The 58,079-nt window shown below is 46.0% G+C and overlaps 1 protein-coding gene across 1 annotated transcript; it reads right to left on the reverse strand.

Moving 5' to 3' along the window:
- Positions 1-13,418: 13,418 nt before the first annotated feature.
- Positions 13,419-24,074, reverse strand: LYZL4 (lysozyme like 4). The gene is made up of 5 exons (XM_040994298.1): positions 23,867-24,074; positions 21,646-21,877; positions 21,374-21,523; positions 19,153-19,231; positions 13,419-14,089 (listed from the first exon to the last, which is right to left on the reverse strand). The coding sequence occupies exons 2-5, from the start codon at positions 21,782-21,784 to the stop codon at positions 14,020-14,022; spliced, it is 438 nt and encodes a 145-aa protein (XP_040850232.1). The 5' UTR covers positions 21,785-21,877; positions 23,867-24,074; the 3' UTR covers positions 13,419-14,019.
- Between the last annotated feature and the right edge of the window lie 34,005 nt (positions 24,075-58,079).

Genomic DNA, 58,079 nt, shown 5'->3' on the forward strand with positions numbered 1-58,079 from the left:
AGGGTGCTCAGATGTGTGGGCTACCTCTGAGAGTGGTTGGGATTCACTCCCACTGGGCACCTCTGGGAGACAGGGTACAGCCAATCAGAGTTATCCCCAAGTGAAAGGCGAGGAAGTTGGGTTATTTGCTCATGTCCAACTCAGATTCATGATCCAGGAAGGACACTGCATGAGGATTGGCCTCCCCAGAATGGTTTTTTCCTTGCACCAGCATGCTGGGTGGCAGCAGCCCAGAGAAAGCCTTCTTAGGGTGGCATAACTCCTCGAAGCTGGGTGTCATAGGGTTCTCATGCCTGGTAATGGTTAGGGTGGACCATCCACAGCATCTGGCACGAGGGTCCCCCAGCTCATCAGTGGAAATCATATTTGTCTTTCTAGGTCTGAAGGAGTGCTAGAATTTGGTCATAAAACAACCCTCAAAATCACGAGGCAACCCTGTGGGGGGACTGAGGGGGTGGGGAGTGGATCTGGAATGAGGTGTGGGTTCTAAACACTAACCAGCAGTCACCCTGTGTTTCTGGGTGCTGGCAAGTTAGCTTCCTATTGTTGAGATACCTTGGGACAACTGACAAGCTGTTCTCACTCTTTTGAAAACACAGAGGTACCCGTAGCACACAGAAAGCTTTATCTAGCATTTGGAAGAAGCTCTTCAGCTTTACTTGGCATGGGTGTTGGGCAGGGTGTGCCTGTCTGTATGCAGGTCTTGGGACAAGAGTCAGGACAAAGGTTTTTCTTGATATCCATGCTAACACAGTAAAATATGGGCAACCTGCAGGGGATGAAGGATAGAAATGAAGGGGCCCTGTGTGTGAGAAAGGAGCTGAATTCCCCAAGGAATTCAGAGACACAGCCCCCTGCAAGGGTCAGAGCATATAAACACTAGCGACGACTTCAGCTGCATAAATCCAGTGCTAGAAATCCCCTCAGGTTTGGATGTGAGTGGTTTACTTGAGTTCTCTGTGTTGTCAATTGAACAACCAAAGTGGGAAGAAAAAAGAAGAAAAGAGAAAAGCTAGGCTTTCTGATTTCCAAAACGTGGGTCTAATAAAATTGAGGAAGTTACACCAAAGTGTTTCAACATCCTCTGGAGGGGGAAAAAAGTCACCCAAGAAAAGAACTTTTAGAAGCTGTGCTCCCATTAGTGCCTTCCTGGAATTTATAAATGTGTGAACTGATAATAATCATTATCGTTATGATTTAATGAACATTCTCATTATCGCCCTTTTAGAGAGCATCAGTTCTTGAGAGCTTCCCATCTGCTGGAGAGCTTGCATTTTTAAACCATATTGCATTGAAACTAGTCAAAAATTCGCACGTGAGAAGCTCTTTGCTTCGCTCAGGGTTACACAGCAGACAAGTTGTAAAGGTTGGACATGGCCCCACATTGCTCACCTTTCAAAGGCTGCTCTTTAGGCAACCCAGGTGCCAGGTGATATATTTGGAAATGATCTCCTTTTCCTGTTAAAATGGCTCTTGCAGGCATTGAGGCTATTTCTTCTACCTTTTCATCTGCTTTTTCACTGTCAACAGAGTCCCTAACCCTCAACTCCATGCCAACCATGAACAGCAAAAGTATAGATCAGATTCAGGATACAATTAATTTGAAGTTACGCTTACAGTTTGGGAGGTCAGATATCAGCATCAGGGTTACCAGCTGTTTTTCAAAAACTGCAGGATGAGCGTCACTGGTAACACCTCCCCTTTGTGTTCACTACAGTCCCCACCTGTTCCTATTGTGCCCCTGGAGGGACAGGAGTCACACAGCAACACCTGGCACTGTGTGTTTTCTTAGAGTAAATTGTACTTTGCTAATTCCTTTACTCTGGTTATCTCCTTTCCTTCTTGCCCTATGTAACTATTTGGGATTTAGGTGCTTGGGAATACATTCCTCCTCCTTCCCTAATCCCCTCACCTCAATATCCACCCTCTATGGATGAAGACTGTGCTCCTAGGAATTCTGCCTGAGAAATACCAGGAGCCCTTTGGAGTTCCAGCTTGTCCTCTTGGCTGTGCTCACCTCCTGTGGGATGGCACAAAGACACCAGCAAGACTTCAGACAGAAATTTCCAACCACTGGGCAGTGGACACTTGTTATGGAGACCTTGGTTTTCCCAGCCTCAGCTTTCCCATCTGCAAAATGAGCCCAGGTCACTTGACCAAACAGCTAATCTGCCCCCAACCTGGAGAGCCAATCTTCAAGTGAACGATTGACCAAATTATCTGATTCTCTGAAGTGTTGTGCTTTGGTTGGCTAGCTTTCATGCTGCTTCCCTAGGTATAGGGATGTTTCAGCCTGTATCTGCCCTTGATTCCTGCTGGAAAACTGGGAGGGGGTGAAGCTGAAAGGAGAGACAAGACAGGGAAGTCATAGAAGACTACACAGAGAGGTAGGCAGGGAGCAGGGCAGGGCATAGGAACAACACATTCATGAGAGTACATTCTTTAATAAGAAGATTCTTATGCACATGTTATCCTCATGAGCACAAGAACATGGGTTAAGAATGTGCTCACAGAATCTTCCTTATTAAAAAAAAAAAAAAATATGTCTAATGGAAAGGCAGAGAGAACAATCTTCCATCTGGAGCCAGCAGCTTTTTCTGGGTCTCCCATGCGGGTGCAGTGGCCCAAGGCTTTGGGTCATCCTCTGCTGTTTTCCCAGGCCACAGGCAGGAAGCAGCTGGGATATGAACCAGTGTCCACATAAGATCCTGGCATTTGTAAGGTGAGGATTTAGCTATTGAGCCATTACGCCGGGCCCAAATACCTCCTTATTAAAGAATACATTTACTTCCTTCTGTCTGTCTTCCTCCTCATCATCTCCAGAGAGATGAAACATCAGCAAATGGAATCAAGGACCTTGAATATTGTTTTTTTTAAATGCCCTTACAAAGACCAAATGAAAAGTGATCAACTAAAAACAAAATAGGAAGTTGCATTTGCTGCCTGGCCAACTGAGAAACATACCAGGATTTCCTCATGCGACGTCGGGGAAGATACAAAGAGCTAATGACTTTGAGATGTATTGTAGCATGGCTCTCCGTAACTCAGTGATGATGATGGTATTCATGAAAACGGCTCCCATCCTGTTTGTCACCTGATTCTTCCATCTGCGTCACCTGACACGTCTCCCTCCTCCCTCCACTCCTCAGAATCAGGATTCTATCCACACAAAGTGACTCAAAGAGGCCCCCCAAGAATTTGTGACAAGGAAGGAAAGAGGGAAGAGTGCCCTGACAGGCAGGCCATCAGAGGCAGCTCAGCTTCACAGTGGTGCTGGTATCCCAGCACTAACCCTGGGTCTGCTGCAGAAGCAATGCCCATGCAGGTGGAATGATCTGTGCAAGTGGGCCAACCAGGGAAGCCTGAAGATGCAGAGGCAAGGGCTGTACATGGCTGAAGCCAGCCCAGCTGCACTCCACCCCAGGGGAATCCGGGAGCCAGCAACACAGCATCAGGCAGCAAGAACCCTGCCTGCCTGGTTCGCCTCCACCGAGCCGCCGTGGGATGCCAAGCTGCAGAGCAGTGTCACCTCCAGGGAGCCAGTGTGCTCATCTGGCTGAGGCAAAGCTCCAGCCTGCTTGAAATTACAAACATTTCTTTTTGGCTTGTTTTCAGATCTTTTGCTGGTTGTTTCTTCAAGTACCCCATGGCTTTGGGGACTTGAGAGACAGAATTTTTCTATCTTAAGTGGCTAAGGGGCAGAGCCTGGCATTCTCTGTACAACACTACCTGGATGCCACTTTGGCCAAGAGCTCTTGCCACATGCAGTCTCAATTGCCCCAACAAGATGCCAGGGCTGAGGCAGAAAGTAGATGCAAAACAGAATCCAGTTTGAAGTCCCTTATGAGACACCACTTATTTTGTTCTTAATCAGGACTTATGGCCTGAAGTGCCACTGTTGGAAGGGCAGCTGGAAACGTCCCTTCTTGTATGAATCTTAAAATCTAATTGAGGAAAATCCAGTTGCCTAGACAATGGCATATTAAATTGCTCAGAGCATCAGTGAGGACTCATAAAAAAATGATCCCCAATATCTAGGACTACAGAGTCAAATAAATCTTTCAGAATTTCAGCCGTGCTAACGCACCCCCAAACTGCATCAGTCATGGAAATGAGATGGACAGAGGGCTGCAGCAAGACGACGTTCCAAAGTACTCAGGACCCCTGCAATGATAAGTGTGTCTCCTGAATGCATGGAAGGAAGTTGGGAGCCTTCGGAGGACACGTGTCCTATCCAGGCCTTACTAACTTCGGCTACTCACCCACATGAACCCTCACTGTTTGCCCATGGGCTTGATCATTTGCTAGATTTCTAAAAATCTCTGTTCTCCTGGATTTATTGAGGTGGTTCATTCTACCAGGCTGAAGCCAAAGATGACATCTATTAGGTGCATACTGTTGCATCCCACAGAGTGAAACCTAAAACTGGAGACAAACACAGAAACTGATGGCAGGGTTGTAAACGGAGCAGCAGGATTGTTGGCTGCCTTTGTGGTGTGCTGGCAAGACTGTGACCCAGCTCCCAAAGACCACATCTCTGGGTTCAAGAACAGAGAATGTGCTGAGCATGGCCAACATGGGCTTCTCCTTCAGGTCTCTCAAGGATGGGGGAATATGTGGTGTAGACAAAACTCAACCTGGTTCATCCACAGCAAATTTATGAGCTGTTTGCAGAGGCACAGGACTTAGGAGCCAGCAGTCATTCTGATAGTGTTATGGGAATGTGGGCAGCTAAAGGGGTTCCTTGCTGACCCATAAGACAGCATGGGTCAACAACGAACAGCTCCAGCAGAACTGCTGTTAGACAACTCCTGGCCTAGCTGTACCAAGGCACAGGACCGGAGCTGGCATCATCAGCCCAAATTACTGTGGTCCTTGATTGACAGCTCCAGGCAATTTGCATTTTGACAGCCTCAACAGACCAGTGATGAGAAAGTTGTAGTCAGCCCATATGACAGCCCAGCCCTGAGGCATGATCGGTGCTCCATTCAGGCTCCCCCTACTTCCTGTGCACAGCCAGGCCTCCTTTTCTGTGCACCATGCAGAGTCACACCCAATATACCAACAAGCCCTATCCTTTTCTGAGTAGCAAAAACCAGAAGTTTCACAGTGATTTAAACTTTCAATCAGTTCTAGCTGGAATTATCCAACATGGCTACAGATGGGCAGATGGGCCCTCCTAAATGTTTGTACAGTCCTGGATGAAACTAACGGCTCCTCTTTTCGGCCTGTCTCAGTGCTAGCCATTGTAGCCATCTGTGGAGTGAACCAGTACATAGGAGATAATTTCCTGTCTCTCCTTCCCTCCCTCCTTCTGGCCCTAAATCTTGAAAAAAAAAAAAAATCTACAGAGGTAAATATGCCTTTGTCCAAAGAAGCCATCACAGGGACTCTTATTTACATTCATTCTTTGAAACACTCTGCAGGAGAAACCTCCTAAAGAGACGTGGTCTCTGACTTTGATTAGAATCCAAGTGGGTTCCACTTCGCTTATCTTTGTTCCAACTACCCACGGCTCAAAACCACAGTGCTCCGTGACTGACAAGGAACATCCTTGGGGGGTCACAGTGATTTCCTACAAGCACTTCAAACTTTTAAAGCATCAACTGTGGCAAAGCACAACAGGCCAATTTGTGAAGGAGAGTAAGAAAAGAGATGTAACCTCAGAGGACACATGTGGAGTCTCCATTGCGTGCCGGGGACTCTGCTCCACGTCACGTGCAGGAAGTTTTTCCCTCAGAGAAGTCACTGTGCAGAGCATGTCTCTGTGGATCAGGCTGTGCTGTGTCCCCATGGGCTGATCCACTTCCCTCTTCCTCTGCTCAACAATGTTTTAGCAAGGGGTTTCTTAATCACAGAATATACTAAATTAGCCCACAACCAGACAGTCCAAAAACCACGGGGGTGGGAGGTGTAGGTGTATCCTTGCTAGACAGTCATCATTCCAGTGAAGACAGTATCTTGGAAAGGCTGTCATTTGCCAGGCTCTCACTCTCTCTGTGATTATATCTCATACTGATATTTAACCATCAAGAAAAATTAGTATTCCTGTTGAGATCCTCTAGCTAACATTTGACCGTTTAGTGTGTACTACACATTGGGTGCATCTCATTTAACTCTTACATAATTCCAACCATTCTATTCATTTCCCAGTATCCTTATTACTCATCTGTCCAGTTTTTGTAGCTACAAAAAAAAATCAGCTTTCCATGGTTTCCCACCACCAGCAGTTGTCAGGCAAGTGGGAGGGAGGACCCAGGAACAGGGGCCATGATGCCTTCCACACTGTTCCAGGAAAGCTGCGTTGTGCTCAGAGACGACCAGCCTAAGGACAGCTGCAAACAGCCCACTGGAGTGGGTTCTGAGTATACAACGTATGAAGACATAGGTTGCTGGAGTTCCTTCTCCTCCTTTTCTACAGAGCAGAATCCTCCTACTACTGCTGTAAAAGCCCTTGCCAACTGCTTCTTAGCAAAGCAGTTTCCCCAGGGACGTAGCCCTCAGCCTCGGTCACATGTCACAGGCAAATAAAGCAATTCTTGCTTGAAGCCAATTATTTGGTTTCACCCCAAGTGAACAAACCCCTATTCACCAAGAGTGGAGCGCACGCCTCAAATGAGAACCTCGATGCTCTGAAGCTTTGGGTTCCTCTTCTAAACCACTTTTCTCAATTGACTCTATTTTAGCTGGAAGGAGTTTTTGAAAATCCATAAGCTGACTCAGATGATCCCCCCAGAAAGCTGACTCTTTGGCCACCAGTAGGTCAAGTACAGCCTGAATTAACCCTTGGAGCCCACACAGGCTCAGGAGCAACTGTCTGAGCATGTGGGTAAGCACCAGTTCCTCCCTCAGCCCATGTAGCCAGGCACCTGTCTCTTACTGTTCTTCCAGAAAACTGTCAAAGTATTTGTTGAATATGTCAGTGGCAGGGGTCTCTGAAGTGGGGATGTGTAGCATAGCTTAGGACAAAGGTTTAAACAAAAACTATAAATTTTAAAGCCAAGTGGGCCAGGCCCACTCCTCAACTACTTTGCCAAGCTGGCACTAAGAATGGGGCTGCCAGCTGTACAGACTCCAGGCAGGAGGCTGCAGAAGACTTTCCTAGCAGACATGACCAGCTTTAGAGAACACACCTAATGACACCAGTGTTGCCCACAAGGAAACTGAGCAGATGGCCTTGCAGTCAACCCACCATCTCCAAGAACAATCCACTAGTGGCCTTGGAGCTTGCTAGCAGCTTCTTAGAAATTCACTCTTATATACAAACCAACAAGCAGGGATCAACAGACACCTGGGAAAAGACCATAAATAAAAGAAATAACTTGAAAGAAACAAACTTGAAAAGGACTCTGCTTCGGGAAGAAACAGCAAAAAAAAAAACCCTACATCAAAACAAGTACCAAGTGCTGGGACACAAAGGAAAGAAACATTCTGAGAACAAAGCCCTCAGGAGATTTTAAAACACACACAAAAAAAACTAGAAGTGTGTGTGTGGGGGGAGGGAATCTATGAAAGGTTTGAAAGAAATGGAGGAAATGCTCCAGGAAGTAGAGGAAAACCTAGGAGATAGAATATGGAAACTATTGAATAAATCAGTGCCAAACAGAAGATGCACAGCACCCAAGAAATCAGGAATGCCAGAAAGAAACAATAGAGAAATCAGAACTAAAGAAGTGATCTACAAAATAATCTAAGACAATTCACCAGAACAGAACTAAACAGTTTTTCAGGCTGAAAAAAAAATCTCATTATATCAGAGGAAATAGACCCCATATTAAAGCCAGAAAGAAAATACTTCTCATACAAAGAACCAGAATCAGGATAGCTTCAGACTCATCAAAAACAATACAATCAGTGTTCTAAAAGAAAACTATATTTTTATCTAGAAATTCACATTCTGAGTATCAATCGAGTGCAGGATAAAGACATCTGAAACATGAAAATTCTCAAGAAGTTTGAGAACAGTCTTATGTAAGAAAGCTTGTGGAAAATCTGCTCTAATCATACAAGGAACTAAAGGATGAGGTAGGTGTCAGTTGTGTTAACCCAGGAAGGAGGCAAAGTGATGGTGGTAAAGGAAGAGTCCAGAATGACAGGTGGTGTATGCAAATAGTGAAGTCATCTGTAAGGACGGAAACGGTCAACAGGGCACCAGGAAGGAGCTTTTCCCCTCAAGATGGACTGAAAGAAAACTGAATGAATGAGGCCATCTTGACGCGAGACCTGGACAACTGGAAGGAAGTCTAGGGTTGAATGAGTAATGAACGTGTAGGAAACTAGTCAAGCAAACAAGCAAAACCAGACCATGATTCATGAAGAGACAAACCCATTGTTGAGGAAAGCAACAGATTAATCCTCTGTGGTGTAGCTGCATAGAACATCCTTACAGGGTCCGGCGTTGTGGCACACAGGGTTAACCCATCAGCTGTGACACTCACATTCCATACAAGATAACAGTTCAAATTCCAGCTGTTCCAGCTCTCGGCTAATATACCAGGGAAAGCAGTGGAAGATGGCCCATGTTCCTGGGTCTCTGCCACCCGTGTACAAGAGCTGGATGTAGCCCCAACAGCTTCTTGCTGTTGGCTTCACCTGGTCTGGCCTGACCCCAACTATTGTAGCTATCTGTGGAGTAACTAATGGATGATAGATCTTTCTCTCTCTCCTTCTCTCTCTTTCTCTTGCTCTGCTTCTGTTTCTCTCTGTGTCACTCTGAATTCCAAATAAATAAATCTTTAAAAATGAAACCATCTTCATGGCCAAACACTGACAGAACTCAACTTACAACTGGATCATATTTAAGGATGGGGTACACCTGTGTGAAGTGGCAAAGGGCAAAAGACAATTAAGTCTCCATCTTCCTGCTGTAAGACAACCCCCAATTGCACACAAATCTAGATGAATCAGAGCATATTCTTCAGAGAATTGGAAATAAATGCCAAAAGCATCACCTTTTGGAAGAACTGAACATGTGTCTTTCTGGGAGTGAGGTGAGAGAGGGGAAGTTGGTGATCTTCATAGCAAAACCTATTTTTGCTCTTGATGGTATGGACTTACATAACTTAATGGAAAATTAATAATTCAAATAAATAATTAGATTGCTTTAACTTTAGTGTTTTTCACTATACTCAGAACTTAACAAATCAAATGAAGTCAGGCCTCCCTTAGAGTTTGCAGAGTCTTTTCTGTGTCTTTGTAAGTAAACAAATCCCTTACTAACTAAGGGAGTGTTACTGTGGGTTGAGGGCTGGGTACCCATACCAAAGGGAGTCCAGAAGCCTAAACATCACCAGTGAGACTGGTGGGAAAGACTGAGGCAGCAGAAGGATGATTACTGGTGTACATCAAAAAAAAAAAAAAAAAAAAGTGCAGGCCTAGACCTCACAGCCAGGGTTCCTGCTGCAGACTGCAGCTTCCCCATGCCCAGTTCTGGAAGTTGCCAGCAGTTATCTGCAAGTTCCAGGCATCCCAGACGCAGAAGCAACCTCCTGGCTCCTTGCACCACAGCTCTCATGATAGACCCTAGAAAGGACCAACTTTTGATCCTTGAGCTCTTTCACCCATTTTTTTCTAGCACTAAATTCCATGGGACTTCTAGAAAGATCTAGGATCATAGCATGGGGCCCCAGAGACCTGCTGGAAAGTATTCACTAAAAAAACAGTGAGTCAGTGAGTTGCTTTTGTAGCAGGATGAATCATCCCCTGCATACTCTTTAGAGAGGAAAGCAAAGAGAGCTCCCATTCTCTAGTTCACTCCCATATTGGCAGGCATCTTGATTGCTAGATGAATACCTGTCTCTGTCGACTTCTTCTGTACAGTTAGGAAAGATCGCTCAGTTTCCCAGCCTTTACACTGGGTACCATAACAATGACAGTGACAATGACCCACTGTCCAGCAGCTATTGCCTAACACTTTTTCAGCGCAACATCTTAATAAAAAAAAAAAATCTGCATCCCATATTAGAGTGCCAGCTCAAGTAACAACTGCTCCACTCTTGGGGGTCTCTCTAGTGGGGATTGGGACTCGAGGTGTGATGTCCGCATTGAGAACTTTGGGATACGGGGGATGCAAAGATGAGATGAACCAATGCACATTCTATTGAATTTTTCTGGGGGATTTATGCCAGGTTTTTTTGCAAAGGAAGCAGGCTGGTAAAAGTTACAAGTTAACAATAGCACACAAACTGCTTCTACAAGGGATTAGGGGAACAATCACCAGCCTCTGAGCTGCTGGATAAGTAAACATGGGTTACAGGAATAAACACCAGTAAACAAACAGATCTAACTAAAAAAGGAATCTAACAGAATTTTGTATGTACTCATATGTTCAAGCCATTAAAGGAAGGGGGAGATGGTGAAGATGCCTCACACCTCTCCAGCTATCAAGGCTTATCTGCAATCCCAGCAGGAAGTCTGCTTAGAGTCCTCAGGCATCGTGATCTGATTTTTGGTGGGCTGTCCTTCAACACTCCACTTCTAATCCAGCTTCCTGCTAAAAGTCCCTGAGAAGGCCATGGAGGATGGGCCAAGCACTTAGGCCCCTGAAACCCATGTGGGAGATGCAAGTCAACTTCCAGTTTCCTGCTTCAGCCTGGACCATCCCCAGCTGCTGCAGCCATTTCAGGAGTGAGACAGCAGACAGAGGATCCCTCTTTCTGTTTCTCTGCCTGTTCCTTTCTCTCTTTCAGCCACTCTTCCTGTAAAGTGAGTAAACACATTTTTATTTTTAAAATAAGCCATAGACTCCATTGTACAGCTGATGGAAGGGACAGAAAAGTTACTACCAATGTCTTATCAAACACTACACTATACTATAAAGGAATCTTGAAAAATCAGTGGAAAAGACACAGTATGCTTTAATTTCACTTTCCAGGAGTTTGCTGATGTGCCCCTGTATAATTATAATTCTTACCTAATTGTAACATTTTGTAAGGTTATATATCACTTATAAATATCTACTTATAATATTTATAAAACTGAATTAATAGGGTAACTGCTGTTCATAGAAGTAATAACAGGATTTGTTGTTATCGAGATTTCCTAATCTAGCTTTGATCATTATATAAATCAGGCGGATGGGTACAACTGACTCAATTCGCTAATCCTTCCCCTTCAAGCACCAGGATCATATATGGGCATCAGTTCTTGTCCCAGATGCTCCACTTCCCTTTCAGCTCCCTGCCTGTGACCTGGGAAAGCAGAAGATGGCCCAAGCCCTTTGGACTCTGTATCTGCATGGAAGACCCAAAAAAAGCTCCTGATCCTGGCTTCAGATTGGCTCAGCTTTGGCCATTGCAGCCAGTTGGAGAGTGAAGCAGAGGATGGAAATTGTTTCTCTCTGTATCTCCTTCTCTCTGTAAAATCTTCCTTTCCAATAAAAATAAATAAATCTTAAAAAAAAAAAAAAAAAAGGCCCAGAGGGAGTGTCCATTGGGTCTGAGGGCATCAAGCCAAGAGCTGATCCTGGGAAGCCCTACAGAGGCCATTCCAATCAATACCCTAACATCTGCTTTGTCCTCCAGCCTCCCGCCCATGTTGACATAAATGGCCATTAGAGGACGATGAGCCACAGGAGAAGTAATGGGCTGGAAGGAGGCAGCAGCCCACTGGGCTGGGCGCTTGAACAGATAGTGTTTTAATCAATTACAGGTTGTCACTATAATGTCTGGGTTAAGGGTGGGTAGAGGTCACACACATTATCACCCTTGGGTCCACCCTAGGAAACAGATGGAGGGGACCCCTGCTCAATCAAGAAGGAGCTCTCAAAATCTCTGATGCTTCTCATGGATCCCGATAGCAAATGCCACTGACAGCAGCAATTTTATTGTATGATTCACGCCACATGGTTGGGAAAGAGCGAAAGGTCCTTGTCTCCAAGAGAGAGGGAGAGAAAGCGATACAAAACCATTTGCTCAAGCTCATCCATCGCTCCTGATCTTGTAGTGTTGCCCGAGAAATTCTGACTTCTTACTTCCTCTTTCTATACAAGGCCAGGCGTCCGACCAAGAGCAGGGCTGACTTGTTTTAAGTCTGCTTGCCTTTAAGGTGACCACAGTTCACCTGCAGATTTTTTCTCTGGATGAGTAAGTGTAACAACAAAAGGTTATAGACATTATAGCCTGTCTGACTAAGGGGATACCGGGCAACTGGTAAAAATGGAATTCCTATAAATCTGCAAATGTTGGACTACCAAACTGTATATTTAACAGTACTTGGTGTTTGTAAGGAAAGGGAAATGTGTGTGTGCCTTTCCCCCTGCCCCCCACATACACACACGCTAATGGAGTAGGGGTTACACACAGAAAGTTTACTACTTATCTCAAAGCCAAAGTTTCTTCAGCTGCCTAATAAGGATAAAGATGTCTCTTCCCAGTGGAGAGATGATGGAAAATTTTAATTCTCTCTTTATGATTATCTATTAATTTTCTTCATTAAAAATACACTATGAATTTTTAAAATGTAAAAATGAAAGGGAGCAAAAAAAGACACTATAGCTCACTTTGGAATGGTTTACAAAGTGAAAAAATACACACAGTCTAACTGTTAAGAGGAGAGTTGAATAAAATATTACGACCCACACAGCACAGTATTAACCAGCACCATAATTTCATTTCAGGTATGTGTAACACCATGATGAGGCTCTCTGGATGTCACTTCAGGTCTTTGCTTCCTGTACAAGGGCTGACAGCTTAAGGAGACACATTTTCCAAACCCCATCATGACCTGGGTCTCACAGGTGGCCTGGCTTCAGACAGACTTCTCAGAGGCTGCTATGAGCTCTCAGGTATGTCCAAGAAGCTCATCTGACATCTGCCATTCCATTCTGAGCAAGAAAACTAAAAGCCATTGAGCTAAAATAAATTTGTTTTGGCTTGAAAAATATATATATTCACACACATGGACATATATCATATGCAAATCATATACATATATATGATGAAAGATTATTTAACCATAATAAAGAACAAAATTTTGAAATTTTCAATAAAACTAGACATTATTATGCTAAATGAAATAAAGCAGACCCAGAAAAACAAATATTCATGTTTCCCCTTACATATGGAAGTACAAACATATGTATATGTGTGTATATATATATATATGCGGTATAAAAAATCATATAGATGTCAAACAATTCTTACATATAGTTAAAATCGTAACTGAATTTTACAATACATGTGACAGTATATTTTTCTTCCCTCACTACATGATTGTCATGTACCACACATTTTGTGATATTAATAACCCTTAATTCAAGAAAACCCAGTATATATGTCTGTATTCAATATGCACATATGAAGTGAAGATGGAAATGTTGAAAACTATCAAATTTTAAAATTCAAAAAGCTTTAACATTTTTCACTATGAAGAGTATAAGGGATCTTCAAAGCAGGCATAGAAAATTCGTGCTATGAAACAATAACGTATGGATTTCAATGCTTTTTAGTGACATGAACTTCTCTTGTAATTCCATTTTCCATGGACATTTGAAGTACCCTCCTGTGTGTTACTTTAATCTTTAGAAACTTAACTTTTGGTAAAAAGATCAAGAGTAACTTGGAGCATGCAAAGAGGTTCCGAAGTCTCCTCACTTCCACCTGAGCTTCCCAGCCCGGGCACACCTGAGCCCAGGAGGACCTGTGGGTGCTGGGATCTCCTCCTCCTCCTATCTTTTATTCCTCTCCCTTACTTAATATTCACAGACACATCTCTTTTTCCAGATCATCTCCTTCCTTCAAATCCTCCATTGGAGATTAAGCCATAATAAAGCCAGATAATGGTAAGTATTCGTGGTCATAATGACACTCATAACAATGACACAGGTGGGGACCTTTGGCCCAGGTTGCATAACAACTTGGTTTATTCTGCATCCTGTATCCCTGGATGAAACAAACTTTGGTCTTTCCCCATCTGGAGTTGTCAGGAGGTAAGATCATCAACGGGAACTGGTGAGGCAGCAAACGGAACAGCATCTCCATGCCCAGGAAGCTACTGGTGAGCGTTGTGGGACCACTGGGGCTACATCTTGCAACCGTCCAGCCAGCGTCCCAGAGTGTCAGAGAGCTGGCAGTTCCGGGACCAATTAGGCCTGCCGGGAGGAAGGCCGAGGAGAGAGGATGGATGAGAGGGGACTGCTGGAAGTCAGAGCCCAGGGACTCCCATACTCAAAGCTCTTGCACACTTTGGTGCAACTGTCTCCGCTACACCCTCTGCTTTGTGCCCACATTACCCCTTGCCTCACCCATTACCGTGCCCTGCTCAGAGGATCATGGATCATGAACATCTCCCTCAACCCGGAAAGGCCATACCATTAGTTCTTGTGAAAGTGGGTGAGGGGTTCCTAGAAGTTCTGTGACTTTGTCCAGAACTGCATGGAGAGCCCTTGGTGAGCTCTCAACCTGAAATCAGAGCCCTGGGTCTGGGCCCTTTCACCTTTGCATCGTCTGTGACACTCCTTGCCTCCCCAAATTCCTGGAGACCCCCCTGAACACCCACAGAGGTCTAGGGTAGACTAAGCTTCTCTAAATTTTCCTCCTGGTGCCCTTAGAAGTGACAACACAGTCCCTGGGACCTGTGTGGGAACCCGCTCCCCCTGCCCTTCTGGACCCATCTGCAGTCCGGGGGTCCAGGGGTCAGGAGCCCAGCTGCAGGCCATTGGAAATCTTGCTAAACTGGTTTCATCCATCAGCTGAGCAGGCCTCGCTGGGTCTCCCACAAAGAGAACCCCAAAGCAATAGAAGGGGTTGTTTCCATGCAGCCCACACAGAAAGCCCAAAGCCCTCTGTAGCCCTTGGACAAACCTGGCAGAAAGGTTCCTAGGTGCAGAAAGGTTCCTGGGTGCAGGTAGGGTCTTGACTTACTCCCCTTCTGTCTGTCCCAGGCCTACAGAGCCCCTGGTCTGAGCATGGATATGACAGGACTGCCTATTTGCTGAATAAAAGGTCATTTCTCAGACTCTGAGAACCTGAGCAATGAAGAGAGCCTTGACCAGCCCATCCCAGCACCACTTCATGGAGTGGTGTCCAATGGAGATGATTCTGGCTCATTAGCATTTATCTTGGAGGGTCAGCCAAACTTTCAAATTAATTGGAAAGCTGAAGCCATGTGTGAAAGGTATTTCGAGCACTCAGAAGACAGTTCACCTTATTAGAGGGGCTTGTACTCTCGCATGCAGTCTATTAGATCAGAAAATGGATCATGAAGAACAGGTCAGTGAAGTGGCACTTGAGACCCACAACTGGTCATCTGGGAAATCTAAAACTCGGTTTCCTACCCTTACTTTTTATATTAGAACAAATCGCAAGAAAAAAAAAATCAATCTTAAGCATGAAAACATGATTTCACAAATACCCAGTTTTAAATGTATTTAACAGAGATGAAGTGCAAGGTTTATTTTTGTGCCAGCACTGTTTTAATACAGAGGAAAACATGGCCCAATTATTTATAATCTTGGAGTATGGAAAAATGTTCTACAAAGAATATTCCATATAAAAAACCAGAAGCCACAGAACAAAAGATTGAGAGGATCGGATTTTGTGAAACTGAACAACTTTTGTAGGATAGAGACACTCAGGCAAAGTCAAAATATCAATAGCACAGACAGGATGGACAAAGGCCTGATAAACCAAGAACACAGAAAATCAATGAGAACAAAGCATTATCATCCCAAGAAAAAAATGAGCTAAGGATCTTTCTCTGAGTGGTAACTCAGCAGTGACTCCAACTCTAAAATGTGACAAACAGAAAGATACACTTGAAAGAATGCAAATGCTCCAAAGGAAAGATGCTTAGGGTACAATTTTCTGAAACAGAGCAGCAAAGGCGAAATTAATGGGAATAGCCCAAATGCTTGTCAGCAGGTCACCTACATCCAGCAGGCACTGAGGAGCTGTCCAGACATCCCAGCATGGCAGGGACCCTCAGGTGGTGCCAAGCCAAGACCCTCCCATTCTGTTAGCACACACGAAAAAGCAAGGGGCATATAAGGGTTCTTTAAGATATTTATGAAGACATGCAGAAGAAGGATTAGGGTTAGGGTTAGAGAACAAATGTGTAAGACATTCAAAATTTAATTTTCATTTTTAATAACAACAATCAATACTTTTACAAATGAAATGTGGTAAGCAGCATCTGAGCAGTGGCTCCCCCCACAATAGAAGTCTATGGCTTTCAATACTTAGCAGGTGCCCAGCCAGAGCTATAAAAGCAAGGAAAATAAACCAAATCTTCTGACTGAATTTACTTCCAAAATACCTTGACGATACAGGGGGATGAAACACCTTTCAAAAGCAGCAATGATGAGGCCTGTCTTCTGAGACAAACACCCTCCACGGCCAAGCTCTGGCAAAAGTTGCCCCACCTACAGCACCCAGGCCTCAGGCTGAGGGGGCAGCGTGGCAGCTTCCCCTAGGGAAATGAGTTCATGTGCATGTCTGACCCTTCTTAGAGACACTAAGTCTAGACCCGAGGGTGTCTGAGCTGCCGTCCTCTAGCTGTCCTCTACCTGACCACAGGACTGGCCTCCAGTACCCACGGACATCAATCTCCTTGAGGACCCCAAGGAAAGCTGAGGCTTAGAAAAGTATAGATCAGGGAGTGAGCCTACCACTGTGTCCACAGTTTGGTCAATCTTTCTGCTTCAGCTTCCTTGTTTTATAAGGACATTTCGTAAAGGACTACAGAGGGATTTCTGAGGATTAAACACTGGGGATGGAAACATACAAATACTACATACTAAGACAGCCAAGGCACTGTAGCTACTATCAGAAGATTCCCTCTATTGTAAGATGATGTTTTGTGTTGTTAGATGCATCCATGATGTAATAACTTCGGGATGATGATACATGAATTGCAAGATAAACTCTGTTTTTAGGGATATGAAAACATGAGAAAGGAAGGAAATACAGTGTTTTTAAATGCAACTGGAGGTGACAATATCCAGAAGCTACCAGGCTGGTGACGATGAGATATGGAACAGGAAGAAAAAGTCAGGAAAAGGTGGCAGTTGGTGGTGGAACAGTGCCCACTGCATATCATAGACTGCCATAATAGACGTGTACAAGGGGGTGGCAACCGCACAAGCCAAGAAAGGTTTCCACGTGTTCTGTTGACTCAGAAAGAACCAGATGCTGGGATCAGCACAATCTCTAGATTGGAAATCAAGACAAGAGATGTTCACACCAATCTATCTCCGGATAAATATTTGAAGAAAAGAAGTCATTAAAAAAAAAATCTATTTGGAAATTACAGAACCTGGGGAAGGGAGGGAAAAGAGGATGACACTAATACAATAGCCAGGAAGAAACCTTCCAAGGAGAAGGCACGGAGTCTTCTGAAAGTAGCATATTGCAGAGTCAGAAATGATGTCACAAAACTGACACCCTCGGCTACCACCAAAATGGCTGGAAACAGATGATCCAAGTTTTTTATTTTTAAATGAAGGTGGATATGCTAACAAATTGCAAAGAAACTAAAAACGCAACAACCCAAATTCAATTTACACTTATGACTGAAAAATAAAAAACTTTGACTCAACTGGAAATGGAAAGGAGTAACCAATCTGATTATCTCAGAAAATATCCTACGTCATGATAAAGAATTCAACTTCTCACACATTAGTGTGGGACTGAGACAAGGATGCCACTATCATCACTTGTCTTCAAAATTTACTGGCAATTTCCAACAAAGCAAGAAAGCAAGAAAAGCAAAAAAAAAAAAAAAAAACCAGATATGACAGAGCAAAGGTGAAAGGTAAGACAGGATAGCCTTTAGAAAACAAGGAGAATATGATTAGCAACTATGAATAGGCAAATATTTGTTTTTGAAAAACTATATTGGGAAAGTAACAATAAACTCGACTGCATTTGGATTAAGGACTTCCATTATCAAGGCACCCTGAAAAAGACAAAAAAAAAAAACCCATATCGAAAGGAGCTATTTATGCTGGCACACAGACCCAACAAAAACTGTTATCCTGACTATCTAAATAGCTCCTTTAAATTTATATGAAAAACACAAGAGGAAGATCTCCAAAATTTCTCATCGCTTCATGGGAAAAGCCATCCAAATGGCCTACGAGTATTTGAAAAAGTATTCAATCTCATTATTTATCAGAAAAGTGCCAAGTAAAACCATAATACCACTACACAGCCATAAACTAGAACCCAGAATGCACTGGTGAGAATAGGGAATTAGCTGAGACCCGTAACTTCTAGTGGAAAGAGAAACGGGCTTGGAACATCTTAGAAGCTGTTTAGCACACTGTAACAATGATCTGAAAACATCTGCTGTCCACCAGTGTTACTTCTTGGCATTACCAAAGAAAATCTGTTTATATAATTACGAAAGGTAAGCAGAGGCTGACCATGACAGTACCAAAAACACAGAAATTACCCAGATGCCCACCAACAGAGGAATGAATAAATAAAATGGGATAATGTTGGATACGTCCAAGAGTGAGAAAGACTGGATCACTGTTATACAAAACAACACAAACAAGCCCAGTAACTTGCGAACTGGGGGCTTTTTAAGCACAGATCTGATTAAAGAGGGTATCAGAGTTGCAGTTATTTTTTGCAATAAACAGGTAACAGTTATTATTTACCAATGGGCTCTTTCAAACCAGTGTGATGACTTGAACAGAAAAACAGGCAAAGGACAGAGACACAGGAAAAAAAATCATAAAAGAATATCAATATATACCAAACATGGGATTGATCATAAAAGGCGAAAGAAGACCAGAACTCCTTTTCAAATGGTGATGGTTTTGTGATTGGGGACGGGTTAGTGAACAGGCATTTTGCTGACTTTACAGAAACAGATATCAGCACCAACTTGCAAGAGAATTATTCCACAATATGCATCAGGAACCTTAGAAGTATTCAAAACACTTCAAATATTCAGAGACATATACAGAGATATGTCACAAGGATGTTCATCCTAACAGGTTATAAGACTGTGAAATAAAAAAAGGCATCACGCTCAAGCAGCCTCCTTTGCTCTGCAGCCTAGAGACTGCAGAACTCAGTGGCGCTCTGCATCTCGACCTTGGCAGTCGGAGCCTGTGAGTCAGCGATTGCAGACACAGAGACCAAGATTAAGACCGAAGCCAAAGGGGTCATGAACACAAGCAACATGAAGATGATCACTTACCATGCTCCCATCCCTTCCTTTCCTTTGACAATTATCTTGACACATTCAATTGTCTTCTTTAAATTCGGATTCAGGGCCTCTGTGGAGAAAATAAAACAAAACCATCAACCACACCACTGGGCTGAGTCAGAGAGATGCTGGTGGCAGGGTAGGGATGGGGGTTAGGGGTCTGAGTCTTCATGACTAGCAGGATTCCATAAGGATCTGGGCCTAGATTTTTCTCAGACAACGTTAACAGGCAACAAGGTGTAGTTATCTCTTTTTGTGTGAGGAATTCTTATCAAAATCATCCCATTAATTGTGTGTGTGTGTGTGTGTGTGTGTGTGTGTGTGTGTGTGTGTGTGTGACTCTTCTGTGCTAGGCAATGTTAAGATGCAGCGGAGGATCTAATGGCAGAGCTGAGACCCAGCAGTCTGGAAGGCAGCAGAGCTGCGTGGACACTCACAACACAATGGACACCTGCAAGGATGGGAGAATGCAACTCTGCGAGCGAGCACTTGATGGGAGCACCTACTCCAGACTTGAAAGGGTACTGGACCAAGTGAGATGTGAGGGAGTAGACAAAGACAGGCAACTGAGGAAAACTGAGCCAGACACAGGGAGGGGAGCAGCACGGGGAACAGCACAGGAGTACAAATGAGGAACCACATCTACACTACACATGCGACTTTCCATTCCTTCCCCGAAATGTGGAAACCAAGACCTCTCAGGTGGATTTCCTATGGCATCCTCCACCCCTTCCTACCCACACAAGGATCTCCTCTTCCCCTCATCTAGTCACATTGTTTTCCTTAAATTGCTATTTCCAAGGACCTTTAGAATTCCTGTAAAACAGAATTTTACAACTTTGGCTAAAAGCCAGTCATGTCTCAATATGTCTTCCCACTCCTGTAACCTTACTTCCCACCGCCTTCTGGCAGGACTGTACCATGTAGGGGACAGAGCTGGTGTCTACCCCACTTGTGACGCCCACTGCTGACAGAGCGCAAGCAGCTCCTCTTCCTGAACCTTGCCCTTGCCCCTCTCCCAATCTGAATCTGCCACTGACCACTTCATGCAAGACACGAGCTCCTCTACTCTGAATAAAGTGATCCAGTACTTATTTGTTACTGCTGTGGCTGTCATGTGTGATAGAGGTCTTTCTGCAAAATGGTGGTATTGAGACATGACGGAGCCACTCAGAGCTGGAGCCTTGGGTCTCTGGGGCCAGGCCCATGAAGAGAACTGTGGGTCCCCAGCCTCTCCCTGTCTCTGTCTGCTACCCACTGCCAATGTAACCCATTGTGCCCACAGAAGCTCCTGCCATTATCATCTGCCCTCATCAGAGGCCATTCTGTGGGGCCATGAAATCTTGGGCTTTCAGCTTTCAAAATTATGATTCAAAGATACTTTTCCTGTTTACACATAGTTTCCTCTGGTATTTCATTACAGTGGTGGAAAGCTAACAGAGTTATACAAACTGATCTAAACACACACCCTCTTTCTCTTGAAAATGCTTTAAACCAAGGCTAGTGGTATTTCTTAAGCACCAAGCAGAACACCAGACACTGCTCGGCATATTACATACCCTGTAATGAAGCCTGGGAAGTGTGGGCACTATTATTATCTCCATTTTGCAAATAAGAAAACTGAGGCTGAAGGGGTTGGCATTGTGGCACTGTGGATAAAGCTGCTGGCCAAAATGCCAGCATCCCATATGGTCACCAGTTTGGGTTCTGATTGCTTCACTTCAGCTCTAGTTCCCTATTAATAGGCCTGGAAACGTAGTGGAGGATGGTCCAAGCACTTGGGCCTTGCATCCACATGGAAGACCTGCCTGGCTACTGGCTTTGGCCTGGCCCAGCACTGGCCACTGCCTCCATCTGGAGAATGAACCAGCAGATGGAAAAGTCCCTCTCTCTTCCTCTCCTTTCTCTCTCTCTGCCTTTCAAATAAATAAAATACTTAAAGAAAAAAAGTTGAAGTTCAAATCAAACAACTTGCAAGAAGGTAGAACCAAGACTCTGTGTGCCCTCAACGCATGTGCTATTTCTGTTCCCCACCCTTCCTGCCACGGGGAAGGTGTGCCAGTCCTCACAAACAGTCCCTGCTCCCCAGAACCACATGTTAAATACAGCTCAGGCCAGCCCCTGCCAGGACTTCCTCCTCTCCCTCCAAACATGTACACCTGTGGCCATCAGGTGCCGGTGCCCCAACATGGCTCAGAAGGAAGGGACCTACCAGAGCATGACATGTGACAGAGGTTCTTGCCGTGGTCACACCAGGCATCGTTGCGAATCTGAAAGAGGCCAAAGCCTGTGTAGCCACCAGGTGAGTTCTCATAGACAGCCGTGGGATTGAATTTGCTCTCAAAGTAAGCCAGGCACACCCCTAAGATGGAATGGGAAGTTGTGTGACTCCATGGAGAGCTGGAGTTGGAGCTGACTGGGAGAGGGGGGAGGGGAGGGTGGCAGGGGGAGGAAGAGTTGCAGGAGAGGTGGGCTGCTACTCACAGTTCTCAAGGCTGTAGCCCTCAAAATAATTCAGGCCTCCCTCCCGGAGCTTCTTTGCCACTGTGCAACGGCCCAAGACGTAAGCGGCACTTGGCGCCACCAGGAAGCCAAGAAAATAGAGCACCAGAGACATCTTCATGGTCCACAGGTTCGTGCCAACTCAGGGCAAGTGTGGCCAGTGAGTGGGCAGAGCCACTGAGGACTCCTTCCAAGATCACAGGGACTAGGGGCTCTGTGGGAAGGAAAGCACCTGGTATGGCTGGAGGTGAGCAACGCAGTGTGTCACAAGCAACGGCAGTGTCACCTGGCTTAACCCTGATTCTTCTTCCCATCCCATAGCTCTGCTTCAAGTCACAACAACTCCCGGGCGGTACCTGAAACTCCTCCTCTCCTCCCCATCTCCACCTCCTACTTTCGAAGGGAACTGCTCTCTTGAAGGTGCCCTTACTCAATTCTTTTCCCTTCTAGCAAAATCCACTGGTTTCTTGATCTGTATCTCCCTCCTTTCTCATAGACATTAGATACAGAGATATAAGCCCTTTCTCCCCGCTTTATTGTGGAAAGTAGAATGTACTCAGTAAATACATTGGAGAAAACGATGAAGAGGAAGAAGACATTCATCTAGGTCCCTCCAGCGGAGCCCAGTCACAGCAGTCAGACTGAATGAGTCCCCTTGCCGCCGCCGCTGACTCTGGAATAGATCCCTAACTGGGCTCTTTACTCTTCATAGTGTCATGTCCCCTAATTTTCTGCAAACTGAACCCCAGTGAATTCTTCCTTGCTGTCCATGTCAGAAGCCAAGGTCAGATCCAGCCCTGGCCTTCCCCTTGAGCCACAGCAAATGAGTCCCTTGACATCATGGTCCTTCTACTTTGTTTTCCTTATAACAAATGTCAGGGCAGGCACTTGGCACCACAGCGAAGGCCCTGTTTGGGATGCCCGTGTCCCAACTCTGAGTCTCTGGGTTTGAGTCCCAGCTCAGCTCCCAACCCATCTTCCTGTTAATATATGCCCTAAGAAGCAGCAGATTATGACTCGAGTACTTAAGCCCTGCCACCCGCCTGGGAGACCTGGGTTGAGTTCTAGGGTGCTGACTTCAGCCGAGCCCAATCTCAACTGCTGGGAACAGCTGAGGGAATGAACTAGAAGATGGAGCATATAAATAGAACTCGCCTAATTTTATCTGAAGAACAAAATGAATTGAGTACATGAAGCACAAGATTCTCCCATGGACAGTTTTTCTGAGCTCTGTCTGTACCCATGCCCTTAATTGCTACATTTCAATCCGTGCAAGAAAATTCCATGTTTACGTCTCCAAAAAAAGCCAATATGCCTCTCAGGTCATGTCTGCTTCCTGGGCTTCATCAAACAAAACACACACTGGGGCCTCCATCAGGCAGCCCTGTCTGCTCTTCCCGAGCCCATTCCATGCTGGCACGCTCTCCCGACACCATTCAAGGCCATAGCACCATCCTCGAACAATGCAGAAGTTTCCTAACCCTCACTACATATCCCTTGCTTGTGCCCTAAACCCATTTTCCACATAGTAGCTAGAAAAGCCTTCAAAAAAGAAACAGAAAAAAGCATGGGTCACCTCATGTCATTCACGGTGGATTGTCTGTGCTGTAAATGGGATCCCACCTCCTCAACTTGGTAGACAACATCTTTCCTGACCCAGAGTACTGCTCCAGTCCGACTCCGTACCTTGTACTCCTTGTTACACCTTCACCTGTCTCAAGGCACTCTCACTTGAGCACACTTATGATTCCCCCTCCCCCAAAAGCTCCCCCTCCTATCTGAAACAGGAGTCACCAATCACCCCATAAAAGCACGCTCTTCCTTGTCATACTCTCAGCTCAAGTGGACTCAAGGAGGACCCCTCGATTACTGCCCTCATCACAGGAAATGGTTATTTTCTTCATAGGTCAGCATCCACCATGACCTTGTTCATTCACTTGCTCACTTGCTTACTGTCTCTCTCCCACACCAGTGGGAGCAGAAACCTAGTCCGCCTTGTTCTCTGTTTTATTCCCAGGACCTTGGAACACAACCTGGCACAGTAAGTGTTCACTGAATCTTTGCTGAATACATGAGTGAACAATAAAACCTGTGCTTCCCTACCATGCAGCCACCGAAGGAGCAGTGGGGGGTTTGCTGAGCGCCCTCACAGCTGCATATGGTTACATCTGTTCCAGGTTCTGCCCACCCTACACCCACATACTCGCACACTTGTCCTTCTGGAAGCCCTTGGGGTTCTCCTGGGGGGAGAGGAAGAGTAGCTCAGATGCAGCTTCTCTGGGGCAGGAAAGTTGCTCTATAGAATGCAGTTTCTGAGGCTTTCCAGAAACCACTTCCTTCATCAACCGTTTTCCTTCACCTGAGAGCTTCTAAGCTGAAAGGCCTTCTTCACGACCTATTCTTCTAGAATCTTTTTTTTTTTATGACATCAGTTGCTAGGCAGCAGAATCCTCTGGAAAAAGGAGGAATGTGTTGCCATCCTGTTCGTTACTAGTTTTCTTGTGCTGTGTTAACATGTTATTAAAAATAACATGTAAAAGAGTACAAATTGTTCATCTCACAGGTCTACTACCCACCCAGAAGGCAAATATGGGTCTCCCTGCCTAAAGTGAGGGAGGGGGTCAGCAGGACGGCGCTCCTTTCTGGGGACTCTGGAGGAACATCCATTCCCTTTGCTCAGGAAGCAAAGCTGCTTGACCCTGTCAGACCTTGTTTTTCTGCTGGCTCCGAGAGGAGGGCTGCCTGCTCTTCTTAGCTCGTGTCTCCCTTCTGCCATCTTCAAAGTCAGCCAAGGCAGGTCAACAGTGGGAATCTGCCCGCCTCTTCTTCCCACACAGGATCCCTTTACCACCTTCTCTTCCATTTTTTAGGTCTCCTGTGACAAACGGGCTCACCTGGATGGCCCAGGTTCATCTCTTTTCTCAAGGCTCCTGAGTTTTTGTCTCTGTTTCAGCCATGTGACTGTGCTATTGTTACCAGAAACAGGCATTAGACATTGCCAGGGTACTTATAGAAGTTCTCACGGAACAGAATTTGAAAACAGCTTTGCTTTGGTGAAAAAATTTTTTTTTGAAATTCAACATAGTTTTTTTGTAATATTACTACTGGAAGCCTGGCCCTTGTTCATGGTGCTCTAAATCAGAAAAACAAAGCCAAGGTTTGAGGATAAAGAAAACGGCTAATCTATCAAAGGACAAGGATGGTAGCAGACCAGAGGTCTCAAGACCACTAAGTAACTAATGGTAAGTCAGGAGTAGAGAGCCAGCTGCTGACGCCAGCTGTGGGCCTGATAACAGGGCATCTGCTCAGTCAACATACGTTCCCGGGGAGACTTGTTTGTTGGCCAGACTTTATTAGGAGGAGGGTACAGCAGGGTGTTCTGCTGTACCCAAGCAGCGTTTTCCGCCATGATATGAAAGAGGTGAAGTGTTGTGTTAAGCGATGTCAGTGTTTCCTTAATCAGGATGAAGCCCATTCAGCCTAGAGTCTATGTGTACAGTACCCTTAGCTAGCCATACTCCTTTCCTTTCTGTTAAATCTGAACCTCCAATCAGTCTGACTAGGGAGGGACAGGTCACTTGGCAACTGTAGCTGGCTTTCCCAAGGTTAGTTTCTGGGATTCACAAACAAATATTATTTATCTGCTGAACTGAACAGACATTTCAGGTGATCACAAACCCAACAGTTAGCTTTTGTTGATCTGTTTGAAGTATCTGAGTATTTCTGAGAAGTCATCAGGGAATACCCAACCTCACTCTATCTTCCAAGCGTCTTAAATTCCTGCAAACAGGTTGCTTTCCTTAGGTAATTGTAAATATTTACCCTGTTGTGTCCCAATTTACTTTTGCAAAACAAACTAATCTATTGTTCCCCTTCTGAGATACTCTGCTGTCCCCACCAAGTTCAGACCACGACTTCCCTTCAACAGAGAGCCATCGTTCCCAAAACAGACATTTTGGTTGCACTGTTCTTTTCTCCAACCTGTTCTCCTGAAGTCTAGGCAATTAAAACACCCTTAATTTTGAAACTCAGGTGTTCAAGTTGCTGCCTAGAATTGTCTATTGAGAATGTCCACATTGGCCAGCCAGTGAGGGACATTTTTCAGGCTAAAATAACCTGTGGCGATGTCATCAGGCGGCGTGTGAAGGCTCTGCCCTGGTGTTGGGGGACAGGCCAAGTCTACCTCATCAATTTTTAAGACACTAAAAACAACCTGCGTCCCTAAGGCAGATGATCCTTGTTCTGACACTTTCTAACTGTGTGCCTGTGATTTGTCTTCTTCTGAGTCAACATTTCAGTCACAGAATGAGAATACCAGTGGGATCGACCTCATAGGCTTGTTGGAGAAGTTGGGTAAGTGTATAAGCTAAATGCGGAACACTATACCTGGCATATAATAGGTGCCCAATAAATCACAAATTTTAAAATAAGAAGAAGATAGGGAAGAACAGAAGGAGGAGGAGAAAAAAGAGAAAAAGAACAGGGGAGCAAGAAGAAGAGTTGTTTCTTTCTTCCCTTTTCCCAGTGGTTTTCTGTTGCAGCAATTAATCTGGCACAATTTGATTGGGAAGAGAAGAGAAAAGAGGGGGAGGCCACCACCAGCACAGATGTACTGATTCCCTAAGGCAGGATAGTCACAATTTTGTCTCAGAGCCATTCTGTTAAGTTGACTAATAGATGGAGCTTTTGACAACGTCCTAAGCAAATGCCGCTCCATTTTCGCCAGGGAAACATCCTAACTCTAAGTTCCCCTGGGAAATACCAGAGCCTGTTATTCATTTGCCAGACAGAGCCCTCAATTATCAAGCTCCTTGTCCTCAGCGGCACCTGCAAAGCTTGGGAGACTCCTGCCCCCACCAGTGGAGAGCACGTGAATAGATGAGAGACTTGTCTTTGGCACCAAAAAGCGGACGTACATGCAGAGCCGATGTGGAATCCTGCCTGCTGTTCCACTCCAACTCCAGTTTCCTGAGGTTCCTTTGATAGTCATCACTCAGCAGCGGGGTAAAACTGACTGGTTCAAGTCCTAAGTCCCTGACAGAAGCCAGGACCTCTGAACCTTTTAGACTGATGGAGTGATTGACAGGAAAGGCAAAGTGACAGACAGAGAAAGGTAGAGACACAGAGAAAAATCTCCCATCCTTTGGCTGCAACAACTGGGGCCGATTCAGGCCAAAGCCAAAAGCTCAAAACTCCACCCAGGTCTCCCACATGGGTAGCAGGAGCCCAAGACCTTGGGCCACCTTCTGTTGCTTTCCCAGGTGCATTAGCAGACAGTCTGATCAGAAGTGAAACATCCAGAACTCTAATGAGTGCTCTGATGCAGGATGCCACCTGTATCACAACACTGGCCCCCAGCTCGACCACTTCTGATTGAGATGTGGAGTGGCCTAGACACCTCTAAGTCTAAGTCTCACTCAAGGATCAGGTCCCCCATGGTCTGGGGCAAATGTCTCAGGAGCCTTCCCCATCAGAGGAGTCCCCATCTGCTCTGCAGACTTCCCTGGATATGTAGCCCATCACTGCACTTGTACTCTGTCCATATCTGCATCTATATCTGTGACACATGTCTGAGATCAGAGAAGATGCTGGCTAGCCAAGCCTGTGGACACTTAGCACACCTAAGCTGGAAGATCCCCTGTAGAATGGTCCAATGTACCTGTTTATCAAAGCTGCCTTATGCTGTGTAGCCACTGGTACTAAGAATTCCCACATGGAACTCTCACTTGCTCACCTCCTGTGCATCCCTTCCATGTGGCCCACGGAGGAGGTGAGAAGAGGAGCTTGAGTTGAGGTATCCACAACAGTACGCTATTTACTCAACAGCAAGATGGTAATGGGATCAGGATGAGCACTCAGGGATTCTGAGTCCCACAGAAAGAAATAAGAATCTTGACATTTGGGTCATGCAGCCAAAGTCATTGCTCTCTTCAAGAACACCAACCCCAGCATTGTCTCAGAAAGTGCCCCTGATGTAGAACTTTAACCCAGTTATAGCCAGCAGGATGAAACGGGATGGGCTGGGGGTATGGGGGGGTAGCTAGGAAGAGAAGACTCTGATAATGTGCCCCACCTTTGTCAGAGACAGGAGAGCGGGTGGGGAGGGCCCCCATCCTAGGCCACCATGTTTCCTCCTTGACTTCAGCTGCACAGGTGTGATGTCTGTAGTTGCCGCTGCCATTTTCAGCATGAGGGGGCTGGGCAGATGGCACTGGCACCTGGCATCGGTGACCCCTAACTCAATGTCAGCAGCCACATACCTCCAGGTCCCGTGTGTGAGAAAGAAAAGGCCCTGCTGCTGAGCCTCCTTGGCTCACATACTGCTCCCTGCCTCTGAAAGCACCCCCAGCTGATCCGAAGGGATTGTGCAAATCTGCCACACATTTCTCATCAAATCTGAGCATTTATAGCTGTGGTGTTGCTTGCCTCGTTTAAAAATATTCCACTGGCATCAGAAAGCAAACAGCCCTGCTTGTGTGTGCTCATTAAGTGTCTATAAGAGGCCAAGTGCTGGCAGCCTGGGGAAAGCCAGTTATGGGGGAGGTGGGTGGAGGTGTTGTCTTTTCTGAACACTCCGCTCGCTACCCCAGGCCACGCAAAACCTCCATTGGCTGCCCACCATGCACCACAATGGATGCGGAAAGACTGCAGGCTGTGCCTGGGGAGACAAGGCGATATGGCGAGCAGGTGGGGTGGGGTGGGGGGCAGTGGGGAATCAGGGAACGACCATCACGACCTGCGAGTCCGCCATGGTGGCGGAAATGGCATTTACAATCCCAGGAGGCTTTTGAGCATCAGTCACAAAGTGGATGAGAAAACCAGGAGGAAACACTCCCCTCCCAAAGAAACCCTCCACGAGCTGGGAAGGCTGAAAGGCAGGGAGGTGACAGGTTTGCTGAAACAAAAGGCATCGCCTGGCACCTGAGTTCCTGTTTATCTGGATGTTTTGTTTTGGTTTTGGTTTGTTTATACGAAGGGCAGACAGACAGACAGACCAGAGACTCCAGTTGGGACACCTGCTTCTCTATATAAGAGTGGCTGGATTGAAAACTCCCAGGTCCGACTCCCTGCTGATGTACACCGTGGGAGGCATCAGGTGCCAGCACAGAGAGCTGGATCTCTGCTATCCGCTCTCCTCCCCTCACCTTCTTCCTCTTTCTTTCTCTCCCTTTTCCTCTGCCTCTCCCTCTCTGTCTTTGCCTTCCAAATACGCAGAATTTTCTTTTTAAAAAAAAAAATCACACGCAAACTATTCCTCTTGTACGTCTCTTCTCTGAAGGAGTTGGTTTCCATTTAAAGTGCTGATGTGCTCATAGAAAAACAAGTCTCAATGCAGAAGTTTGAGCTTAGTACCAGCAAAGAGTCGGTGGGAAGTGTCAAGATAGTGCCACATGGCATTGAAATGGCGGTAAGCTTCCCTGTGGTCCAGGCTCCAGGGCATTTGCTGTAAGAGGCTGGCCCTCTCACCACCCCCAGCCCCATTTCACAAATCTGATGCTTGCAGGGCAAAGATAACCTGCCCAAGGCCCCACAGCTAATAAGTGGAGAGTCCTACATCTGTCTGACTCCTGAATTCATGCTCTTACACTCACGCTTTGCTGGTAGGGTGCTGGAAGGGACAGAAGAGCTTTGTGAATCCTGACTGCTTCTTAATAGGAGAAGAACGTTCACTCCCCAAGCCTCAGTGTACCTATGTGCAGAATGGGGCAAGGAGGAAAGCTGACCTGAGGGGGCTGCATGGAGAGCTCCTGCCAAAGACGGGGAGATGAAATCCAAGAGAACAGCTCAGAGGTGACAGGATCAGGCCAGGTTGGGTGGTCAGAGGGACATCCCAGCCGCTCTGGCTTCCTACCTGGCCACTCATCAGAATCACCTGCAAATAAGGTAAATCTGAACATCCAGGAGGAGCGGGACTGTGCCATCGGTGTGTTTACAACTTCCCAGGCAGCTCTGGTGTGCAAGCAGAATGGAACGCTGTTGGCCAAGTCCTCGGCCCGGCATCAACGCCACCTGGGATACGTTACGCACGCAGAATCTTAGGTTCCTCCCTGAGGCTTCTGGATTGGAATCTGCATTTTAACACGACCCCCGGGTGCTGTGCATGCATACTCAAAGTCTAAACACCCCTAAACTTAGTGTCTGAATAATTCAGACAAAGAAAATGAGCAAAACGCCAGGCAGGCTTGGAAGCTGAAGTGCAGGTTGGAGGGGGAATTGAGGTGTGGCTTTTACAACGCTCACTCCTAGACAGCCTCATCTCCTGGCAAACACAGAGGGCAGGAGCGGCAGCGCTCGGTGTGTTTAACCTTCAATGTGGCTATGATTGTGGAGGGTCAGGAAGTCAGGGGTTCTGCCAGCCGCCCAATGTTTGCTCAACCAGACACCATATCAGTGCAAAGACTAACATTATCTGCTATCAATAAGGTGCACGCCTTAGATTAGCAGCAGAAAAATATCAACATGTGTGAGGCTCTGGAATCGTTACAAGGCAATCATTCCCAAAGAGAACCTCTCCTCACCCAAATGGAATAGATCTCTAGTCCCGGATGGGCAGGGGCTGCTGCGACAGGCTCCGAGGGGAGCAGGTGGCAGCCAGCTTCCCGCCCAGGGCACAAGCCTGCCCTCTGTGGGTAGAGAAATCAAATGATCCTGAAAGGGGGCCCTGCACAGTAGCCTAGTGGTTAAAGGCCTCCCCTTGCTAATGCAGATTCTGGCAGGCAGCAGGTGATGGTTCAAGTTAGCCGGATCCTTGCCATCTAACGAGGGAGACCTGGATTGAATGCCCAACTGTTGGTTTCAGACTGGTCCAGCCCTGGCTATTACAAGTATTTAGGGACTGAATCAGTAGATGAGAGGGGTATGTGTGTGTGTGTATGACTTTCAAACAAAATAAAATTAAAAAAAAAAAGTTTTAAAAAACAAAGCACAAAGTCTCAGTTTTTGAAAAACTGAATTCAGTTTGGTTCAATATCAACATTATCTCAGAAAAGCTGACTGATGAAATGGACCCCTTTGAAAATCTAATCACGGGCCCGGTGCAGTAGCCTAGCAGCTAAAGTCCTAGCCTTGCATGCACCAGGATCCCATATGGGTGCCGGTTCTAATCCCAGTAGCCCCGCTTCTTCCCATCCAGCTCCCTGCTTGTGGCCTACGAAAGCAGTCGAGGACGGCCCAAAGCCTTGGGATCCTGCACCCATGTGGGAGACCCAAAAGAGGCTCCTCGCTCCTGGTTTCGGGTTGGCTCAGCACCAACTGTTGCGACTACTTGGGGAGTGAACCAGTGGACGAAGATCTTCCTCTTTGTCTCTCCTTTACTTTGTAAATCTGACTTTGCAATAAAAATAAATCTTTTTTAAAAAAATAGAATAAAGCATTCATTCAGATTCTTCTTGATATCACCTTTTTTTTCCCTTTAGTATCTCCCCACTCCCAGCCCCCATGCTCAAGCCTGGAACCTGAGACTTAGGGCTGATCCAGTCAGTGCACTCCTTCCCCTGACTGCCGTGCTGGGCTCAGGACAGGCACACGAGCTGCTTGCAACCCGTGAAACTCGGTGCAAATTCAGGGAAGGACCTCGGCTCTCACTTGTTGATATCAACGAGGCGGGCCATGGCAGCTGCCATCTTAGGACCACAGAGGTGAGTCTAACAGAGTCAGTATTTAGTAAACAGAACCCAGAAAAGAAGACAGGAGCCAGATCCCAAACACCACATTTGAACTTTGGAGCCAAGCAGACAGAACCCTCAACAGTTTAGCAAATAAAAGCCTGTGAGCCCCTTGTTCAAACCAGTCGGAGCGACTCCCGGGTTTGAGTGACTACCTTGGTAAATAATCTTCATTTATCCTTGGGAAGTTCTGATGGTTCTTCATGCAACAGCCAGTTAGACAGATGTCACTCTACAAAGTTCTTCGTGACCTCATGCCGTCCTGCCTGCTTCACTTAATCTCTTGGCTTCCACGGCGAATCCTCAGCTCCCCCACAGCCCTCTGCAGATAAACCCCTCTCACTACTGAGTTCCTTTACTTGCATGTGCCAGTAACGCTCATCTCACAGAACTGCAGACCACGAGGGCGCATCACACCACACTGCAGTAAGTGAAGCACGTACATTTGATTAAAGCAACCTTGGCCTAAAACCACTTCACAGCACGCAAGGATTTTGAACTCAAACAATCAGATGTGATGAAAATGTACCTCCCCTTCGGGATATTCTTGGTTCTCAAGACTACACATGCCCCGTCTCTGGAATATACAGGTTTTGATTGCTAGCAAGCCACATCCCAGGAGGTGAATTGCTGTTAGCCCTAGTGAAGCGGCTGTGCCAGGCTGCAGCACTGGGTCTCTGGCCAGGAGGGCTGAATGGAAACCCCAGGTCCTCCCCTTAGGAACTCCGCCGCCCCTGAAGAAGCCAGACTTTGCTCTTATTCATCCATAAACATCACGCCCAAGGCAAGAGGGTATTAACGTACTTGAATTGGAAACAAATAAAGAATTAAACATGTATTCTGCTGTCCCTGTACACACTGCTGAATCTCAGGGCAACTCAAGTTTGAGGGGGAGTTTCCCTTTCTAGAAGGATTCTGGGAAAGAAGTGAAGAGTCATGAGTGGAATGAAAGCCCAATGAACTGGATGTTGGCATTGAGTGTAACAACTGTTCCCATCCCACCGAGAGCACCACACAGCGTGTGTCTTCTGATGGAAGAACACGGTACAGGCACAAAAGAAAGGCCAGGAGGCCACTGAGCTAGCATTAGGTCAAATCTCTATCAAACCACTAATTTAAATTAAAAAATAAGTACATACATCCATGGACACGCACACCCTTTCCCCTGCTGCTGACCCAGAACCCCTGAAGCAGGCAGGGTCATCTGTATTTTTTTGAGCAACCCGTCCTCACTGATGATTCTGACTCAGCCATCCTAGATTCAGTGTTTGGAAACCACTGATGGGATCCACACAACCTAGTAACAGGTATGGGGAAGGACAGAGGACACCTGACTGACCCTTGGTAACTCAGAACAGAAGCAAAGTCGCTGAGGACTCAGCGAGCTGAACAGGCTGGGCTGCAGGGTGGGCTGCTGCTCTCCCCTCCTTCTCTCCCTTCTGCCCTGTCTGACATGTGCATCCATACCAACCCCAGGAACTCAGTGGTGATGCGGTGTGATCGCTGCTCCAGAGGGTGAAACAGACAAAGTCACAGAAAGTTTTCAATTGATGAGGAGTCAGAGAGAGAGAAAGAGAGAGTATTCTCATCTGCTGACTCGCTCCCCAAATACCCTTAACAGCCAGGGCTGGATGAGGCTGAAGCCAGGAGTCAAGAGACAGAAACTCAATTTGAGCTTCCCACATGGGTGACAGGGACCCTGTACCTGAGCCTTTCAGGTTGGATTAGAAAAAGAACCAGGATTTGAACACAGTGACTCGAACGCAGGGACTCTGGTCTGGGATGCGACATTCTAAGCAGCCAAACCTTAATCAAACTCTTGTTCCCTTTACTGTAATTTCCTGTGAGCTTGGGGGTGGAGACGGGTGGGAACAGCTACACAGTTCAGCCTTGGAGAAGCCCACAAGTTGCATGTGGAATAAACGAGTGCATACTGACAAGCATTAAACAGACGGGTTGGAGTTAAACATTTCACCTGCAGCTTTGCGACACTCAGCTGGTGCCACCAGAAACTTCTCCCGAACCTCCTTCCCAGCATGGGCAGCGAAAAGTCTAGCACATTGCTGATCCTGGAGGAACAAGACACATTCGTGTGCTTCTCTGCAAAACACAGATGGCAACCTCAGAACACCAGGCGTGTGCGACAGGGAGCATTGCTTCTGCAGCGGGCAAGTGCTGTTCCCGGGGACTGACTAGCTCTCACAGACAAACAACAGGAGCGTAGGGAGAGCAGAGTCTCTGTCTCACCGCGTGGAGACAGAACCCACCACAAAGCTCCAAGGGAAGAAAACAAAAGCGAGCGACGCTCATTTCAAAAGACAGACCTCAAACCAAGTTGGGGAGTCGGGGAGGGAGGACTGAAATCACAGTAAACCCCAGCTGTCGGGGAAGTTGATGCAGCAATTAAAGCGAGCAGAAAGCAGCCCAGCTACCATCCTTGACAGCTGGAACTGAAGCAGGAAGAAGGCGGGGTAGGGGAAGAGACGAAAGGGGGAAAAGAAGCCATCTGAGACATGAGAGAAAAATGAAATGTTTGATCCAAAAGAAAAGCACAAAAAGATATCTATCCTTCAGTTGAGAGGATTTTGAATTAGGCAAAATCAAGGGCAAGGTTGGGGTAGATTTCCAGCCTGTCCCCAGCCACTGAAAAGGTCTGGTGGAGGGGGCAGGGAGAAGGGGTCCTCCAGGAAGGTTCTTAGAGGAACCCACAACACCCCACGAAGCAAGCAGGTTGGTGCTCGCAGTGGCTTCCTGGCGATGTGCAGAACTGGCCAGCAAACCCTGCTCAGGTGGCTGCTCTCCTCCCTCCTCCCCGCACCTGTTGGACAAATGCCACCTGTGTCTAGCCTGGCTCGTTCATTCTGAACCTAGGATTGACCTTGCCCTTTTACTCCAACCCTCTGTTCACCTTCCTCCATGCTCAATCTTATGATGCGAGAGGGGAATGCTCTGGTGGGCAGGGGTTGGTCCTAACACATCATCTTTCCATTAGAGACAAAAATCTCTGGGAAATCTTGCCCCAAATGACAGATTCTCAGCCAGGAGTCTGGAAGGAGACCTGAGATTCGAACCCAGGGACTCAGATCTGGGATACAGAAATTGTAAGCAGCAACATAACCACTGCCAAGCCTTAACCAAACTCTTGCCCACTATACTGCAATTACCTGTGACCTTTAGGCCATACGGTTTCATTTTTCTCAGGCTCCAGGGTAAAAACCAGTCCTGCTGCTCCCCACAGTTATCCCTACAGAGTGAGACTGCAGACCTAGCTGACTCAGGCAGCGGACCAGCCAAGTTAAACATAGCCACGTGTCAAGTGCCTGATGGCCCAAACAATGGGCAAAGTAGAACAGTGCATTTTATCAACACAGGGAGCTCTCACAAGCCCCACTGAAAAGACAATGACACCTTGCTGCAGACGCGGTGGTTTTTGTCTGCCGATTTATAGTCAATCATGCCCTGAATCCTCAGCTCCAGGGTGATGGTACCAGGAAGTAGGGCTATAGCAGTAATGAGGTCATGAGAGCTGAGTCCTTGTGAATGGGGCTAGTGCTCTGTTAGCATGTGTTCAGCCTAGCAGTTAAGATGCCAGCTAAGACACCAACATCCCCCGTTGGAGCAGATTCTGGCTCCTAATTCCAGCTGTTAATGCAGACCCTGGAAGGCAGCATGATGACGCAAGATGCGGGTCCCGTCTGCCGCATGGGAGACCTGGACTAAGTTCCTACTTCCTCCATGGACGGTCCTAGACCTAGACTGGCCGTCCTACTCCCATGTTCCTGTCTTAGGGAAGCAGACATGAGAGACTCCCCTCTTTCTAAAAGACAAACGGGGGCTCATCGGTCTTTTCATGTCAGAGCAACTGCTCATATGGTCTTGCCTCTTTAAACCAAAGAAAGCATGTGGTGCCGGCAGGCATCACCATGCACACATTCAGGTGACAAGTCACACAACGTCCTTCGTTTCGAGTTCTCTCGTAGATGCTGGAATACACCTCTAGATCTCTCTCCAGGGATAAAGGAGCTGTTCTCTTTGCTGCTGGGAGTCCTTCTGGTAGGTAACTCCCTGGGCCTGGCAGAAGGGAATCTCCTCACCCAAGCTCCTGTTCCCATACTGACGGCTACAACCAAGGCCATCGTGGCAAGGACATTCAGTCCCTTCTCCTTAATTCCAGTCAACTTCGAAGGTCCACCTCAGCCACCAAAGCCCTCTGTCCGTCTGCGCTTAATACATAGCTGTCTCTTCACGGACTCAACTCCATGAGGAACACTGATCTAAAATGAGATGATACAAACCTTTTTAGAGATTTCTAGGTCCTACTGAGGAGAGGGTGAGGCCCAGCATCCCCTTCTGGCAGATTATAACGACTATAATCTCACAGGCTTTCTTCTTAACAGGTTAACAGTTATGTCCCCTCCTCTTGAACGTGGTGGGGTTTGTGGCTGCTCTGGATAATGTAACAGAGCAGAAGTGATGCTGTGGCCCTACTGTGTATAGCCAGGTCTTGAGAATCTAGCAGTTTCCTGACTTCTGTGACAGTCTCTCTGGAAGCCCTAAACCACCACATGCGAAGCCAACCAGCCTGAGCAGCCCCACTGTAGGAGCCACACGTAGAGGAATGTGGTCAGCCCCTGCTGAGCCCACCCTTGCCAGCCACACTGTGTAGTGAGGGAAACTACCATGAATGTCCTGGGTCAGCCACCCACCTGCTGGCTTCTACTGAGAGCAAACCCCAGTTAACAGCAGCTGGAACAGGAGAGCTGTCCGGCAGAGCCCCGCCTGGGTTCCTAGCTCACAAGATGGTGAGTCAGAATAAAACGGTTACTGTTTTAGGCTGCTGTTGTCCTTCCCCAGCAACATCCCCCCGGCCCACTCTCCCTCTCCATCTCTGTTCATATTCTACTCAGTGACCCATTCCTGGTGCAGCGGCAAGGTAGTACGGAGCAGAACACTGGAATTTTTACTTTTCCTTATCACATAATCCGTCAACTGACTCACATCCAAGTTCTTCCTATTTCCTGCCATGGGTTTGGTTTCCGGAATACACAAAAAACTAAGAGTCTATCTCATCTGGTTTGTGTTGTCTATCCCTTAACTGAGGGAATGAATGGTGTGGGACCTTGTTGACCACACTGGGGTTGAGGTTAGAAATCGCAAAAGGAAATACATGGGAAATATTGGGTGACACTTAGCTATGTACAGTCACCCACAGGACTTGGCTGACTTAAGCAATCTATTCTTAATAAGTCACTGCATCTCAGGTATTCAATTATGGAAAGAGAAAAAAAAAAAAAAAAGAAACAGGCCCAAACACTCCCCTTAATCTTTGCCTGCTTTTCACAGCCTCTGTGAATTTCTTCAGCTTGGAGACCTGTCTGCAGGGGCCTCACAGCCTCTTCCTAATTCTATCCCAGGAAACAGTGGGGGCTCAATTTAGTAAGAGAAAATCCCCCTGTGGGGGGAAAAAAACATGGCAAATCCTTAGACTCCATTGCAGCACAGTTGTTAAACAGGTTTTTGTAAATAAGAAGTCTCCAGCATTGCAACACTTAACCTGGTGATGAGGAAAATGCAGTGTTCATTGAGATAAGTGCTGGGAATGCAACTGTGTAAATAGGGAGCATTTTTTTTCCCTGTGGAAACTAATTGCCCCTGTGAGCTGGTGGCAAATAATGAGTAATGCAGGATGCCAGAATTATTTATCAGGAGTTGGCTGGTATGGCTTTGATGAATTTATTATGAACCTCAGCCCGCTGGGAGTTGAGTGCCTCTCTAATCACAACTCGAGATGCATTTAAGGTTCTGCCTAGAGCTGAGTTTCAGAAACATCAAATGCTAGGGAGTGCATGTGTGTGTGTTTAAGAAAAGTCATGGAACCTTAGAAAGTGTGGAGACTGATCTGGGAATGCGTCTCATCGGGGCCTACAAGTTACTGAAGCATCTATTTTAGCTCAATCTCCCTCCGTACCCCTGACAAAAGCAGAGAAAGATCTGCTTTTGTGCATTTACATAGAGGCTTCCAACCTGGTCTGAAAGCATCTGTGACTCCTGAGGAATAAACAGATCAAATCTCCAGGTAAAAGAGAAACTTCAGTCCTCACCCAGATGTGGGATCCCAGACAACTCTTCAACCCGCTCACCTCCCGTCGCGCTGACTCCAGTCGTCTGGGACTTTCGCTAAACTTACGAAGTACTTTTGGTGAACACGCTGGGATGGGGGAGAGGTCAGGGGAGCGGCTGTGACCCCCCACCTCTTCTGGACAGCACTGAAAAGAGCAGCAGTGTCCTCAGGGCCTGAGAGTGACATCACTCCAACAGCATTTGACAAGCTTGGGACTCTGACACGCTCTCAGAATGTAGCCCCCCGAACAAGGCCGGGCAGTAGCAAAACAGAAACCCCCGAGCAGCTGCCAGCTCCTGATGCCTAGTTAGCGGGGTGCTAAATGATGATACTTCACCATGGTTACCATTGGATAATCAAGTCAGCTAGAGACGCAGAGCCTCCTCGCTCAGTGAGCAAGCAAATGAGGACCCTCTGCTGGATTAAGGATGTAAACTGGGTTCCCAGTGCAGAAAAGACAGGGTGTGCTGTCTTTGAAGAATGCTGTGCTGGGGCCTGAAGAGGCAGGATGGCGTGTTCCCTCCAATGCTTCAGGCTTAAAGAGAGCAGTTTCAAGGGGAGTGAGCAGGGAACTTCTTGGGTTCTCTGAGTGGGGAAATACAATGGCCCAGAGTCCCAGATTCACCCAGGGAAGCAAGGGTGTGTGTGTCCTGCAGGCCAGATGCGGGTGGTGTCAAGCCCTACTCAAGAAGGCAGCTGGAAGGGTAAGGGTCAGCCCAGCATCACAGGGCCCACTTGGGACACTTCTCCAAGTCTATCTATACCTAGTATCCTTCCTCTATCCACTCAACCCTGGTGGGGTCTGAGGCAGCAGTCTGCAAGCAGCAAGGACAAGGGTGGGAGAAAGCAGAAGCCACCCCGCCTTGCCTGAGGGAGACACCTGTCAGGTCTTTCTCATCCATATTTCTGATACTTTGACATTGGGGGGGGGGGGAACAGTCTTGCTGGTGTCGCAGAGACTTCCCTCCCAAAGCTAGCCAGACCAGAGTCTACTCGCCACCTCCTCTGCCTGAGGTCACTACTCACTCACTCTAGCCACCCCAAGCCCAGGAACAGGGTGTATGTCCCAGGGACTGGTCACTCCTCAGCCTGTGGATGCTTCCCTCTCCAGTTCCCTCCAGCGCCAATCACAGAAGCTCTGGCCCGCACCTCCCCTCCCTTCTCCGGCCTCAAGTGCGCCTCAAAGTCTCACAAACCACCGTGCTCCATCACAGTCAACTCCTGCTGGCTTTGCTGAACTGTATCTAAACCAACCAAGCAAAGTGTCAGGTGTCGATGGAGCTGTGCTACCGCACGCATTCCCCGCGCTAACCAGAAGTGACCAGGACACAGTCCGTCACCTCAGCCTATGACGTGGGGTACGCGTGGCCTCACATGCCCAAGTTCTTTGCAAGTTGGAGTCAAACGATGTGACTTAACAGCACTTCCGAGCACTGAAAATCTGAATTTCCTATTGCTTTCAGCAGCAACAACAAAATTAATGCATCCTACCAAATTCAACTCCAGCTAGTCAAGATTCATGCCGTTAATAAGGCCTCGTGTCTTTCTGATTCGGTTTGGAGCTTTCAAAACTGCCCTGATTAAATCGGGATCTTCCAAAAACGTCAGTGACTTTGAATCAGGAAGTGTGAGTTCGAGCTTGCTGAAGTGTAGGCCTCTTGTCTTCGTCACAGGCTCGCTTTCTTTGGTGACTAAAGCCTGTGTCTTACCAAATGGATACCTTTTTAGCCCAATGGCTGAGGGAAAAAACACTTGCCAGAATTAAATTTCCATGTCCTTTTGTCTCACAGGTAATGTCAGTGTCCCCAGGGGAACAAACCAGGCAGTGCACATCCCAGGTGTATTCCACAGATGCTGGGGGAGGAAGATGAGGGGCATGGCTGCGAGGTTGGCCTGAACACCAGCGTGGCTGCCATCTAGCCTCCTCAGGTTCCTGAAGTGTCTCTATTCCACAGCAGAGTGCCTGGGGTCCAGGCCCACCTCCACTTCCAACTCAGCTTCCGGTCATGAGCAATGTGGGAGGTGACAGGTGACGGATCAAGTATGTGGATGCCTGCCACTCCCAGAGGAGACCCAGAAGCAACTTCCAGCTCCTGGCTTCAATGTGGCACATTCTGGACTGTTGCGAGCATTTAGAGAATAAACTAATATATGAAAAATAAATCTCTTTTTCTCACTCTGTGTGTGAGTGCATCTTTGTCACTCTGCCTTTCAAATAGATAATCTTACTTTAAAAAAAAAAAAAAAGAAGGCCAGAAGTTGACAAGTAAGAACTAGTATGACAGCTCCATCAAGCTCCTAGAATCCACTCTGATCCAGTGATTTTCAAACCTGTGCCAAAAGGGCTGCTGCAGCCTCTGCCATCACAACTACATTCCAAGCAACAGAAAAGAGGGAGGAGGACAGACAGACTCCCTTCCTGCCACACACACACTGCCTTGCAGTCACATGGCCTCCTTGTGCTGCAAGAGGCCATCGAGACTGCTTGGCAACACGCCCAGAACAATTAGCCATAAAAAAGGTGAGGGTTATGATGGAGAGACTTGGTAGCAGTGTTTCTTTAACTAACTCTGAAACGTACACATTCCGGAACTGTGTAGGTTTCTGGTCGGCCTGACTGCAGTCTTGTCCCTGCCGGGGTCTCGTCATGGGTGGAGCTGACAAAGGAGCCAATGTGGCTTCTCCAGGTCCCTGCTGGGAACCCAAGGGGCTGCAGGCCGAATTGCAGAGCAGTTCCAGGAGCTCTCCCGCAGCCCCTCCGCCCGCCCTGGGGCAGCGATCTGCACGCTGATTCCTGGTGCTGGGAGACCCTGCATTTTCCCAGCGCTTCCTATAAGCAGACCCCATGTCTGGCCAGGGTTCCCTCACCCTGCTCCGCGCCTGTGGGGTTCAGCCGCAGGCTGTGCTTGGGTGACTCCTTTCTTCTCACCATACACAAAAGCCTGCTAACCCATGCACCTGCAGAGGGGCGAGGGGCGTCTGGTTTTGAACAACTATGATTAAAAGCCTTGTGGAATATTCTTGCATGAGACTCTGGCAGGCTCTGCTTTGCATGGACCCTTGATTCACACGTGGCAGTCGAATTTCAGGACAGAGAGAGTCTGAGGGCAAGAGACAATTTTGTCAAGTGGCGGCAGCGTCCAACCTTCCTCTGGGTGACGCAGCTGGCTTCTCCCCCCGCCCTGAGTGAGAGCGCTGGTGGCGAGTCCCAAAGAGGTGTTCCCCGGACTTCTAGGGTCCGGTCCTGGCAGTCCGTGGAGTTCAGCCTGGGGGTGCTGCGGCAGGGTCTCTGCAGGAGGGCCACCGTGGGTTCCAAAAGCCCCTCTGGAGCCCTGTCTGCAGAGGACTTGGCATTCTCATAATGCGAGTCTCCTCCAAGGAAAGAAGGCCACCACTGAGGTGAGGGCAGTGGTGGCAAACATGCTCCCGGGACGCGGAGAAAGTGAGCCCAGAGCAGCAGGGCCCCTGCTAAGGGCACGGGACGTAAACTCAACGAAGTCGACAAGACCGTGGGCCGGCCTGCTGGAGAAGCGGGCCTGCATCTCATTTCACCGCCTTCCCCTTCCCTCGGAAGACAGACTCTGTAAGGCGCTGCGGTAAGTGACAGCAGATCTAACAGCCGCTGGTTTTGGGATAGCCACGTAGTTAGGCAAGAGAGGCTCTGAAGCCAAGCAACCTGGGTTCGACTCCCACCACCTCCCACTGGCTGTACAACACTGAACAAGGAACTGGACCACTCCCTGCCTCGGTTTACCCCACCTAGAAAATCAGGTGCTGGATGACGTCTTCTGAGGAGTAAACGGGCTCATACACGTCAAGGTCTTAGAGCAAATCTGAAGCACTCTGAGCCACTAATGTTAGGGTTCACACAGTTCAAACTCGGGAAACCGGCTGCTAGAAGAAGAATGGACACAAACACAGCCCCTTGCCCCAGGCCTCAAGCTGCTAAGTGGCAAAGTCCTAATTCTCACTTTTACTAAGCGTCCCATAGCCTGGAGTCTTTTCCTCCAAACCTGCCCCTCCATTTACATCAAGTGAATGGACCCAGACTGAAGTCTTAGGAACATGGCGCCACTGCCACCTGGTGGTGATACTGCTACATGGCCCATGGCCGAGGCTCCCACTGGAGACAGACTGGCCGGTGAAGCTGGCCTCAGAACAGAGACCAGCGCAGGGACAGCTGACCAATGGAACCCAACGGGTTCCAAAAGCCCCTCTGGAGCCCTGTCTGCAGAGGACTTGGCATTCCCATAATGTGAGTCTCTTCCAAGGAAAGAAACAAAGAAACATGCACAGCAGGGCTTGTTAGGGCTTGCAAGCATTACCGGCTTCAGAAATCTCATGGGGAAACAGAATTTAAAGAAAAGCTTAAGGGCAGGTGTTTGCTCTACCAGTGAGTACACCCAGGTTCCATTTCACAGTGCCGAGTTCAAGTCCCGACTCCAGCTACCCACTAACACAGACCGTGGAAAGCAGCGGCGGTCATGGCTTAGGCACTGAGCTTCTGCTGCTGACATGGGAGACCAAGCTTCCTCCCCCAGTCACGGTACACACTGGGGAAATAAACTAGAATATGACAGTCCTTTCTCTCTTGCTCCCCTTCCTTCCCTCCCTTTTGTATAAATACAAAGCATTTTTTTAAATGTTTTAAGGAAAAAAACTTTATTTTGTTACGAAAAACTTTGAAGCCGTACCCAATGTTTTTCATAACACATTTTTCTTGAATTTTTTTTAAGACTCCTCCGATGCGTGGACTTCAAAATATTTGGCAACAATATAAACTTTTCACTCCATTTTCTGTGAGCTTTTTTTTGAATGTCCTCGTTTTACTACCAACAGTTTACCAGATTAACCAGCTCTGCTGTGGGAGACAAAAAAGGCCAAGGGCACGGGCATGGCCCCGATGTAGTTTCCATGCAGATGACGCAAATCAACAGCACAAGGAGAGAGCCTCGCCCAAGGAGGTCAGCTTTGGGTGTGCACGCTCAAGTGAGAAACCCCTTTTAGGATTCTGTCTCCAACTGTCCTTTCTTTGCTAAGTCCCCAACTTGGATGGGGGAAAAAATGCACAAAGTGATGCTGCCTGTGGAACACGTGGCCCTCTAAGCTCTGGATTGTGCTGACATGTCCAGCTGCGTGTCTGCCCTGCCCTCTGTCCAGCTGCGTGTCTGCCCTGCCCCGTGTCCAGCTGCATGTCTGCCCTGCCCCCTGTCCAGCTGCATGTCTGCCCTGCCCTGTGTCCAGCTGTGTGCCTTCCCTGCCCCCTGTCCAGCTGCATGTCTGCCCTGCCCCATGTCCAGTTGTGTGTCTGCCCTGCCCCCTGTCCAGCTGCATGTCTGCCCTGCCCCGTGTCCAGCTGTGTGTCTGCCCTGCCCCGTGTCCAGCTGCATGTCTGCCCTGCCCCGTGTCCAGCTGTGTGTCTTCCCTGTTCTATCTCACGCCCAGGGGTAGACCATTCTTTGGGAGAGTGAGTTCTTGTCTGGATTGCCATCTCACAAACCTGTTTCCCAGGCAATGTCTTTCAGCCCTACCAAGTCCTGATGGCGGCTCCTCCACACAGCACCTTGGGCACATGGCACCTTGGGCACATGGCATCTTGGACACAACCCCACAGATGACAATGAGAATGATGCCCCTGCGGCTTTGGCAACTCGACAGGACACCTGCCTCTACTACTGCCATTTGCACAGGCGGACAAGAGACCCTGATCTCCAGGCTATAATTTTTTGGTTTGGTGTGGACTTCCTGAAATCAAGTGAGGACGAAATAGAGGCATATAGGATAGACTCTTATATCTGGATTCTTTTGCTTAAATAATACTTGCAGGAGTCATCAGATTTTTTTTTTAAAGTCTGCCAGTAACTTTCTGTTTTCATCACTGAGTAGGATTCCGTTGTGTGAACAAACACCACGAGCCGTTTGTGCATGTTCCTGTGGTAGATGTTTGTTACATCCAGTTCAGAGCTTTTGAATAATGATGCTGAGAGCATTCACACCCAAGCCTTCCGAGAACCAATCTTCAAACTGGCTTCATGGCTCAAGGACTCCAGACTGTGGCTGAAATTGGCAATGTGGGCCCAACACACACCAGCAGCACTAATCCAGTGACTCATGCAGTACTCAACTTCTTCCCAAGGGATTGCTTCTGCTCAGGCTCCTGAGACTCCATCCCTGTTTGGGGGTCTCACACCAAGCTCTGAGTCTGACTCCTCAGAAGAGGTCATGTACTCCAGTCTCTGGGCAGGCATTTAAGTTCACAGCCACCCACTTCCTGTGGGGAATGCAGTTTCCACACGTATCAGGCACATGCTATGCACCACGCATCAGTGGGTAAAACAATAATCAAGTCAAAACAAAACAAAATAATTCCTGTGTTGAGAGTAGACCAGTGTTTATGCTTAGACATACTTGGAACTGACTGGGACCAGAATGACAATGGAAATACTAAGGTTTACAACTGACAAAGAAATGGCCTTAGGCTGAAGGAATCCTGTGAGTGACCCATTTAGCAGGAGGAAAGCTATGACATCTACCTCCAAGAAGCAGCTACTTGAATCAGTCAGGGACAACAGAGAAGAAACAATCTCCTATGGACCAGAACCAAGACATAGTCAAGGAGGATGCTACACGGCAGAATTTCCAAAATGCCTTGTGTAAGTCATGGAAGGGCCTAGACTGACTAGAGACATAAACTTGGAAGTTGCAATTCTACACAGAGATGTTTGAAACCCCAAGTCTAGAGGAGATGAGCAACAGTGAGTGTCTGTGCAGAAGGGATGTGGTCCAGGTCCTCAAGCACACTGCAAGGCTTAGAAGTGAGAAAGATTCAGCCACACGGATGGAAACCAAAGGAGCAGAGTCAAAAGGCAAATGAATGAAGTGTGCTGGAGAATAACTAGGAAGACATTTCACTCGTGCACAGGAGAAAATGCGCTTGTATCCCAGAGACAGCACTATGAGTTACACTGTCATCTGAAATGAAAGCCAAGACTGGACTCACCCACAGAGTATGAGATGGAGCCTTGATTTTGTCCTTGGGAGGGACAGCTGGTGGAAAAGGCTCAACAAAGGCAACATTGCCTTGTAAATCCTGGCAGAGGTAGAGAAAACCATTGCATCCCCTGTTGGTATCTGAGAATCCTCAAGGACTGCACTGTAGTGTACCTGATGCACCTGCCTTTTCCATGGCGTCCAGTGTCTTTCTGCCAACATCTCCATGTAGGATAAGCCAGGCCATCTCTCCAGGTTGCACATGATGACCTCTAAGTCTCCCTTTTTTGTCAACCTGAGCTCCCTGAGAGACCAAGAAAGTCACAGAACAACAACTTCCTGTTAACAAGCTTAACCACTGGCTGGTTGTCAGCCTGCAATAGCAGCTGTACAGAAACATTCATGCACCTGGAAATCTGACAGCAGTGTGAGGTTTTAAAAAAGAAAGAAAGATACCTACAAATAACATGAGAAAAAAAGCAAATACCCATTTCATGTCTAGGTGCATTTATTATTTCTTGATCCAAGGCTGTTGTTCAAGACAACCTTGCATTGTGTCACAGTGTTGTGACACAGCGGATAAGGCTGCCACTTACAGCATCAGCATCCCATAGGGGTGCTGGTTCGACACCCAGCTGCTCCACTTCTGACCCAGCTCCCTGTTAATGTACTGGAAGAGCAGTGAAAGTCAGCCCAAGTGCTTGGGCCCCTGCATGAATGTAAGAGACCTGGAAGAAGCCTGACTCCTGCCTTAGGCCTGGCACAACCCCAGCAATTGTGGCCATTTGGGGAGTAAACTGGGAGTGAAAATATTCTCTTTCTCCCTTTAACTCTACTTTTTGAACACAACACTATATCTTTTTTTAAAAGAAAGATATTTGGTTTGATGTGAGCACAAATTCCATTTGATAGCCATTGAAGCTCATACTGCCACACCAATAAGCATACAACACAGAGGACACCATCAACAGCTGGTAAACAGAGGAACTGTCATGGCCAGAGAAGGAAGGAACCTCTGAACCTGAGACAGATCCTCTGTCTGAAAAGAATGTATTTGTTTATCTTGGGCCTTGAGCTACCACAATCCATGCCAACAATGCGATTCCTGGCATCACATGGAATCCTGGAGGGCTGAAAACTAAGTTCAGCAGTGAGTGAGACCCATGTGGCCAATCCCTTCTAGAAACTCTGGACACCAAGGCTCAGGGGGGCTTCCTTGGCTGGCAGTGCCTTGTGTAGATTATCACCCACTGTTGCTGGACAAGATGGGCACTGCCCAACAGACTCCACTATCAGACAACGACTGAAAACTGTGCCTGTTCTCAGATCCATGTGCCTTTTCCTGTTTAATCTGTGTCCTTGCAGCAAATCATAACCATAGGTGCAACACTTTTTTTTTCCCTGCAGGTGCTTTTGTTTCCTGAATGTGGTCAGAGAGAACCCCAAACTTCCACAGACAAAAAGCCACTATGTGATGTCAAGATGTGTAAGCTACTCTCAGCATTGTCACAAAGAGATAGTGAAATCCAACTTCCGTGGCCTTCCCGTGCAGATATTTTAAAAACAACACATCACTCTGCTTCTACTAACAACACAAATTGCAGGTGCAAAACAGGATCAGACATGGTCAAGACCACATCTAGCGGGCAGGAGCCAACAAGCTCCGTTGCTACTCAGTGAGACAAGCCAGAGAAGCTGAAGAAGGGTGAGTCAGAATTCAGGAGGCCAAATGCCCTTAAACCTCCAAAGGTGTCACAGAATAACTCAGAAGAATTTTGTGAGAGCGCAGCTGAAAGAGGGCTTACCAACAAGGGAGTTTGATCATGTTTGCAAAAAAAGAAGCGAGGGTTTATAAAAAACTTTACTCTATGAACATGGAGTCTCATTTGCTGCTTTGGAGTAGGGTGGTTGACCAGAAGATGGCTGTAAGGTCCATTTTCCCTTGAGGATTATGATAGCAAGAGTTATGACATGTTCGGGAAAGGCACTTTTCTTTTCCCAGCGGATTTTCTCTCTATGGAATGTAAGTGGTGAAACATATCATGTGTATTTATTTCTTGTGTCACAGTAACTAGTATCTTTATGTCGACACCTTCACCTGGGAACAATCAGACTTGCTCCACTTCCTTCAGTATGAGTTTCCAAAAAGAAGGGAATGGGGGGATCACATCAAATGCTGATACACAGGTCAAGCAGAATACAGTCTGGGAACTGGCCAGTAGACACGACAATCTGGAGGCCAATGGAGACCTCAACAAGAACAGTGGCAGGAACCAACTCCTGATGGGAGATGTACAAGAATGGCCAAAGTTCAAACCCATGGCACATCAGATTCCTTCAAGTATTTCTATAAACAGAAGGACAGAAATTACCTAATAAATGGGAATTGATTTGGAAAGATGAGGATTTTTTTTTGAAGATTTGTTTCATTTTTTGAAAGGAAGAATTATAGAGAGAAGGAGGGAGAGAAAGCTCTTTCATCCACTGGTTCACTCCCAAAATGGCCATAATAACTGGAGTTGAGCTGAACCAAAGCCAGGAACCTCTTCCAGGTCTCCCACATTGACGCAGGGTCCCAAGGCTTTGGGCCATCCTCTGCTGCTTTCCCAGGCTACAAGCAGGGAGCTGGAAGGTAAGTAGAGTAGCTGGGACATGAACCAGCTCTCATCTTGGGATGTCAGCACTTGTGGGTGGAGGATTAGCCTGTTGGGCCACTGCACCAGCCCCAAGATTTTTCTATTTTTTTGTTTGAGAAAAGAGAAGTATCAGCTGGCTTGAATGTTAAGGAAAGGGGTTTAGGGGGGCTGGTGTAATGACGTCAGGCTAACCCTTCACCTGTAATGCCAGAATCCCATATGGGTGCTGATTCATGTCCCAGCTGCTCCACTTCTGATCCAGTTCTCTGCTTATGGCCTAGAAAAGCAATGAAGAATGGTTCAAACCCTTGGACCCCTGCATTCATGTGGGAGACCTGGAAGAAGCTCCTGGCTTCAAAACCAGTTCTACTCTGTGGCAGCCATCTGGGAAGTAAACCCATGGATAGAAGACCTCTCTCTCGCTACAAAATCTGCCTTTCAAATAAAAATAAATCTTAAAAATAAATGATCCAGAGGAACTATTTAAGGGAAGGTGCAGGAAAGAGAGAGGAAGACTGTTGAAAAAACATACGTTAGAAGGCACCAGCAAATGCAATCTAGTTAGAAGTAGACATCTGGTAAGAACACTGAGAGTTCATTGTCAGCAACAAGAGAAAAGCTTGAGTACACCCGTTCAGATGCAAACAGGGAGACTGTGTTTATTCTCATTGCCTCAAGTGTCTTAGTGAAATAGGAAATAAGGTCATATCAGCTGAGCATGAGGTGCCAGCGCTGCTCTTCTGTTTTCCAGGTCTTCATGGAGACTCGGTCTTTGGACCTCTCCAGGGGGAGTGAGGTAGACTTTGGCTCTGGTCCTCGGACTTTAACCATAAATCTGGAGCTCAGACCTCAGATCTGATCCTGCCTGGACACTGGACCTGGAATTCAAATCTAAATAGAGACCCTGGGCCACTCAGGTTTCAGGACACTGACTGGATAGGATCCTTAGATCTCACCTCTGAAACCTGGATGCCAACCTTGAATGTTGGCCTCAGGCCTAGATCTGAAACTAGTCTCTCTAGGTCTTGAATTTCAACTTCAGACTTTGAACTGAAACTATACCTGGGACCTACATTTGAACTTTAGGCCTAGATCAGATACTAACATTGCTGGTATTTTTATAGACACTAAATATAAAATTAAAGTCAGATCTTGGGTGTGGACGAGGATCTGGATCTATCCATAGTATTTTGAACCTTGGAACTGGACCTCCGACTCTAATCACGGGCAAGGACCTAAGTCTCACACCTGGGCTTCAACTTCACCTTGCAGTTAAACATTGGGCCTGTACCTGGAGTTCCTTTAACATGACCTTCAAAATGAAACTCAGACGTAGAACCAAACCTTGGATGTAGACCCAGATCTTGGACCTGCTCCTTGAACTTCAACCTTCAAGCCGCTATTTGTCCAGGACTTTGAATGTGATCTTAGACCTGAACAGGGGGCATGTACTTGGACCATGTATTAATGATGTTCTGTGTGTTTACCTGCCACCTGTGTATCCTGTTTGGCTAAGTGTCTGTTCAAATAGTTTTCCATTTTTACTGAGTTGTTTGTTTTCTGCGTTTTGAGTTATTTATAAATTCTAGATGTACGCTCTTTAACAGATATGGGATTTGCAAATATTCCTTCACGTCTTTGGCTTAGTTTTCACTTTGTTGATAGTATCTTTAAGAGAGCAGGAGTTCTCAATTTTGCTGAAGTCTAATTTATAACTCTACTTTTACAAATCACATTTATTGTGCTGCCCTGCCTGAGCTCACAGATTTCCACCTATGTTTTCATCCAGAAAAGTTAAATATTTTATTTTACATTTAAGTCTCTAATACATTTTGGGTTAGTTCTCTTAGTATGAATGGAGAAATAGAGTGTTGTTTTCAGTATTCTTGTATTTTCTTTTTTTAAGATTTATTTATTTTTATTGAAAAAATAAATCAGATTTCAGAGAGCAGGAGAGATAGGAAGATCTTCCAGCTGCTGATTCAATCCCCAAATGGCCACAATGTCTGCAGCTGACCCAAACTGAAGCCAGGAGTCAGAAGTTTCTTTCAGAGCTCCCATATGAGTGTAGGAGTTCAGAGTCCCAAGGCTTTGGGCCATCCTCCACTGCTTTCCCAGACCAAAAGCATAGAGAAATGAATAGGAAGTGGAGCAGCTGGGACATTAACTAATGTCCATATGGGATCGTGCTGCTTACAAGGTAAGGATTTAGCCACTGAGCCATTGCACTGGGCCTGGTATTCTTGTTTTATTCATATAGATGCACAGTTATAACCAGCACCATTTATTGAAAATGCTAAAAGCACATTTTATCTCCATTGAACTGCTTGAGTTCCTTCAGCAAAAATTGAATGCATATGTGTGTGTCTGTTTCTGGATTCTGCATTCGATTCCATTGGCCTACCCATATTCTATACTACCCTGTCTTACTTGCAATAGTGTACAAGAAGTCTTGAAAGCAAATAATTTTAGTCCTCCAACCTTGTTCCTCTTATCCAAAGCTGTGTTGACTGTTTTCTACTTTAGTTTTTTTTTAATTCATTAAACAATTTATTTATTTCTTTGAAAAGTAGAGTGACAAAGAGAAAGTGAAATACACACACAAACACACACACACACACACACAGTGAGAGAGACAGAGAGAGGGGAATCTTTCATTCATTGATTTATTTCCTAAATGTCTCAATAGCCAGGGCTGAGTCAGGCACAAACCGGAAGCCAGGAACTCCATCTGGATCTCCCACATGCAGGAACCCAGGTAGGCACTTGGGCCAATATCCTCTGCCTTGCAGGTGCATTAGCAGGAAGCTGAATTGGAAGCGCTTCTTGGATATGAAATGTGAGTATCCTAAGCTGTGCTTATCTCACTGAGCTGCAACCCCCGTCTCTGTAATTTCAATTTTATATTTTAATTTACAAATGTACATTACTATTTTATAGAAGTAGTACTAAATAGTATATAGAAGTGTCATTTTTACAACAATTTCTATTCTACAACCTTTATATCAGGTTTGTTAATACTTCTTGTAACTTCTTGGGGCCATAGCATTTTCCATTGTACACAAATTAAAATAGCTTAATTTCTTCTTCCCAATCCAGACGTCCTTTACTTCTCTTTCATGTCTTGCTATGTACTGCCCAAGACTCGAGTACAGTACTAAACAGAAATGGACATTGGACTTGATTATGGACCTAGACTTTGAAAATTAGACCTTAAACATTGATCTCAGATCTTGGACCTTGAACTACCAGGACCTGACCACTGGGATGACCTCTAGGACGGACTCTGGCTCTGGAACTGAACCATAAACTGAATGGCAGACCTGGAACTATACTTTGCAATTGGACCTGAACATCGGACACCAGCTACACATGAACTCAGACCTGGGTATGGATTTGGGGATTGGATGCTGAGTCTTGCTTTGAAGTCACATTAGACATGACCTCAACCCACAACTTTGACTTTAACCCATGGATATGGACCTGGGACATTGAATAAAGTATCAGACCTAAGTTCCAGATTTTACAAAGGAAATTTGGACCTTGAACCTAGCTAGATCTCAGTAACCAGTCTCTCTATTCCTTTGGAGAACAAACCATAATGAACATAAACATTTACCAAGCAAAAAAAAAAATTATCTAACAGATACTCATTCCTCTCTGTTACACTGATGAATCCTGGGGGCATCTGTGAAAATGAGCTTCAGAATCACAAAGAGTTCTCAAAAGTTCCTATTGCAATTCAGAATCTGTGGATCTAAACAATATTTGTATAAAAGAGTCCATTATCACACATTGCAATCCAGAGTACTTTCTTATTGCAAGAAAGAGCCAACGAAGATGAATTAAGCTTGGGAAAACAAGCAGCTTTCTGAAATGTATAAACAAGTCCTGTATCATACCACGTTCTCACAAGCATGCTCTTATTGTGAATGAAATGCAATCAAGTATACTTTTTCAACAAGGAAGGAAACAAGCTCAGAATTACAGTGAAGATCAAAAGGCAGGTCTAAAATCTAGGTCTGTATTAAAATTTAGCAAGAGATTTTGTGTCTAATTTCAATAACTAATTAAATGTGCAAGCCAAAGCAAAATCCAAGATCTAGGTATAAGGCTTAAAGACCACATCTGAAGTGAGGTCCAAGTTTGAGACTAGAGTTCCTAAACCAACAAGCAAAATCAAGATCCAATTCCAGAATAGAGTTCCATGTTCCAGGTCCAATGTCAAAGCAGTTACAGGTCTAAAACCAATGTCAAACTCTACTACCAAGTGCCAGGTATAAGGTCAGACCCAAGGAGCTAGGAAAATAAAGATCCAAAGACCAGCTGCAGTGGAAGATCCCTATCACACATAAGGCCAAGTTTTGGTCTATGATATAAATATAAACCTAAAGTCAACATATTAAGTTAGAAGTCAAGGCCTTAGATCCATGTCCAAGGTACAACTGCCTAGCCAAATTAGAGCTCTAGGGTTGCATCCAAGTAACTAGAAAAAAAGCCAATATAATGTTCATGCCCGATATTTTTGTGTATATCAGATTTTAATATCCAAAGTCAGTCTCCAAGGTCAGGTCTGGGTCTGAGGACCACAAGCATGGTTGAAAGTCTAGATACAAAAATCAAGGTCCAAGGTGTAACATCTGGGTTCTGGTCAAGATCAACATCCAGGGAAAAAAAGGTCATGTGCAAGATCCATTTCAACACTGAGAAACAGTTTGAGATGAAAAGCACAAATTTAAGGTCAAAGCCAAGATCATCCTGAGCAAGAATCAAATCTAACTTGAGGTCCAAGGTACTAGAAAATTCCACATCCAAAGCTGACTGCAAACTCAAGCCTAAGGTCTAGTTTATATTTAAATGTGTGCGTTTCAATCCCAAAATCTAGGTCCAAGGCCTGTGTTCAAGGCCAGACCAAAACCCAAGTTCAAGATTGGGTTCTCATTCTTGTCAGAGTCCAGGTGCAGATCAGACAACACAAGTTCCAAGGTTTAAAGTGTTCCTAGAATTCCAAGGCAAGGCTGATCCAGATCCTTGTCCACAGCCCATGTCGTCCAGGTCCTGACTCACATCTGATGTCGGTCCTAATACTAGCTCCACTCTACAGTGCTCACATTTCAGGCTCAGGTCCAGGTTCAACACCTAGGTCCAAGTCCAAAAATATCCAAGACTAAGATTCAGAAGCAAGCCCATAATTCCATTATCAAAGTTCAAGAAGTCACTATCGACACATGTGAGCATTTTGATAAGCCAGGTTCTAGAATGATCTGAGGACTTTAAAACAGACATCATAAAAATGCCTAAACATGCAATTGTGAATACACTTGAAAAAAAAAACAATAACTGTAAAACAATTCACTGAAGGAGAATGGAGATATAAGAAAACAGAAACAGCAAACATTAGCAAAAACCAATAGAAATACCATAAACTAGAGGGAAAGAACACAGACCAGAGAACCCCAAAATCAACCCATAATCAACTGGTCTCTGACGAAGGAACAAAGGCAATACAATGGCGTGAGGACAGCTTTCTTTTCCAAAAAATAGCTGAAAATCAGAAACAACTGGATATTCGCTAGTGAAAAAACTAGATGCAATCCTTACACCCTGCACAAATATCAACTCAAAATGAATCACAGAATTAGACATAAACACAAAACAATAAAACTTCTTGAAGATAACATAAGAGAAAAACCTAGGTAACCTTAGGTGTAGTAGTGACATTTTATATACACAACAATGACGCTATAATCTGAAGAAAATAATTGATAAACTGGGCTTTATTGAAATGAAATGGTTCTCTTTTCTGAAATTCAATGCCAAGAAAGTAAGAATAGAGTTTGTATTTTACTGGGAGAAAATTTATGCAAAAGGCACAACTAATATTTGAAAACGACACTCTATTATTTACAATGTTTAAAAGAACTCCTAAAACATGATAATGAGAACACTAACAATCTGACTTTAAAATGATCCAAAGACCTGGACAGCTCACCAAAAATGTCATGCATATAAAAAGATATTCAGCATCATATGTCATTAGGAAATTAAAATTTAAAATGACAATCAGCTACCATTATTTTATACTCTCTGGAATTCCCCAAATCCCTAAAACACTAACACCAAATACCAGTGAAGAAGTGGAATGACAGGAATATTCATACATCTGGCAGGAATGCAAAATAACACAGCCACTGTGGAAGGCATTTAGATGCCTTGTACACTATGAAATCTGTTGTCACATTATGCACCAAATCACACACTTTGGTATTTTGCCAAATGAACTGAAAACTCCAGTTCACACAAAACCTGCATGTAAATGTATTATAGCAGTTTTATTTGTAACTGCCAAAACTTAAAAGCAACTAAGATGTGTTTCTACGGTTTATTTGTGAGAAGACAAATAAACCATAGAAATATTTCCTGGAGAAATATTAAACGCCTACTGCCAAGTAAATACATATATACATGCATATATAGGTGTGTATATATACATACATATATATATAGACTATAAAACATATGATTCTAACTATACACATTCTGGGAAAGCAAAACCACAGAGACCCTAAAAAGATCAGTAGTTGCCAAGGGTTAGTGGGAAAGAATGATGTATGGGGAAGAACATAGAAGATTTTTGAAACAATAAGGCTATTCTGTATGATGTCGCAACAGTGAGTTAATTAAACTCATATATGTGTCACAAGCCCAAGAATATATAACATGAAAAGTGGACCCTGATATAATCTGTGAACTTTGGATAAAAATGATGCTTCAGTGTAGGCTTATCAATAGTAACAAATGTACCCTTCTGCTCAATTTTGCTGTGAGCATAAAGCTGTTATTAAAAACAAAGTTTGTCCATTTAGAAAAAAAAATACTTGTGGACTGTAAAAAACATAATTTTCTTCTGTTTAGATTCTCAGAAGGAGAGGAGGACAGAGAAGGTGACTTGGGGCCAGCACAACAGCTCAGTGGCTAAATTCTCACCCTGTAAGCTCTGGGATCCCATATGAATGATACTACGTGTTCCACTTCCCAACCAGCTCCCAGCCTATGACCTGGGAAAGCAGAGGAGAATGGTCCAAAGTCTTGGGACCCAGGACCCACATGGGAGACCCAGAAAAAGCTCCTTGCTCATGGCTTTGGATCAGACCAGCTCAGCTCTGGCCATTGCAGCCATATGGGGAGTAAACCAGAGGATGAAAGATCTTTCTCTCAGTTTCTCATCTCCATAAGTTTGATCTGCCTTTCCAATAAAAATAAATAAATCTTTAAAAACAAAACAAAAAAGTACTGAATAACTAACTGGAAAAATCTCCAAACTTCAGCAGAAGGCATAAATAGTGTTCCAATTATTGTAAACCAAAAGAACCAGATACAGCATAACCTCCTGAAGGCTATAGACAGAAAAAAAAAAAAAATCTTAAAAGTAGTCCAGGAAAACAACGCATTATCTAGAGGGGATGCAAGTGTAAACAACAGTAAATTTCTCATCTGAAACCAAGGATATGCGAAGAAAATGACACAGCATTTTTCAAGCAGTGAAAAAGCACTTAGAGTAACCACTACAAACTATCCAAAGTAATATATTCACGAACACTGAAAGCAAATCAAGATCAAACCCTAAGAGGTGTTCATACCCCAAAAGAGAGTAAGAAAAACCAAGGAGTAAAAGAAAAAGGAAACAAAAATGAAATATAGAACAGAATGGCAAATCACCAATTAACATAAATGCATCCATTAAAGGCAGATATTAGCAACGTAGATTTGAAATATCACACAACAATATACTATCTATAAGAAATTTAGTTCATATTCAAAAACATAGGTAGGTTGAATGTATACAGATGGAAAAAACAGACTAAGTCAAAATAGATCCAAAAACAATAGCAGTGGCTATACCGATATCACATAAGGTAGATTTCAAGGCAAAGAAAATTACTGAAGACCAGGAGGGTCATCATGTAATGACTTTAAAAACCAGTACATCTGATACAGTAATCCTAAACATACACATACAACACTTCTTAGCTTTTATTTTTTCCCAGATAGAGTTTATGTTCACTTCACTAACCAACAGCAAGTACTCACCATTTAGAAGAACTGATAGGACTGAGTTGGTTTTCACTCTGCGTTTCCTGGAACGTCCTTGGTTTCATCGTGTCTGTCACTCGAGTAGGGGAAGTTGAAAGGTGATGTGCTTCCGGCTGTCTTTGCTCAGGTCTGTCTCTACTTCCTCGGAAAAGCAATCTGTGTCTTCAGAGGACATGGGGTTCTAAACTTGCCTCCAACATTGCTGCTTCCGCATAGATGTTACTTAGGTCCGTCTTGATCTGCAAAGTCGTCCAACAGCGTCCTTCAGAGACAGAGACTCTGTATAAAGGGGGTGTCTGCAGGTGGCACAGCAGGAGGACCAGCAGGTCCACTGCCCCCCTGGTGGTAACTTCATTCCCATGGCCACTTCAAATGCATCCTTCTCCACCTCCTTATGGGTAGGATTTTCTTGGACTATGATTTGATAATCACTTCTCTCGATAGTTGAAATATGCATGTCTTCATGGTTTTGCCTGTTTAAAAAAAAAAAAAAGTCAATTCCAACAAGGTTAACCTCGGCATTACCATTTTCTAACGCTGAACGTTGATATCTTCACTGTTTTTGCATGGTTCTCCTTTCAAACATGAAAAGGCAGTGGTTTTTGCTTGTTCTAGTGATTTTTAAAATATACTGGAAAGGCGAAGAAACAGAACAAGAGAAAGAGAGAAATAGCAAGCCAGACTCATTTACCTACTGGATTAGTTCATTTGGGTCCTGAGGGCAAGCGTGAGGACCACAAAAAGTGTCCACCTTGACTCATTATGTGACCTTCTTCAGGTCTCTTAGCCTTGTTCACCCTCACTTTCCCCTTCTGTATTATGGGCATACACAGCCCCTCTCTGGTCACAATGCTCAGAGCTTGACCCAGACTCTCCTTCACACTGCTCCATTTTGCATCCTGCTCTGCTCACTGCCCTGACCAACTTGAGCATCCTCCCACGTTACAAGGAAAGCCATGTAGCCACTATGAAGTCCTGAAACCCATCGCTAAGTAGCCATGAGCAGGATCAACTACGTAGGTCTGGTCCAGCCGGAAACATCCACTCCTTTTTCTGAGGCAAAAGAGAAAGTAGGACGGAGCAGCTATTCTTGCCTCTGTCCCAGAGAAAGCAAAGACTTTGCTATGAGCTCTTAAAAATAAAAGCCTGCTGTGAGCTCTTAGCCCAGGGCAGCCACCTGAGTTCAGGGGGGAGAACCCAGGGTTTTCTCTTAGAGCCTGTGCTAGCAGCTGAAAACCAAGTAATCAAGTCTCAGTGATCCACAGATGCCACCTCAGCATCCTCCTCCTGAAAGCATAAACAAGGGTGAATGTCATGGCCAGGCACAAGACAATCAAGTGGAAGTCAGATCCCTGCTCTTCCAGGACACAGAACCCACCATGCCCTAAGGGTCTCACTGACACCATCCCTATAAATCCACAGCCCCCAGCAGAACTTAAACAAAACCACATGTGAGCAGGGATGAGCCAGGTTTAGGACAAGCACTGCCATTCATTTTGTGATCCTGTGATTTATGATCATCTACGACATCTGGGGTGCTGGGCCTCCAAGCAGTTGATCCCATACTAGCTAAGGAGGGTAGTGGCTTCTAACTGAAGTGCTTGGCAGCTGGCACTTCTGGGTGAGCTGTCCCAAAGCCAAGACACACACTGGTGGCTGGACCAGCTCTCCCAGTGGCCTCCATAGGAGGAAATGCCTGCGGGCTCATCCCCTCTCCAATGCCCTGGTCACCTGCCTCCCTCCAGTGCTTGCTGGTTACCGCTCCTTGGTTCAACCTGAGCTTCTCTCTCCTCCATCACCTTTCAAATCCCATTCTACTTTCCTGGCCCTGACACTTCTCCAAACCCCAGCGGAGACACCAACTCTTTTCTCTGTGCTCCCCTCCCCCCCTCCACACACCAGGTGTTCTTGTCCTTCTCTGGGGGCCCTGACAATCTGCTGCCTTACATTAAGGCAATATTTCCCTTCTTCCTTGCTTGAGTCACCTGGGCTAAGTCTAGTTATACTGCCCTGGGCTCCCAGACCCCAAGACACAGGCCTGGGAGGGCACCCCTGGGGCAGGAAGCCAGGAAGCCCTAGAGCCTCTTTTCAACAAATCTGCACATCTTTTCTCCCTTTCCTCCTAAATAATACTGCACACCTGAGATCCCCAACAAGGCCCTGCCCCATCCCCTCTGCCCTCCCCGCCCGTAGTAAAACAAACGAGCAACTTTTTACAGCAAGCCCTTTTTATTCCCTGTCTGGGAGCCTTTCTGGTCACAGGACAGATAAGGACAATGCAGGTGGCAGGTCAGAGGGCGGCTGAGATCTTCCCTCCTGCGGTTCAGGCTTCAACTGCTGAGAGGAATTGGGGAAGGGATAGCTCAGCTCCCTTCACGTACCCATGAGATGCCTCTGAGATGTGCCCTGTGCAATCTCTCCAGAAACTGGTCTCCGGACTCACGGCTTTCCCTTTCTGTCTCAATGGCCCCACCCCCTAAACAGCCCTGGCTAGGCACCTCCCAAATAAATCACCTAGCCACAAATTCTGGTGCCTGAAAACAGGGGCAGGAAGGCGGCATGGCAGTTAGGACACTCTTCCACGCGTCCCACCTCCGAGCACTCGGGTTCAATCCTCGCTCTATTTCTGAGTCTATCCTCCTCCCTGCTAAGGCACACCTGGGAGGCTCCAGTCCTTGGGTCCTTGCCACCCACATGGGAAAAACAAACAGTTTCTGGCTCCTGGCTTCTGCCTTGTTCCAGCCCCCTTGTGTTGTGGCTTTTGGGGCGTAAACCAACGGGTGGGCGAGCTCTCTTCCTTTTCTGTTTCTCTCCACATTTCAAATAAAATAAATATTAAAAAAAACAAAAGAAGAAGAACTGAATCAGTTCCTGAGATGATGCCAGGTGCCGCCAGGTAAAGCAGCAAAA

Source organism: Ochotona curzoniae, unplaced genomic scaffold (genome assembly GCF_017591425.1).
Source record: "Ochotona curzoniae isolate NIBS_2020 unplaced genomic scaffold, NIBS_Ocur_1.0 contig_908, whole genome shotgun sequence".
NCBI classification, from domain to species: Eukaryota; Metazoa; Chordata; class Mammalia; order Lagomorpha; family Ochotonidae; genus Ochotona; species Ochotona curzoniae.

Bases quoted from the DNA above. Each gene is read 5' to 3' on its own strand.
- LYZL4 (XM_040994298.1), bottom strand. From the start codon at position 21,784: ATGAAGATGTCTCTGGTGCTCTATTTTCTTGGCTTCCTGGTGGCGCCA. The intron at 19,232-21,373 runs GTAGGTCCCTTC...TTTTCTCCACAG, and splicing joins CTGTCACATGTCATGCTCTG to AGGCCCTGAATCCGAATTTA. The intron at 14,090-19,152 runs GTAAGTGATCAT...TCCTCCCGGCAG, and splicing joins AAGGAAGGGATGGGAGCATG to GCCTAATTGGTCCCGGAACT.